Source organism: Ischnura elegans, chromosome 2 (assembly GCF_921293095.1).
Source record: "Ischnura elegans chromosome 2, ioIscEleg1.1, whole genome shotgun sequence".
NCBI classification, from domain to species: Eukaryota; Metazoa; Arthropoda; class Insecta; order Odonata; family Coenagrionidae; genus Ischnura; species Ischnura elegans.
In genome coordinates this window covers 31,470,815-31,523,429 of record NC_060247.1, presented here as the reverse complement: position 1 = coordinate 31,523,429, position 52,615 = coordinate 31,470,815, and the positions used below count along the sequence as shown (strand labels likewise).

Sequence of the window (52,615 nt, the reverse complement as noted above, 5' to 3'; positions counted from 1 at the left end):
ATTAATTCTCCATTTAAACCCTCCATGTTTGTGAATATTATCAGTCCATAATTAATCATCAATAAAGGATCCTCCAAAATTGAACAAGATTTACATAAATAACAATAGATTGCACTAATTTCCTCGATTTTCCAATAATTATTAACAATTTACAAGGCATATGGTATTCATGTCAGCTATTGATCAAGTACTGACTAAATTTAATCAAGATGTGTATATATATCTCTCAGTATTAATTAAACAAGTCAAAAAGAATCATAGGCGTGGAAGAAGAGGTAGATTCTCGGGGTAGCGAGCAGACTAACGAAAATTAAGAATTTGTGCATGGATTCTCAACTTCAACGAAGTTTCTTCCGTGGAAACTTCATCTAAAAAAGTTCATCTAAAAATCACAAATTCTTTCACATACATTATCTTCAAAGAGGATGGCATCACAGTCTGCGAAGATTCCTTTTACTTCTCTTGCTAGCTGCTAAATTCAGCTGTCTTCTGGTGGCTAGAAGCATAGGCCGAGGGGGAGATGGAGGAGAGGCAGCCTTTGGAGCAAAAGGGCAAGCCATGTACCTTGGAGGCGAGGCCGAATGAGAGTTGATGGGCATAGTGTGCTCCAAACAGTGGCATAAAGTGCAAAACCTGAACTGACATCCAAGCCTCGAGCACACACCTACATTGAGTTTTGCATCAACCAGGGATGGGAAACTACAATGTGGGCATGGTTTCAAATGCTGAAATTCATTTCCATCCACCCGTAGCCCCTCCTGTAATTGTGAAGTAAGATAAAAAAAATTTTTAAGCAAGATTTTATTCCGAATCGCAAATAGCAACAAGCATACAAAATAAAAACATATTATTTCATCAACAAACAGCAGGAATGTCATGGACCAGTTATTTAAGGAAGACAGTTCAGTCAATATGCATTCATTGATTTATTTTCCGTAACCACTTCATTTTGGCACACAAATATTCCTCGATCTGCTCCTTTCAGAAGCTGCATCAAGTAATTTAAAAGGAAATGGTCATTGACTCCTCAGCATTAAGTGATGTTCAAAGGATACTGTCCATAAAATTTAGTTTGCTTTTGGATTATTTTATGCTAATTTGATTTAAATTGATAAATAAGTACACACTAGTTTTATTCCTCTTGTAAAACTACTATCTATGCTGTGGGTTAATAATTCGAGATTTGCATGTTAATGCTGTTTTACACGGTACACGGAATTGCGCAATCTGACATACGTGCGAAGGTGCAATCTAAATTGCGTCGTGTAAATCGGTGAATTGCTAGAACACATGCGAGAATGCGTGGATGCGAGTCGGCAAAATAGCCCCTGTTCTAATTTCGTTCATGCATTCGCACAATTCCACGCCATTTTAGAAATTAATGCAGCTCTAACCTGCGCAATTCCGTGCCCCGTGTAAAACGGCCTTTACAATCTGCCCCTCCTGACCACAATGAGTTGTGACCAAGAATTATTGAACTAAGAATAAACTGAAGAAATCAGTAAGATTCCATTCCATAATCAATATGAAAAGGTATACCAAGTTTAAAATTTCTTCTATCTAATATACTTCTATCCCATGTGTACTATGGTTTTCACAAATAATCATTTTTTCAAGATCAATGATTACTACAGAAAAGTCATTTCAACCCTTCACCATCTGCTTCCCAGAGTCAAATCAGGCCATGCTACTCATTCAGTGTGGAGCATGTCCACTCATGTAGCCTAACCAAAGCTGATACACAGACCACATCAATAGAAAGACCCTTTTATTTCCACTTTCTAATAAAAATTGATTGGATTCCGATGACTTTCCTCATAATCAGTTCCACAATTTCAGAATTTGAATATGCATTACATATAAAAATTTGTTAAATCCGGATTACATTCTGAAAACAAAATTTCTAAGAATTATGCGTAAGTTTAAAAATTATGAAAATATTTTCCAAGTTGCAACAATGTAATTGAAACAGCACCTTTTGAAAAATTAATGTGGAGGAAGCTAGAATAGAGGAGAGGAAAAGAGTAATGAGACAGAGAAGTAAGGTGAATGTAGACATAGGTCTAACGACAACCATTACTGTCAAAAGTTTTAGGACAAGTTTATTTATTTATTTCCATTACCCCATAAACAGCACAACGGCCTTTACAATGGGGAATTAACAGTTAACAATGAAGGATATTCACACACGCCCATGCCCTGGATAAGAGCATCCTACCCAGGCGGGACTCGAACCCGCGACCTTCGGTTTGTCAGACGAGGACTTTACCCCGCCGCCACCGAGGCCGGCGAGTTGGTGGTGCCACTTCCACTTCTCAAGGGAATTTTGTTTCCCTTGCCCGTTTGTTGTCCTTGGTTACAAACTGACAAATATGTTAACCCTTGCCCAAATTCCTAACTTTGATGTCACTCATTGCCAATAAAATAAGTATACAAAGACACAATTATTTTCCTTCATATAAAAAAACAAAATATTGAAAAATCATGAATTTACCAAATATTTCTTTAGCAAATGAAGTATTTTTGATTATGAAAAGTGTTAAAATTAGTTTAAAACCCTCTGCTTAGTACCCTGTTTTTCAAAAATTTCCCCCCTGCTTATGGACCCCCCCAAGGTTGGCCTGAATCCATTGTCTCAATATTCATTTCAGTTCTTACAGGAAAATGTTATATTAGAAAGGTAAGCTCAGATGCAAATTGAGTATATATTGTGCGAAAGATCCACAGAGAAAAAATCATTCGCCTTGACCGGGATTCGAACTCGGATCCCCCGATTTCCGGTCGAGTGCTTTAGCCAGTTAAGCTACCAAAGCGTCATTCTTCCCTGTGGATATTTTCGGACACTACCGGACAAGAGGTTGCTGGACTGCAGAGCATATGATGCCACAAGCAGTCCAATTCGTGCGCACAGCGCCACAGCCGGAGAGCAGGCCCGGACATAGAACACAAAGAGGTGTTCGCTCTAGACTGGTTCAAAGTATACCGGGACTAGCCGCGGTGATAACTTTTTATCTTTTTTATTAACTTTTAACGTGATTAACTTTTATTGTATATATCACAAAGAAAAAAAGGCGTTTGGGAAAGTAAATTTCTGTGAGAAGTTGAGGTAGTGCCACAAACTTTTTCCAAAATTTCTTGAAGTGACTGAGCATCTTGCAAGGTTAAATGGCAGAGGGAAGATAAGAATGACACTGAAAGAAAAGCAATGGAAAAGTAAAATTACATGGTAATAGATGGCAAGTACATATGCATAAATGACGTTGATCAGCTCTGCTATCCTAGAAATAAGAGAAAAGAATAACACAGAAATCTTAGGCCTGTAAAATATATCCTGAAACAGAGTTAAGTTCTCTGGAGAATGAAAGAGGTAGTAGAACTAGAAACTAGTTCTACTACCGTGTAACTAGAAAAAAACTTAAGAAAGCATTCGAAAAGAAACTTTTTGAGTTCAAATAAATTTTATTTCACAGGTATGTGGCATTTTTTAGTGTCCCCCCCCCCCCCAAAATTTCTGGTACCCCCCCCCCCCAGAAATTCCTCGAACTTCCTCGAACTTCCTCCGAACTTATCCGCAGAACTTCTCCCGCCAAGAACTTTTCGCGCTAAGGTTTTTTCGCGCAAAGGATTTTTTGCGCAAAGGGTCCCTGTAGCAAAGTGCCCTGTCTCGCAAAATCCTGTCTCTGGAAAATCCTGTCTCTGGAAACAGTCTCTGAAACAGCCTCCGAAGCAGCCTCCGAACCAGCCTCCGAACCAGCCTACCTGCAATGCAAGACTTATATAGGACTACTGCGGAGAAATACTTCTCCTTGGCAAGCAAGGGGAAATCGGTGCTAAGGCCTTAGTATTGCACTTGGAGTGAGAAGTTTTACCATTGTCCTATCACAAACTCTCTCTCCCTCCAACACCTCACCCCAGTATCTCCTTCCCCTCCATGTGTTCCAATGAACGATTCCTCTGATGTCTCAACCCAGAAGTTGAGGGGAAAATTCTGGGTGCTGGCTGTTGTCTCAAAACCAGGGAATGGTGTTTTGTGGAGCGGCCGTTTCTGCAGGGGCAGTGACGCATCAGTGGGCGGTTGTTGAATTCGCCTGGCTACCCCTCCACTCCCTGGAAGAAGCCCTCCCCTCAAATGCTGTCTCGCCTTGCATAGGCAAGCCCTCTTTCTGGTCGAGACCTGCTGGGAGTCACATGTCTTGTGAGCCATGAGATTTTTAGAGCAATTTTCTGCTGGTAATGTTTCCTTTGGGATCATGAATTTACTATCATTGTTTTCTGTAATACTTCTGATTTTTTGAATACTCTACTTTGAATAGATATCGTACGGTAATAACTCGTAAATTGTTTTTGGCTACCTTTTTCTTGTGAGCTGTTTTTTCTGTTTGTGGAGTCTTACCCTGATCCAGCATGTGACCGACGGTTGGAGTATTTCCCTTGTCTGGACTTACGTGAAAAATCAACCAGATTTTACGACGTAACGTCACATTTTGGTAGCAGAGCGTGGTTCGATTTCCTGTCCTTTCGTCGAGGTCTCCCGAGTGCTGGACAATGGTGACATTTCTCCACTATTTCTCCACTTTTTGCAGTTTCTGGTTGTTTCTTCTCTTAAAAGTGAGTTATTTTATGTTCCATTAAGTGCTTTTTGGTTCGTGTGGGATTACGTGACTAGTGTTGCCGACTTTTCCTCGTGGTCATATGCCATTTGACATTAATGTTCGTAATGCTCGTAATGTTCTTGATAATTTGGATAGCAGCTCGTTATTCTCGCACTATTTTTGGTGATTGGACTCTTCCAGCAGAGATAGATAGTTTTAAATCTCGCTCTTTCTCTCTCTTTTTCTCGTTGTCGTCACTTCACTTCTCAAAATGCCTGGAGGTAATACTGACAACCCGTACGAAAAAACTTATTTAACCACGGGCGAGGATCGTAAGGCCAGGGGTACGGCTAATGTGTCCGTAGGAAGTGAAGTTTCTAATAATGAACGGGAATCTTCTTTAGAAGTGGTTCCACCTCGCCCAACGCACGAGGAAAGCAGTGATTTTCACGTCTCTCACGAAATGTCTGCTTCTCAGACATTGCCAGTTTCTGAAGGGTTAGTGATTGTCAAACAATTACTCAGTGATTTTCCGCCATTTGAAGTGTCAAACAGTGAGAATTGGTTTAATTTCATGTTAAAAGTTAATGAAATCGTTTCTTTGTCCTTGGTTCCTCTGTCAACGTTATTGTACCTTGTAGTATCTAAACTTCCTGCCAGCTCTCGTCATTTTTGGTTGTCTATGTTAAACTTGAATCTCGCATGGTCTCAAATCACAGAAAAAGTTTGGGCTAGAATTGTTAGTGACAGAGAGTTTGATCGTTTGATCACTACGAAAGTTAAAAGATTTCAGTTCCCTCGCGAAACGCCCCACGATTTCGTGTGTTCTGTGCGTAATGCCACTCAGGTGCTGGGTTTGCAGTATTCCGAGTCTTCTATTGTGCGACTCATTATTCAAGGGTTAAATCCTTTAACAAAATCTGCAATTATGTTCTCAAATCAGCCTAACACATTTGTAGAATTGGACTCTGTTATCACGCAGGCTTCTAAACATTTAATGGACTGTGCTGAATATTCCAACACTTTCCATCGTATCTCTAGGAATCCGTCTTCTGTTGCCTCTTCCAGTGCGCCTAGGGAAGTTTCTTTTCCTATTAATTGTTCTTACTGTCATAAACCTGGCCACAAAGTGAACGAGTGTCGCAAAAGACGACGCTTTACTCAGCCTGCCGTGAGTTTGATGAGCGTCCGTGACAAGTGTTCGACTCGATTGCCAATATTATCTATTAATCTTCATTCTATGCCATGCCAGGCTTTAATTGACACTGGGTGTTCAGTTTCACTGTGTGATGAAGATTTCTTTGCTTCTCTGAAATGTTGCCGGAGAAAGGTTATTCGTAAGAATGTTGACGTCGATTTAATCACTGTGTCGGGGCAGCCTTTTCATATTAATTCCTCTGTCTCACTCAAGGTTCAAATAGGCAAGTTTTCTTGGAACCACGTGTTTTATCTAGCTAAAATCCCGTTTCCCGTGTTACTGGGTGTGGATTTCATTTGTAATTCAAAGATGATTATTCGTCCGGCGAACGTCAGTTTTGAAATTGCCCCGAATTCTCTTTTTTCTTTTACGGACAATTGCGAAGCGTTTAAATCGGCGCCAGTTAGTAACTCATCCGAATCACATGTTCTGTCGTCCACTGAATTCACGCTGTGTGATAAGTTGAAGGGTTTATTGTCAAAGTATCCTGATGTGATTTCTCAAGAATTGGGGGTCACATCTGTTATGACCTACGAAATTGAACTGCTAGATTCTACTCCGATTCGATCCCATCCTTATTCATTGTCACCTCCAAAGGCAAATTTAATGAAGAAGCACATCCAATCTTTACTTGATAAGAAAGTGATTGAGGTTTCCAATTCAAACTGGTGTTCGCCAGCTTTTCTAGTGCCTAAAAAGGATGGATCTGAAAGATTAGTGGTTGATTACCGTAAGTTGAACAAAGTTGTTAAATCGGACGGTTATCCTACACCTTCTGTTGAACATGCATTCCAATATCTTGCTGATGCAAAATATTTTACTGTTCTTGATCTCAATTCTGCCTTTCATCAAATACCATTATCTGAGAATTCTAAGAAATTAACTGCTTTTGTGACGCCGTTCGGAGTGTACCAGTATAATAGATTGCCATTTGGTTTTGTAAATTCTCCTCAAATATTCACTCGTCTCATTAATGAAGTATTGGGCGATTTGAAATATTCATGTGTTTACCCATATATTGATGACTTGTGTATCTATTCCATGTCTGCTGAAGACCATGTATCTCATGTTAATGCTGTCCTCAACAAACTACGCAGTGCCGGTTTGACGGTGTGCGAGGACAAGGTTAAGCTTGGTGTGGAATCACTCACTTTTCTGGGCCATCTCATCACAAATGGAACCTTGCAAGTTGATCCTGAGAGAGTGAGACCAATTGAACAATTCCCAGTTCCCAGAAATGTGAAGGAAGTGGCCAGATTCATTGGACTTTGTGGGTTTTACTGCAAATTTATTCCAAGGTATTCTGAAATTTCTATGCCACTGAATCGCTTAAAACGTAAAAATGTTCCTTTTCAATGGACAGCTGTTGAAAATGAGGCTTTCTGTCAGTTGAAGAAAGCTCTCACCAATCCACCAGTATTATCTTTCCCTCGATTTGACGAGGAATTTCATTTATTTGTCGATGCCAGTAATTTGGCGGTTGGTGCCGTTCTGAATCACAAAGTAAATGGTGATTTTGTCCCTGTGGCTTTCGCTAGTAAGGCACTCTTGGAACATGAACGTAAATTTTCTTCTTATGAATTGGAGTGTCACGCAATTCATTTTGGAATTCAAAAATTCAGTGTTTACTTACAAGTAAAACCATTTCACTTGTACACTGATAATGGTGCCTTGACATGGCTTTTCTCTCATCCTAAGCAGTTGGGCAAACTAGGCAGGATGGTTCTTAAATTATCCTCTTATAAATTCACTGTGCATCATGTTCGAGGATCATCTAATTCTGTCGCAGATTGTCTTTCTCGCATTGAGCCATCCTCATCTACAAATAGTCATTTAGATGTGGAATCTAACACTCATAAGGAGTCAGCTGTTCCTTATTCTTGTGTGTTACATAAATTGCCTTTGTCATTTGTCGACATTCGAAAACACCAAGAAACTGATCTCGTTCTAAAGGATATTTTCAATCAGATTAATAATAATTCCTTGAACGACAAAAACTATTTTCTGAAGGGACAGCTATTATGTTATGGGAATTCTAAAATTAAGCGAGGAAGAGCTGTTTTGCCTACGGTCTTGAGGCCTATGATTTTTCAATATTTTCACTGCTCTAGTATGTCTGCTCACTTGGGCATGGCTAAAACTTATGATAAGATTAGCAGACACTTTTGGTGGAAGGATATGAAAAGAGAGGTTTATGACATGGTCAGAAAATGCCATCTGTGTCAAACTTGTAAACCCAGAAATGCTCCACCTCCTGGCATGCTATCGTCGCACAATCCTTCTGATGTTTGGGAAAGACTTTATATTGACTTTGTGGGTCCTTTACCTCTGACTAAAGGTGGACACCAATATGTACTTTCTCTTATTGATGGATTTTCTAAGTTTTGTTTTCTTGAGCCAGTTCGCAAGGCTACGGCCGGTTCGGTTGTTTCAATACTCACTCAAAGAGTGTTTCCAAAATTCGGTTTTCCAAAATATTTGGTTTCTGATAATGCACAAGTTTTCAAATCTCATGCCGTTAAGGAGATGTGTTTGCAACTGGGGGTTAAGCAAATTTTTGTTTCTCCATACTATCCCTGTTCTAATCAGGTAGAGAGATTGCATAGAAATCTAAAATCTGCACTTGCTATTTTGTGCAATAATGCTCACCATATGTGGGACTCTATGCTTGCTGACTTAAATTTTGCCTTGAACACTGCCTCTCATGAGAGCAGTGGATATTCTCCTGCCAAGATAATTTTCGGCAGAGAACTTAAGCATCCTTTAATTAATCAGTGGGACATTCCAAAATCTTTATTCGAGAATGATCTCAGCGATAATGACAGACAAGCATGTCTGAATCATGTTATTGCTAATTTAAAAAAGGCCAGAAACAGGTATAAAGAATCCTATAATAAATCTCACTCCCAAATCACTTTCTGTGTGGGAGATCTTGTTCTCTGCAAAAACCATCCTGTCAGTTCTAAAGGTGAACAGAAAATGGCAAAACTGGAACCTCTGTGGAAAGGACCTTTCGTCCTTAAAAAGTATCTCTCTCCTGTAACAGTTATTCTGGAAGTTTCTCCTGGGAAAGAGAAAATCTGTCATGTTTCTCACTTAAAGGCATATCATGGTGGCATTGCTAACTCCAGTAATTAAAAGGAATGAAATATCATTGATTTTTTTTTTATTCTTTTTTTTTTCAATGAATGCTAATGTTTGCTCTCTCAAATACTATTTGATGCTTGATTTCGGTGTTGTATTTCTATTGATTCCTACTAATATTGTTTTGATTAATGAATAATAAGTCTATTTCTATGCTTGTAATTGAAATTGTTCTGAAATATTGTATTGTACTTGCTTATTCTCATCTGCTTAATTCACTCATGTAATTTAGTGTTGGTCTACTGTGATTGTGAGATGGGGTAAGGTGGAGGAATTATGGGTGCTTGGAGGGAGAGGACGGGAGATTAACTTGGGGGGAAATCCCCGAGATGGCTCGTTTCCAGATAAGCTGTGGAGGTGGCCCCAGTTATTAAGATTCAATTGTGTTTTGTGTCACCTTTTCTCCACCAAGACTTTATGGACATTCTCACAATTCTGGACAGTGATAAGTGTCGTGATTTTGCAGTGTTCAATATTCTATCGATGGCTGAGTGATTGAATTGATCAGCTGATTTTAAGACTGCCTACTGTGTTTTAGTGTGGCTTTTGGCGTTGAGTTGCGACCTTCATCGCCCGACAAGTATGAACTTTCATCTTGTCGCAACCAGCATGTAGCTCTCATTTCTATTGTTAATTGAAGAGTGAAATTTAGAGTGATTTCTTTTGTTGATGCAATATGCAGTTCTCATTTTGTTAGCATCTCCTATGATTCTTTTTTGACTTGTTTAATTAATACTGAGAGATATATATACACATCTTGATTAAATTTAGTCAGTACTTGTTCAATAGCTGACATGAATACCATATGCCTTATAAATTGTTAATAATTATTGGAAAATCGAGGAATTTAGTGCAATCTATTGTCATTTACGTAATCTTGTTGAATTTTGGAGGATTCTTTATTGATAATTAATTATGGACTGATAATATTTACAAACATGGAGGGTTTAAATGGGAGAAATACTAATGCCAATGTATATTAATTAAGTGAGACACATATTATGCTGAATATTTTTGCGGGTATTTGGATAACTAATAATTATTTAGTGAATAACCGTATTTTTGAATAAACTTGTACTTAATGATTATATAATATGGGGTATATATTTTGTTGGTCGACCCTAACTTTCTCTTGGGTTGCAATATGAATTTTGGGTAGAAGTTAAAACCCATTTTTGTCAATCGTTGATTTTTGATAAGGTGGTTGAACCCAACTAATGGGACAACCCAGGGTTCTGATGAACCCAACTGCTTCACCAACCCAATCTTGCCCATTTACTAAGTGGTTGGTTATTGTATTGCTTTACTTGGTTTAAAAAAAAAAAAAAACCACAAAATATCTCTGATGAGAAAAGGAACATTGAGTTTGGTAAAGATATCCTGGTGTTATACCAATAAAAATCTTCCCAGTTCCTTCTGGTCGCTGATGATAATTATTTGTAATTTTGATTCACTGTACACCGAAACAAGCATCACATTATGACATATTGATTATTAATTTCATTTTCTTGCTATGTAATACTAAATAATCTACTCTATTTCAATTCAGAAATTATTTCTTGTCTCACTCTTGTAATTATGTCATGTTTACTCACTTAAGAATTCTGTTGAATTCCAAACATCACTCCTGAGGTTATTATTTACAGAGTGATAAAAATGTATGTTCTTGTCAAAACTATTTTTGAGTGATATTTCTTGAATACTATTGTCTCAATCAATAAACTTTTTATATTCAGTTCAATTCTAACCACTGAATAATGGTTTTTGTGAAATTCATGGGGGTTAAACAGTGGGGGTTCATCCAGTGAAAACCAGTGGACCTGTGATGCCTCGATAAGTTTTCTAGGCATTAATCAGTTCTTGGTGGACGTGTCTTGGTCCCCAAGTTCAAGCAATTTTTGTGGTCATTTTCCTACAGAGGATGTGGCATTTTTTAGTGTCCCCCCCCCCCCAAAATTTCTGGTACCCCCCCCCCCCAGAAATTCCTCGAACTTCCTCGAACTTCCTCCGAACTTATCCGCAGAACTTCTCCCGCCAAGAACTTTTCGCGCTAAGGTTTTTTCGCGCAAAGGATTTTTTGCGCAAAGGGTCCCTGTAGCAAAGTGCCCTGTCTCGCAAAATCCTGTCTCTGGAAAATCCTGTCTCTGGAAACAGTCTCTGAAACAGCCTCCGAAGCAGCCTCCGAACCAGCCTCCGAACCAGCCTACCTGCAATGCAAGACTTATATAGGACTACTGCGGAGAAATACTTCTCCTTGGCAAGCAAGGGGAAATCGGTGCTAAGGCCTTAGTATTGCACTTGGAGTGAGAAGTTTTACCATTGTCCTATCACAAACTCTCTCTCCCTCCAACACCTCACCCCAGTATCTCCTTCCCCTCCATGTGTTCCAATGAACGATTCCTCTGATGTCTCAACCCAGAAGTTGAGGGGAAAATTCTGGGTGCTGGCTGTTGTCTCAAAACCAGGGAATGGTGTTTTGTGGAGCGGCCGTTTCTGCAGGGGCAGTGACGCATCAGTGGGCGGTTGTTGAATTCGCCTGGCTACCCCTCCACTCCCTGGAAGAAGCCCTCCCCTCAAATGCTGTCTCGCCTTGCATAGGCAAGCCCTCTTTCTGGTCGAGACCTGCTGGGAGTCACATGTCTTGTGAGCCATGAGATTTTTAGAGCAATTTTCTGCTGGTAATGTTTCCTTTGGGATCATGAATTTACTATCATTGTTTTCTGTAATACTTCTGATTTTTTGAATACTCTACTTTGAATAGATATCGTACGGTAATAACTCGTAAATTGTTTTTGGCTACCTTTTTCTTGTGAGCTGTTTTTTCTGTTTGTGGAGTCTTACCCTGATCCAGCATGTGACCGACGGTTGGAGTATTTCCCTTGTCTGGACTTACGTGAAAAATCAACCAGATTTTACGACGTAACGTCACAGGTAGCAAAGTCATTATTAGAAATGTAAATAGTAAATAGGTTTGGTCAAAAGAAAAGAAATTCCTTGGAGAAGGCCAACTTGAGTTAAGGAAAAGGAAGGCAACTAGATATCCCATTCCTGAGATAAATGCCAAGTAGAGAGGGATTTGGATTGTTATCATCAACTATTTCCATCATGGTTGAATAAATATTGTAAGTAGACCCTAGCTTCAAAGTAGTTTATTATTTGAATGAACCGTTCCAATCAAATTATGAGTAAAGAGAGTAAGTGGTACCTGAAGTACAGAAATAAGGAAGATAGTTACACTAGCAAAAGAAATGCTTGCAAGAAAGGGGAATCAATTATGAGTCCAATGCGTGTAAGTACGAGTAATAGAAAAGGAGTGGTTTAGAGCTTTAATTGAAATTGATGTATTTTACGAATTGCGAGGAAACATGGGCTACATGGCAGGAAGATGAGAGCAAGCTGCAAGCATCCAAGGTGTAGGGGTAGGTGAATGAATATCACTCACTAAGTGGAGAACTTTGGCCACCACTTAGTGAAAGTCTATTACACTAGAAAAATGGCACTGAAAGGTTGAAACCAGTAGCATAAAAAATCATTGTGGAATAGAATTTTGCCTATTTTTTCAAAAAGAATAGTACTGGCTGGAGAAGATACTGAGAATGGGCGAGGCAAGAGAATGCTGTAAAATTTGGTAATAGAAGAAAGGATATTATGTACACAAAGATGGGGAAATGAGTTGATACCTTTCCAGAGGGCTGAAGAGACATACCAAAAAAACAATGAAATCATGTAAGGTAATACATAGTTGATAGTTATCTGTGCAAAGGTAGAAAAATAACACAGATTCAATGAAAACCTACCTTAATCTGTAAATTGCTTACAATGAAGTGCACAACTGACTCAGACTAAAATGCCATGTATGATTCCACTTAACTGTCCTAAATATTTGTTTCACAAAAACAAACAACCAAAAAAACTGGAGGTACTACTAAAAATGCATTATTATGAATCAAGGTACTACAGAGGGGATAAATCTTCCCAACATAGTTAATACTGCCATTATTTCCTCACTCACAGCATGCTGTTCTTTGGCTGGATTCTAACATGGGAAATTCAAACCCATGGCATGGAGAGTAGAGAGAATCAAATTTACCAGGCAAAAGAAGGTGCTAGGTGAAAAGAAAAAAGAGGGGGGAAGAGAAAGAATGAGATAAATTTTCATCAAGCATTACATAGAATGTTTCAAAGGAATTATTACATAAATCAAGGGCAAGACTTGCCATGAAAAAATCATTTGGCAAAGCTGGGATTGAAACCCAGATATCCTGATTGATGGTAAGGTATGCTCCGTTACAGCACCTTCTTCTTCCATGGTGAATCTCAGACTGGATTAAACGAACAAGACTTGCTTCAGGGCTATTAAATGTGCCATCATTAAACTGATAAGAGGGTATTCACTCATGGCATGCAAATTGTGTGTTCTCCATCACTAACTTGTATGGTCAAAATATCAAGACAATGTAATGTGTTGGTATATAAGTCGCCCTTAATTAAGCCTTAGAATAAAATTCCATCACAAAGGAAATCAATTATCTTTCAGACTGACACTGGCAACCCTAACTTCCTCAGGAAACTTTTTCTTCTATAGTATGTACACATTTACATTCCAGTCATGCATAAATTTCTAAGGGTTGGTCAAACTAAGATGCATTACATAAAGGCTATTAGTTGCTCTTAATCAAAATCTGAGATTGAGAAAAACAAGGATATAAATTAATTTCTTCAAAATAGAAAATAAAACCAATAACTTACTTTCATGTAGAGCTCAAACTTGAGTGTTTTTGGACTCATTTTTGGTGGTGGAGTTTTCAGAATTGAGCCTTCAGGAGGAAATAACCTCTCCTTCTGGATGACACCCAATACAGAACGGTTTTCTTTGAGGAAAGCCACTCTATCTTTTGATGGAATCTGCAAGAATAAGATACAAATACTGTTTAAATAATTAATTTTTATAACGTTAATAAAAAGATGTGCAGGAAGGGCACAGACGCATGAGAGCTTTAAAGAAACGTTACTGGGAACCAAATAGGGATAAAACTGATTTCTATAAAGCGTAGAAAAGTGACAACCCCTACCATTGAAGTAAGGCTCACCCAACATTGGAAAAATTAGAAATACATATTTCACAAAATATAAGGACAACTGATTTTAAAGAAATCATTTAAATTAACCATTTCTCACGCACACAATTATGAATATCAGCTTACCTGAGACATATTCTCTTTTCTCAGTTTTCTTTTCTCGATAGCTGCCAACCTCCTTGAATTGGCAGTTCTATCACTCATAATAAGTGTTCGCCATGTCTTGCTCACGGCACTGCATGCCATCAGATCTTCACCGCTCAAACTCGATAGAACAAGGGACAATGCCGGAGCCATCATCCTCTCCTTGCCCAAGCACCAAAGAAAGTCTACATGCTGAGCACCGTATCTAGGGCGACGAGGATTACGATACTCGGGAAGTTCAGAAAATGATGGAAACTTTGTGATGGGAGAGGAATGGAGGGAGCCTTTCCGGGGAGGTGTGCGAGTTTTTTGACTGAGGGCTTGGGCAGCATTATGGCATACCTTTCCTCGGCTAAAATCCCTTGAATAGGGATGATGCTTTTTCGGACTTGGAGTGCTGGAAAGTTTCCACGGAAGAGACTTCGTTGAAGTTGAGAATCCATGCACAAATTCTTCATTTTCGTGAGTCTGCTCGCTACCCCGAGAATCTACCTCTTCTTCCACGATAATGGTAGGAATGAGACACCTGCCAGATACACGACGGGACGATCGCTCCTTACGGGTAACGTCTGGAGTCGATGAGTTGACTCCAGAATCGAAAAGCCTCTTCCGAATATCCTTGAAGTACCCCGTAAGTACCCCGGAGAGACCTCAAAGATATCCCTGATGAAGGTATACTGGAGTAACCACTATCCTCCGCGGACGAAGAAATCAAGGAGTAACGAGATGAGCATTCCGGGGTGACACATTGCATTTCTTCGGAACGGCCGGGTGGGCTCATGGATTTCATTTTGAAACTGGCTTATTCGATCTGCAAAATCAATCACGAAAAGGCACGACTAGAGACACGATAAATCTGAGAGCACAATCATACTAATGGGTACCACTGAGTGTTTGCAGCACGGACGGTCTGGCATCATCCCATCGTTTGCTAATGCTTTCGGGGCTGCTTTTTATAACAGTTGACGGGACTGAGACCAGACTGACTGAGACGGCATTTTACTGTTCATAAAGGGGCCGTCTCAGGCCGTGGTCCTTGAATTTTAGAGATCGGAGGTATGGTATACATTTTTCACGTACATCGGAGACAGCGCCCCTATGCTGATATTTGGAATCAAAAAAACAAATGAGTAACTAAAAGCGGAAATATCCCTTTCTTATGGAGGACTCGCGCCACAGTGGTACTAATCCGAACCTGAAATCGGATTCGAAATACGTGTTACTGTTAATGAAAACTATAAAGAAGGCAAATTATACAGCTACAGCTGCAGAGAAAAGTACACATCAATTGGAAACCGTTATTATATTATTGTTTGATGCACAATTAGGCCCCGAGAGTGACTTTAGTTTCAGAACGTTTCGGTTAACATTTTTGATGAACATCTTCATGCCGGTATCATTCACCTTTTACATTATTTCGTGAATAGAATGTGTCTCTAAATCATTAAGTGGTTTTGTTTTGATGTCATCTATCTATGGGAAATCATGTTTGAGGAATATATCAGTGTAAATATTCGATGTGAACTTGGGGTAACATTTCTGATGAACAATTTTCTCATGCGGCATTTATCCTTATTTTCATCGTTCTGGAGTAAACATTCAACTGTGAATAACAAATAGGTAAACATATCGTGTTATTATACAACTAGAACGCTTTTTAGATGCAAATTAAAGCAATGGGAGTTATTTTAGTTTCAGAAAGTTTAGGTTAACATTTTTGGTGTACATCTTCATGTCGGCATTTATTGGCATTTTACATCATTTAATGACTAGAATGTGTCTCGTAATGATAAAGTGGCTTGGTTTTGATGTCATCTTACAATGGGCAATCATGTTTGAGGAATGTATCGGTGTAAATATTTTATGTGAACTTGGGGTAACATTTCTGATGAACAATTTTCTTGTGCGGCATTTATCTCTATTTTCATCGTTGTGGAGTAAAAATTCGATAGTGAATAATAAATAGGTGAACATATCGTGTTATTATACAACTAGAACGCATATTTAATGCAAATTAAAGCAATGGGAGTTATTTTAAGTTTCAGAAAGTTTAGGTTAACATTTTTTGTGTACATCTTCATGTCGGTATTTATTGGCATTTTACATCATTTAATGACTAGAATGTGAATCGTAATGATAAAGTGGCTTGGTTTTGATGTCATTTAACTATTGGCAATCATGTTTGAGTAATGTATCAGTGTAAATATTCGATGTGAACTTGGGGTAAGATTTCTGAAGAACAATTTTCTTATCGGCATTTATCCTTATTTTCATCGTTGTGGATTAAAAATTCAATAGTGAATAATAAATAGGTGAACATATCGTGTTATTATACAACTAGAACGCATATTTAATGCAAATTAAAGCAATGGGAGTTATTTTAAGTTTCAGAAAGTTTAGTTTAACATTTTTGGTGTACATCTTCATGTCGGCATTTTACATCATTTAATGACTAGAATGTGAATCGTAATGATAAAGTGGCTTGGTTTTGATGTCATTTAACTATTGGCAATCATGTTTGAGTAATGTATCAGTGTAAATATTCGATGTGAACTTGGGGTAAGATTTCTGAAGAACAATTTTCTTATCGGCATTTATCCTTATTTTCATCGTTGTGGAGTAAAAATTCAATAGTGAATAATAAATAGGTAAACATATCGTGTTATTATACAACTAGAACGCTTTTTTGATGCAAATTAAAGCAATTGGAGTTATTTTAGTTTCAGAAAGTTTAGGTTAACATTTTTGGTGAACATCTTCATGTCGGTATTTATTGGCATTTTACATCATTTAATGACTAGAATGTGATTCGTAATGATAAAGTGGCTTGGTTTTGATGTCATTTAACTATTGGCAATTATGTTTGAGTAATGTATCAGTGTAAATATTCGATGTGAACTTGGGGTAACATTTCTGATGAACAATTTTCTTGTGCGGCATTTATCTCTATTTTCATCGTTGTGGAGTAAAAATTCGATAGTGAATAATAAATAGGTGAACATATCGTGTTATTATACAACTAGAACGCATATTTAATGCAAATTAAAGCAATGGGAGTTATTTTAGTTTCAGAAAGTTTAGGTTAACATTTTTGGTGTACATCTTTATGTCGGTATTTATTGGCATTTTACATCATTTAATGACTAGAATGTGAATCGTAATGATAAAGTGGCTTGGTTATGATGTCATTTACCTATTGGCAATCATGTTTGAGTAATGTATCAGTGTAAATATTCGATGTGAACTTGGGGTAAGATTTCTGAAGAACAATTTTCTGATTTATTTATTTATTATGTTTAAAGTTCGCCCAACATGTACATAATTATAGGGTGAACAATACATGATTATAACTACAAAAAATAGAAAATAAATTGGTCACAGCCACAAAAAAGTAACAATCATGATAACAAATGGTAAAAATATTAACTAAATACTATCACAGTCGCGAAACATATTCTTAACATCTTTTAAAAAGCAGTTTTTCTTTTGATACAGGTCTAAATCATTGAAGTTTTTGTTATATAGTACACAGATCCTTCGTATTGGCGTATTGGAACAATAATTTGTTTTAACCTTAGATATGTAAAATGTTCTTTTGAACCGGCTATTAACATTTGGTACTATTATTTTTATTTCCTTAAGCAATTCATAACATAGGCCCTTATTAATGACATCATGCAGAAATAGCAGGTCGTTTATGGTTCTTCTATTTTGCAGGGTATGGAGACCAAACACTCTTAACAAATCACTATAACAAACATAATTCTCGAACAGCGGATACACATGATATAATACAAAATATAGAAATCTTAAAAATCTCTTTTGAACTTGCTCCAGCAGTACAATATGTTTCTTTAAATAGGGATTCCAAATAACTGACCCATATTCCAACTTACTTCTTACATAAGAGTAGTACAATGTCTTGAGTACCATCTCAGAGTCAAAATATTTTGACATACGGTGTATAAAGCCCAAAAGTTTACATGCAGTTATGCTAATATTCAATATATGTGTGGTGAAATACATTTTGCTATCAAAGGTGACCCCTAGATCCTTCCATTCATTAGTCCTATTCAATTTGGATTCTTCCATATGGTAATTGCATTTGATTACATTTTTTCTCCGTGAAAAAGATAAAACAATACACTTATCAACATTAAAAAATAAACCATTTTCATGAGACCAGGTGACCAGACTGTTTAAATCTGACTGTATCTGGAGACAATGTTGTAAGTTGTTCACCTTTCTATATATTTTAACATCATCTGCAAACATTAGACATCTTGAATGATGGATACATTGTGGCAAGTCATTAACAAATATCAAAAACAGAAGTGGACCCAGGTTCGAGCCTTGAGGCACACCAGACACAACAGAGTACTTGTCAGACACCACGTTTCGATGCACTACGTATTGTTTTCTTTCATTTAGAAATGAACTCAAAAGAGTTAACAAAGAGCCTGCAATGCCAATACTTATCAGTTTGCTTAGCAATATGTTATGTTGTACAGTATCAAAGGCTTTTTTAAAGTCTAGGTAGACTGCATCCACCTGAGAACCGCTATCCATGGAATTCATAACATAATCGGTTAAGATAGCTAGGTTGGTCGTTACTGACCTATTAGCTATAAAGCCGTGTTGTGTATCACTTATCCGATTTTTTAATAGAAAGTTAATACGCTTACATAAAATACCCTCAAATATTTTTGAAAAAACAGACAATATACTTATAGGCCTATAATTTTTTATGTCGTTTCGTTCTCCCTTTTTAAAAATAGGACACACCTTGGCAGTTTTCCATTTTGTGGGAAATACTCCACTTTTTAAAGAGTTATTAAACAACTGACATAAAGGTTGAGCTAAGATCTCTTTACAGCCTTTCACAATATACGTAGGGATATTGTCAGGACCAATAGATTTTTTGGTATCTAAACTTTGGATTGCTTCAAGCACTTCATCCATGCTAATACTAATAATGATTATATTATCATTGTTTTGGGCAAGGGTTTCATTAGCATACTTTATCTTAGAGGGATCTACTTGAGTAACATAAACAGACATAAAATATTCTTTAAATGCATTAACTATTTCTCTTGGTGAGGCAAATTCACAACCATTTAGTGTAAGCACTTCAGGGATATGACCACTAGCCTTATTTTTTCTCACAAATTTCCAAAAACTACTATAGTTCCCGTTGACAACTTCATATTTGATATTTTCCAAGTGAACACTTAAAGCTTTATTAATATCTTCTCTAACTTCTATTCTCAAAGTATTGTATTTTGATTTGTGATAACTTGACCCAGTTTTCTTGAACAGTAGTCTATGTCTATCTTTCTTCTTTATTTTTTTAATTACCTCGTAATTGTACCACGAAGGATACTTGTACTCTAATATTTTACATTTTGGAATAGATATATCAATCGCTTCATTTAGGTAACTGTAAAACATTTCCAAACCAATATTGACATCATTAGTAGATGAAATTGCGTTCCAATCTTTAATCCGCAGCTCCTCGTATAATTTCAAGTAGTTACCTCTTTTAAAGTTATATGAATTGGCAAAATCATCTTTTGTTTTTTTTGTAATACCACAGACATAATGAGCGGTTACTGCTGGGTGATAGTGATCTTCTTTAATCACTGGCAACGTACAGCGAATCACCTCAATATTACTCTCGACCACATTAGTAAGAACAAGATCAAGAAATTTTCCGTAACTGTTTTCCACATTGTTCTTCTGTTTCAGACCCAATAAGTTCATGAACATTGTAACATTACGTTGTAAAATCTGGTTGATTTTTCACGTAAGTCCAGACAAGGGAAATACTCCAACCGTCGGTCACATGCTGGATCAGGGTAAGATTCCACAAACAAGAAAAACAGCTCACAAGAAAAAGGTAGCCAAAAACAATTTACGAGTTATTACCGTACGATATCTATTCAAAGTAGAGTATTCAAAAAATCAGAAGTATTACAGAAAACAATGATAGTAAATTCATGATCCCAAAGGAAACATTACCAGCTAAATACCAGCAGAAAATTGCTCTAAAAATCTCATGCCTCACAAGACATGTGACTCCCAGCAGGTCACGACCAGAAAAGAGCTTGCCTATGCAAGGCGAGACAGCATTTGAGGGGAGGGCTTCTTCCAGGGAGTGGAGGGGTAGCCAGGCGAATTCAACAACCGCCCACTGATGCGTCACTGCCCCTGCAGAAACGGCCGCTCCGCAAAACACCATTCCCTGGTTTTGAGACAACAGCCAGCACCCAGAATTTTCCCCTCAACTTCTGGGTTGGAGACATCAGAGGGATAGTTCATTGGAACACATGGAGGGGAAGGAGATACTGGGGTGAGGTGTTGGAGGGAGAGAGAGTTGTGATAGGACAATGGTAAAACTTCTCACTCCAAGTGCAATACTAAGGCCTTAGCACCGATTTCCCCTTGCTTGCCAAGGAGAAGTATTTCTCCGCAGTAGTCCTATATAAGTCTTGCATTGCAGGTAGGCTGGTTCGGAGGCTGTTTTGGAGGCTGTTTCCAGAGGCTGAGTTTCCAGAGGCAGGGTATTTTTCGCGCTAAGTTCTGCGGATAAGTTCGGAGGAAGTTCGAAGAATTTCTGGGGGGGAGGGGTACCAGAAATTTTTGGGGGGGGGGGGGTACACTAAAAAAATGCCACATCCTCTGTGGGAAAATGACCACAAAAATTGCTTGAACTTGTGGACAAGACACGTCCACCAAGAACTGATTAATGCCAGGAAAACTTATCGAGGCATCACAGGTCCACTGGTTTTCACTGGATGAACCCCCACTGTTTAAACCCCATGAATTTCACAAAAACCATTATTCAGTGGTTAGAATTGAACTGAATATAAAAAGTTTATTGATTGAGACAATAGTTTTCAAGAAATATCACTCAAAAAATAGTTTTGACAAGAACATACATTTTTATCACTCTGTAAATAATAACCTCAGGAGTGATGTTTGGAATTCAACAGAATTCTTAAGTGAGTAACATGACAATTACAAGAGTGAGACAAGAAATAATGCTTAATGATATAGAGTAAATTATTTAGTATTACATAGCAAGAAAATAAAATTAATAATCAACATGTCATAATGTGATGCTTGTTTCGGTGTACAGTGAATCAAAATTACAAATAATTATCATCAGCGACTAGAAGGAACTGGGAAGATTTTTATTGGTATAACACCAGGATATCTTTACCAAACTCAAATGTTCCTTCTCTCATCAGAGATATTTTGTGGTTTTTAAAACCAAGTAAGGCAATACAATAACCAACCACTTAGTAAATGGGCAAGATTGGGTTGGTAAAGCAGTTGGGTTCATGAGAATCCTGGGTTGTCCCATTAGTTGGGTTCAACCACCTTATCAAAAATCAACGATTGACAAAAATGGGTTTTAACTTCTACCCAAAATTCATATTGCAACCCAAGAGAAAGTTAGGGTCGACCAACAAAATATATATCCCAATTTATATAAACAATAAATACAAGGTTATTCAAATATACGGTTATTCACTAAATAATTATTAGTTATCAAAATAGCAGCAAAAATATTCAGCATAATATGTCTCTCACTTAATTAATATACATTGGCATTATTAATTCTCCATTTAAACCCTCCATGTTTGTGAATATTATCAGTCCATAATTAATCATCAATAAAGGATCCTCCAAAATTCAACAAGATTTACATAAATAACAATAGATTGCACTAATTTCCTCGATTTTCCAATAATTATTAACAATTTACAAGGCATATGGTATTCATGTCAGCTATTGATCAAGTACTGACTAAATTTAATCAAGATGTGTATATATATCTCTCAGTATTAATTAAACAAGTCAAAAAGAATCATAGGCGTGGAAGAAGAGGTAGATTCTCGGGGTAGCGAGCAGACTCACGAAAATTGTTGTTATTTCAAAGCCATTTGAAACTCATAAATTCTTCATTTGATCTTTTTAAAGTTTAAATCATAAAATAAAACACTTCCATACTTAACCACCCACACAAATGGCAAAGTGCCATTCTACCTCTGGCACATTTACAACACACAATAAAAGGTAATTTATCATGAATAGTTAAAATTAAAATATCCCATTAAAAACAACAAATCACATACATACTAAGTAAAACATTTTCAATGTCACCACAACATGAAATTAAAATTGAAAGAAATGCATTAGCCATATAAAATTCAAATTGGGCTCCAGAATTTAAATGGTGAGCAACTCTTTCACATATACTACAAACAGTTCATCTAAAAATCACAAATTCTTTCACATACATTATCTTCAAAGAGGATGGCATCAGTCTGCGAAGATTCCTTTTACTTCTCTTGCTAGCTGCTAAATTCAGCTGTCTTCTGGTGGCTAGAAGCATAGGCCGAGGGGGAGATGGAGGAGAGGCAGCCTTTGGAGCAAAAGGGCAAGCCATGTACCTTGGAGGCGAGGCCGAATGAGAGTTGATGGGCATAGTGTGCTCCAAACAGTGGCATAAAGTGCAAAACCTGAACTGACATCCAAGCCTCGAGCACACACCTACATTGAGTTTTGCATCAACCAGGGATGGGAAACTACAATGTGGGCATGGTTTCAAATGCTGAAATTCATTTCCATCCACCCGTAGCCCCTCCTGTAATTGTGAAGTAAGATAAAAAAAATTTTTAAGCAAGATTTTATTCCGAATCGCAAATAGCAACAAGCATACAAAATAAAAACATATTATTTCATCAACAAACAGCAGGAATGTCATGGACCAGTTATTTAAGGAAGACAGTTCAGTCAATATGCATTCATTGATTCATTTTCCGTAACCACTTCATTTTGGCACACAAATATTCCTCCATCTGCTCCTTTCAGAAGCTGCATCAAGTAATTTAAAAGGAAATGGTCATTGACTCCTCAGCATTAAGTGATGTTCAAAGGATACTGTCCATAAAATTTAGTTTGCTTTTGGATTATTTTATGCTAATTTGATTTAAATTGATAAATAAGTACACACTAGTTTTATTCCTCTTGTAAAACTACTATCTATGCTGTGGGTTAATAATTCGAGATTTGCATGTTAATGCTGTTTTACACGGTACACGGAATTGCGCAATCTGACATACGTGCGAAGGTGCAATCTAAATTGCGTCGTGTAAATCGGTGAATTGCTAGAACACATGCGAGAATGCGTGGATGCGAGTCGGCAAAATAGCCCCTGTTCTAATTTCGTTCATGCATTCGCACAATTCCACGCCATTTTAGAAATTAATGCAGCTCTAACCTGCGCAATTCCGTGCCCCGTGTAAAACGGCCTTTACAATCTGCCCCTCCTGACCACAATGAGTTGTGACCAAGAATTATTGAACTAAGAATAAACTGAAGAAATCAGTAAGATTCCATTCCATAATCAATATGAAAAGGTATACCAAGTTTAAAATTTCTTCTATCTAATATACTTCTATCCCATGTGTACTATGGTTTTCACAAATAATCATTTTTTCAAGATCAATGATTACTACAGAAAAGTCATTTCAACCCTTCACCATCTGCTTCCCAGAGTCAAATCAGGCCATGCTACTCATTCAGTGTGGAGCATGTCCACTCATGTAGCCTAACCAAAGCTGATACACAGACCACATCAATAGAAAGACCCTTTTATTTCCACTTTCTAATAAAAATTGATTGGATTCCGATGACTTTCCTCATAATCAGTTCCACAATTTCAGAATTTGAATATGCATTACATATAAAAATTTGTTAAATCCGGATTACATTCTGAAAACAAAATTTCTAAGAATTATGCGTAAGTTTAAAAATTATGAAAATATTTTCCAAGTTGCAACAATGTAATTGAAACAGCACCTTTTGAAAAATTAATGTGGAGGAAGCTAGAATAGAGGAGAGGAAAAGAGTAATGAGACAGAGAAGTAAGGTGAATGTAGACATAGGTCTAACGACAACCATTACTGTCAAAAGTTTTAGGACAAGTTTATTTATTTATTTCCATTACCCCATAAACAGCACAACGGCCTTTACAATGGGGAATTAACAGTTAACAATGAAGGACATTCACACACGCCCATGCCCTGGATAAGAGCATCCTACCCAGGCGGGACTCGAACCCGCGACCTTCGGTTTGTCAGGCGAGGACTTTACCCCGCCGCCACCGAGGCCGGCGAGTTAGTGGTGCCTCTTCCACTTCTCAAGGGAATTTTGTTTCCCTTGCCCGTTTGTTGTCCTTGGTTACAAACTGACAAATATGTTAACCCTTGCCCAAATTCCTAACTTTGATGTCACTCATTGCCAATAAAATAAGTATACAAAGACACAATTATTTTCCTTCATATAAAAAAACAAAATATTGAAAAATCATGAATTTACCAAATATTTCTTTAGCAAATGAAGTATTTTTGATTATGAAAAGTGTTAAAATTAGTTTAAAACCCTCTGCTTAGTACCCTGTTTTTCAAAAATTTCCCCCCTGCTTATGGACCCCCCAAGGTTGGCCTGAATCCATTGTCTCAATATTCATTTCAGTTCTTACAGGAAAATGTTATATTAGAAAGGTAAGCTCAGATGCAAATTGAGTATATATTGTGCGAAAGATCCACAGAGAAAAAATCATTCGCCTTGACCGGGATTCGAACTCGGATCCCCCGATTTCCGGTCGAGTGCTTTAGCCAGTTAAGCTACCAAAGCGTCATTCTTCCCTGTGGATATTTTCGGACACTACCGGACAAGAGGTAGCTGGACTGCAGAGCATATGATGCCACAAGCAGTCCAATTCGTGCGCACAGCGCCACAGCCGGAGAGCAGGCCCGGACATAGAACACAAAGAGGTGTTCGCTCTAGACTGGTTCAAAGTATACCGGGACTAGCCGCGGTGATAACTTTTTATCTTTTTTATTAACTTTTAACGTGATTAACTTTTATTGTATATATCACAAAGAAAAAAAGGCGTTTGGGAAAGTAAATTTCTGTGAGAAGTTGAGGTAGTGCCACAAACTTTTTCCAAAATTTCTTGAAGTGACTGAGCATCTTGCAAGGTTAAATGGCAGAGGGAAGATAAGAATGACACTGAAAGAAAAGCAATGGAAAAGTAAAATTACATGGTAATAGATGGCAAGTACATATGCATAAATGACGTTGATCAGCTCTGCTATCCTAGAAATAAGAGAAAAGAATAACACAGAAATCTTAGGCCTGTAAAATATATCCTGAAACAGAGTTAAGTTCTCTGGAGAATGAAAGAGGTAGTAGAACTAGAAACTAGTTCTACTACCGTGTAACTAGAAAAAAACTTAAGAAAGCATTCGAAAAGAAACTTTTTGAGTTCAAATAAATTTTATTTCACAGGTAGCAAAGTCATTATTAGAAATGTAAATAGTAAATAGGTTTGGTCAAAAGAAAAGAAATTCCTTGGAGAAGGCCAACTTGAGTTAAGGAAAAGGAAGGCAACTAGATATCCCATTCCTGAGATAAATGCCAAGTAGAGAGGGATTTGGATTGTTATCATCAACTATTTCCATCATGGTTGAATAAATATTGTAAGTAGACCCTAGCTTCAAAGTAGTTTATTATTTGAATGAACCGTTCCAATCAAATTATGAGTAAAGAGAGTAAGTGGTACCTGAAGTACAGAAATAAGGAAGATAGTTACACTAGCAAAAGAAATGCTTGCAAGAAAGGGGAATCAATTATGAGTCCAATGCGTGTAAGTACGAGTAATAGAAAAGGAGTGGTTTAGAGCTTTAATTGAAATTGATGTATTTTACGAATTGCGAGGAAACATGGGCTACATGGCAGGAAGATGAGAGCAAGCTGCAAGCATCCAAGGTGTAGGGGTAGGTGAATGAATATCACTCATTAAGTGGAGAACTTTGGCCACCACTTAGTGAAAGTCTATTACACTAGAAAAATGGCACTGAAAGGTTGAAACCAGTAGCATAAAAAATCATTGTGGAATAGAATTTTGCCTATTTTTTCAAAAAGAATAGTACTGGCTGGAGAAGATACTGAGAATGGGCGAGGCAAGAGAATGCTGTAAAATTTGGTAATAGAAGAAAGGATATTATGTACACAAAGATGGGGAAATGAGTTGATACCTTTCCAGAGGGCTGAAGAGACATACCAAAAAAACAATGAAATCATGTAAGGTAATACATAGTTGATAGTTATCTGTGCAAAGGTAGAAAAATAACACAGATTCAATGAAAACCTACCTTAATCTGTAAATTGCTTACAATGAAGTGCACAACTGACTCAGACTAAAATGCCATGTATGATTCCACTTAACTGTCCTAAATATTTGTTTCACAAAAACAAACAACCAAAAAAACTGGAGGTACTACTAAAAATGCATTATTATGAATCAAGGTACTACAGAGGGGATAAATCTTCCCAACATAGTTAATACTGCCATTATTTCCTCACTCACAGCATGCTGTTCTTTGGCTGGATTCTAACATGGGAAATTCAAACCCATGGCATGGAGAGTAGAGAGAATCAAATTTACCAGGCAAAAGAAGGTGCTAGGTGAAAAGAAAAAAGAGGGGGGAAGAGAAAGAATGAGATAAATTTTCATCAAGCATTACATAGAATGTTTCAAAGGAATTATTACATAAATCAAGGGCAAGACTTGCCATGAAAAAATCATTTGGCAAAGCTGGGATTGAAACCCAGATATCCTGATTGATGGTAAGGTATGCTCCGTTACAGCACCTTCTTCTTCCATGGTGAATCTCAGACTGGATTAAACGAACAAGACTTGCTTCAGGGCTATTAAATGTGCCATCATTAAACTGATAAGAGGGTATTCACTCATGGCATGCAAATTGTGTGTTCTCCATCACTAACTTGTATGGTCAAAATATCAAGACAATGTAATGTGTTGGTATATAAGTCGCCCTTAATTAAGCCTTAGAATAAAATTCCATCACAAAGGAAATCAATTATCTTTCAGACTGACACTGGCAACCCTAACTTCCTCAGGAAACTTTTTCTTCTATAGTATGTACACATTTACATTCCAGTCATGCATAAATTTCTAAGGGTTGGTCAAACTAAGATGCATTACATAAAGGCTATTAGTTGCTCTTAATCAAAATCTGAGATTGAGAAAAACAAGGATATAAATTAATTTCTTCAAAATAGAAAATAAAACCAATAACTTACTTTCATGTAGAGCTCAAACTTGAGTGTTTTTGGACTCATTTTTGGTGGTGGAGTTTTCAGAATTGAGCCTTCAGGAGGAAATAACCTCTCCTTCTGGATGACACCCAATACAGAACGGTTTTCTTTGAGGAAAGCCACTCTATCTTTTGATGGAATCTGCAAGAATAAGATACAAATACTGTTTAAATAATTAATTTTTATAACGTTAATAAAAAGATGTGCAGGAAGGGCACAGACGCATGAGAGCTTTAAAGAAACGTTACTGGGAACCAAATAGGGATAAAACTGATTTCTATAAAGCGTAGAAAAGTGACAACCCCTACCATTGAAGTAAGGCTCACCCAACATTGGAAAAATTAGAAATACATATTTCACAAAATATAAGGACAACTGATTTTAAAGAAATCATTTAAATTAACCATTTCTCACGCACACAATTATGAATATCAGCTTACCTGAGACATATTCTCTTTTCTCAGTTTTCTTTTCTCGATAGCTGCCAACCTCCTTGAATTGGCAGTTCTATCACTCATAATAAGTGTTCGCCATGTCTTGCTCACGGCACTGCATGCCATCAGATCTTCACCGCTCAAACTCGATAGAACAAGGGACAATGCCGGAGCCATCATCCTCTCCTTGCCCAAGCACCAAAGAAAGTCTACATGCTGAGCACCGTATCTAGGGCGACGAGGATTACGATACTCGGGAAGTTCAGAAAATGATGGAAACTTTGTGATGGGAGAGGAATGGAGGGAGCCTTTCCGGGGAGGTGTGCGAGTTTTTTGACTGAGGGCTTGGGCAGCATTATGGCATACCTTTCCTCGGCTAAAATCCCTTGAATAGGGATGATGCTTTTTCGGACTTGGAGTGCTGGAAAGTTTCCACGGAAGAGACTTCGTTGAAGTTGAGAATCCATGCACAAATTCTTCATTTTCGTGAGTCTGCTCGCTACCCCGAGAATCTACCTCTTCTTCCACGATAATGGTAGGAATGAGACACCTGCCAGATACACGACGGGACGATCGCTCCTTACGGGTAACGTCTGGAGTCGATGAGTTGACTCCAGAATCGAAAAGCCTCTTCCGAATATCCTTGAAGTACCCCGTAAGTACCCCGGAGAGACCTCAAAGATATCCCTGATGAAGGTATACTGGAGTAACCACTATCCTCCGCGGACGAAGAAATCAAGGAGTAACGAGATGAGCATTCCGGGGTGACACATTGCATTTCTTCGGAACGGCCGGGTGGGCTCATGGATTTCATTTTGAAACTGGCTTATTCGATCTGCAAAATCAATCACGAAAAGGCACGACTAGAGACACGATAAATCTGAGAGCACAATCATACTAATGGGTACCACTGAGTGTTTGCAGCACGGACGGTCTGGCATCATCCCATCGTTTGCTAATGCTTTCGGGGCTGCTTTTTATAACAGTTGACGGGACTGAGACCAGACTGACTGAGACGGCATTTTACTGTTCATAAAGGGGCCGTCTCAGGCCGTGGTCCTTGAATTTTAGAGATCGGAGGTATGGTATACATTTTTCACGTACATCGGAGACAGCGCCCCTATGCTGATATTTGGAATCAAAAAAACAAATGAGTAACTAAAAGCGGAAATATCCCTTTCTTATGGAGGACTCGCGCCACAGTGGTACTAATCCGAACCTGAAATCGGATTCGAAATACGTGTTACTGTTAATGAAAACTATAAAGAAGGCAAATTATACAGCTACAGCTGCAGAGAAAAGTACACATCAATTGGAAACCGTTATTATATTATTGTTTGATGCACAATTAGGCCCCGAGAGTGACTTTAGTTTCGGTTAACATTTTTGATGAACATCTTCATGCCGGTATCATTCACCTTTTACATTATTTCGTGAATAGAATGTGTCTCTAAATCATTAAGTGGTTTTGTTTTGATGTCATCTATCTATGGGAAATCATGTTTGAGGAATATATCAGTGTAAATATTCGATGTGAACTTGGGGTAACATTTCTGATGAACAATTTTCTCATGCGGCATTTATCCTTATTTTCATCGTTCTGGAGTAAACATTCAACTGTGAATAACAAATAGGTAAACATATCGTGTTATTATACAACTAGAACGCTTTTTAGATGCAAATTAAAGCAATGGGAGTTATTTTAGTTTCAGAAAGTTTAGGTTAACATTTTTGGTGTACATCTTCATGTCGGCATTTATTGGCATTTTACATCATTTAATGACTAGAATGTGTCTCGTAATGATAAAGTGGCTTGGTTTTGATGTCATCTTACAATGGGCAATCATGTTTGAGGAATGTATCGGTGTAAATATTTTATGTGAACTTGGGGTAACATTTCTGATGAACAATTTTCTTGTGCGGCATTTATCTCTATTTTCATCGTTGTGGAGTAAAAATTCGATAGTGAATAATAAATAGGTGAACATATCGTGTTATTATACAACTAGAACGCATATTTAATGCAAATTAAAGCAATGGGAGTTATTTTAAGTTTCAGAAAGTTTAGGTTAACATTTTTTGTGTACATCTTCATGTCGGTATTTATTGGCATTTTACATCATTTAATGACTAGAATGTGAATCGTAATGATAAAGTGGCTTGGTTTTGATGTCATTTAACTATTGGCAATCATGTTTGAGTAATGTATCAGTGTAAATATTCGATGTGAACTTGGGGTAAGATTTCTGAAGAACAATTTTCTTATCGGCATTTATCCTTATTTTCATCGTTGTGGATTAAAAATTCAATAGTGAATAATAAATAGGTGAACATATCGTGTTATTATACAACTAGAACGCATATTTAATGCAAATTAAAGCAATGGGAGTTATTTTAAGTTTCAGAAAGTTTAGTTTAACATTTTTGGTGTACATCTTCATGTCGGCATTTTACATCATTTAATGACTAGAATGTGAATCGTAATGATAAAGTGGCTTGGTTTTGATGTCATTTAACTATTGGCAATCATGTTTGAGTAATGTATCAGTGTAAATATTCGATGTGAACTTGGGGTAAGATTTCTGAAGAACAATTTTCTTATCGGCATTTATCCTTATTTTCATCGTTGTGGAGTAAAAATTCAATAGTGAATAATAAATAGGTAAACATATCGTGTTATTATACAACTAGAACGCTTTTTTGATGCAAATTAAAGCAATTGGAGTTATTTTAGTTTCAGAAAGTTTAGGTTAACATTTTTGGTGAACATCTTCATGTCGGTATTTATTGGCATTTTACATCATTTAATGACTAGAATGTGATTCGTAATGATAAAGTGGCTTGGTTTTGATGTCATTTAACTATTGGCAATTATGTTTGAGTAATGTATCAGTGTAAATATTCGATGTGAACTTGGGGTAACATTTCTGATGAACAATTTTCTTGTGCGGCATTTATCTCTATTTTCATCGTTGTGGAGTAAAAATTCGATAGTGAATAATAAATAGGTGAACATATCGTGTTATTATACAACTAGAACGCATATTTAATGCAAATTAAAGCAATGGGAGTTATTTTAAGTTTCAGAAAGTTTAGTTTAACATTTTTGGTGTACATCTTCATGTCGGCATTTTACATCATTTAATGACTAGAATGTGAATCGTAATGATAAAGTGGCTTGGTTTTGATGTCATTTAACTATTGGCAATCATGTTTGAGTAATGTATCAGTGTAAATATTCGATGTGAACTTGGGGTAAGATTTCTGAAGAACAATTTTCTTATCGGCATTTATCCTTATTTTCATCGTTGTGGAGTAAAAATTCAATAGTGAATAATAAATAGGTAAACATATCGTGTTATTATACAACTAGAACGCTTTTTTGATGCAAATTAAAGCAATGGGAGTTATTTTAGTTTCAAAAGTTTAGGTTAACATTTTTGGTGTACATCTTCATGTCGGTATTTATTGGCATTTTACATCATTTAATGACTAGAATGTGATTCGTAATGATAAAGTGGCTTGGTTTTGATGTCATTTAACTATTGGCAATTATGTTTGAGTAATGTATCAGTGTAAATATTCGATGTGAACTTGGGGTAACATTTCTGATGAACAATTTTCTTGTGCGGCATTTATCTCTATTTTCATCGTTGTGGAGTAAAAATTCGATAGTGAATAATAAATAGGTGAACATATCGTGTTATTATACAACTAGAACGCATATTTAATGCAAATTAAAGCAATGGGAGTTATTTTAGTTTCAGAAAGTTTAGGTTAACATTTTTGGTGTGCATCTTTATGTCGGTATTTATTGGCATTTTACATCATTTAATGACTAGAATGTGAATCGTAATGATAAAGTGGCTTGGTTATGATGTCATTTACCTATTGGCAATCATGTTTGAGTAATGTATCAGTGTAAATATTCGATGTGAACTTGGGGTAAGATTTCTGAAGAACAATTTTCTTATCGGCATTTATCCTTATTTTCATCGTTGTGGATTAAAAATTCAATAGTGAATAATAAATAGGTAAACATATCGTGTTATTATACAACTAGAACGCTTTTTTGATGCAAATTAAAGCAATGGGAGTTATTTTAGTTTCAGAAAGTTTAGGTTAACATTTTTGGTGAACATCTTCATGTCGGTATTTATTGGCATTTTACATCATTTAATGACTAGAATGTGATTCGTAATGATAAAGTGGCTTGGTTTTGATGTCATTTAACTATTGGCAATTATGTTTGAGTAATGTATCAGTGTAAATATTCGATGTGAACTTGGGGTAACATTTCTGATGAACAATTTTCTTGTGCGGCATTTATCTCTATTTTCATCGTTGTGGAGTAAAAATTCGATAGTGAATAATAAATAGGTGAACATATCGTGTTATTATACAACTAGAACGCATATTTAATGCAAATTAAAGCAATGGGAATTATTTTAAGTTTCAGAAAGTTTAGTTTAACATTTTTGGTGTACATCTTCATGTCGGTATTTATTGGCATTTTACATCATTTAATGACTAGAATGTGAATCGTAATGATAAAGTGGCTTGGTTTTGATGTCATTTAACTATTGGCAATCATGTTTGAGTAATGTATCAGTGTAAATATTCGATGTGAACTTGGGGTAAGATTTCTGAAGAACAATTTTCTTATCGGCATTTATCCTTATTTTCATCGTTGTGGAGTAAAAATTCAATAGTGAATAATAAATAGGTAAACATATCGTGTTATTATACAACTAGAACGCTTTTTTGATGCAAATTAAAGCAATGGGAGTTATTTTAGTTTCAAAAGTTTAGGTTAACATTTTTGGTGTACATCTTCATGTCGGTATTTATTGGCATTTTACATCATTTAATGACTAGAATGTGATTCGTAATGATAAAGTGGCTTGGTTTTGATGTCATTTAACTATTGGCAATTATGTTTGAGTAATGTATCAGTGTAAATATTCGATGTGAACTTGGGGTAACATTTCTGATGAACAATTTTCTTGTGCGGCATTTATCTCTATTTTCATCGTTGTGGAGTAAAAATTCGATAGTGAATAATAAATAGGTGAACATATCGTGTTATTATACAACTAGAACGCATATTTAATGCAAATTAAAGCAATGGGAGTTATTTTAGTTTCAGAAAGTTTAGGTTAACATTTTTGGTGTACATCTTTATGTCGGTATTTATTGGCATTTTACATCATTTAATGACTAGAATGTGAATCGTAATGATAAAGTGGCTTGGTTATGATGTCATTTACCTATTGGCAATCATGTTTGAGTAATGTATCAGTGTAAATATTCGATGTGAACTTGGGGTAAGATTTCTGAAGAACAATTTTCTTATTTATTTATTTATTATGTTTAAAGTTCGCCCAACATGTACATAATTATAGGGTGAACAATACATGATTATAACTACAAAAAATAGAAAATAAATTGGTCACAGCCACAAAAAAGTAACAATCATGATAACAAATGGTAAAAATATTAACTAAATACTATCACAGTCGCGAAACATATTCTTAACATCTTTTAAAAAGCAGTTTTTCTTTTGATACAGGTCTAAATCATTGAAGTTTTTGTTATATAGTACACAGATCCTTCGTATTGGCGTATTGGAACAATAATTTGTTTTAACCTTAGATATGTAAAATGTTCTTTTGAACCGGCTATTAACATTTGGTACTATTATTTTTATTTCCTTAAGCAATTCATAACATAGGCCCTTATTAATGACATCATGCAGAAATAGCAGGTCGTTTATGGTTCTTCTATTTTGCAGGGTATGGAGACCAAACACTCTTAACAAATCACTATAACAAACATAATTCTCGAACAGCGGATACACATGATATAATACAAAATATAGAAATCTTAAAAATCTCTTTTGAACTTGCTCCAGCAGTACAATATGTTTCTTTAAATAGGGATTCCAAATAACTGACCCATATTCCAACTTACTTCTTACATAAGAGTAGTACAATGTCTTGAGTACCATCTCAGAGTCAAAATATTTTGACATACGGTGTATAAAGCCCAAAAGTTTACATGCAGTTATGCTAATATTCAATATATGTGTGGTGAAATACATTTTGCTATCAAAGGTGACCCCTAGATCCTTCCATTCATTAGTCCTATTCAATTTGGATTCTTCCATATGGTAATTGCATTTGATTACATTTTTTCTCCGTGAAAAAGATAAAACAATACACTTATCAACATTAAAAAATAAACCATTTTCATGAGACCAGGTGACCAGACTGTTTAAATCTGACTGTATCTGGAGACAATGTTGTAAGTTGTTCACCTTTCTATATATTTTAACATCATCTGCAAACATTAGACATCTTGAATGATGGATACATTGTGGCAAGTCATTAACAAATATCAAAAACAGAAGTGGACCCAGGTTCGAGCCTTGAGGCACACCAGACACAACAGAGTACTTGTCAGACACCACGTTTCGATGCACTACGTATTGTTTTCTTTCATTTAGAAATGAACTCAAAAGAGTTAACAAAGAGCCTGCAATGCCAATACTTATCAGTTTGCTTAGCAATATGTTATGTTGTACAGTATCAAAGGCTTTTTTAAAGTCTAGGTAGACTGCATCCACCTGAGAACCGCTATCCATGGAATTCATAACATAATCGGTTAAGATAGCTAGGTTGGTCGTTACTGACCTATTAGCTATAAAGCCGTGTTGTGTATCACTTATCCGATTTTTTAATAGAAAGTTAATACGCTTACATAAAATACCCTCAAATATTTTTGAAAAAACAGACAATATACTTATAGGCCTATAATTTTTTATGTCGTTTCGTTCTCCCTTTTTAAAAATAGGACACACCTTGGCAGTTTTCCATTTTGTGGGAAATACTCCACTTTTTAAAGAGTTATTAAACAACTGACATAAAGGTTGAGCTAAGATCTCTTTACAGCCTTTCACAATATACGTAGGGATATTGTCAGGACCAATAGATTTTTTGGTATCTAAACTTTGGATTGCTTCAAGCACTTCATCCATGCTAATACTAATAATGATTATATTATCATTGTTTTGGGCAAGGGTTTCATTAGCATACTTTATCTTAGAGGGATCTACTTGAGTAACATAAACAGACATAAAATATTCTTTAAATGCATTAACTATTTCTCTTGGTGAGGCAAATTCACAACCATTTAGTGTAAGCACTTCAGGGATATGACCACTAGCCTTATTTTTTCTCACAAATTTCCAAAAACTACTATAGTTCCCGTTGACAACTTCATATTTGATATTTTCCAAGTGAACACTTAAAGCTTTATTAATATCTTCTCTAACTTCTATTCTCAAAGTATTGTATTTTGATTTGTGATAACTTGACCCAGTTTTCTTGAACAGTAGTCTATGTCTATCTTTCTTCTTTATTTTTTTAATTACCTCGTAATTGTACCACGAAGGATACTTGTACTCTAATATTTTACATTTTGGAATAGATATATCAATCGCTTCATTTAGGTAACTGTAAAACATTTCCAAACCAATATTGACATCATTAGTAGATGAAATTGCGTTCCAATCTTTAATCCGCAGCTCCTCGTATAATTTCAAGTAGTTACCTCTTTTAAAGTTATATGAATTGGCAAAATCATCTTTTGTTTTTTTTGTAATACCACAGACATAATGAGCGGTTACTGCTGGGTGATAGTGATCTTCTTTAATCACTGGCAACGTACAGCGAATCACCTCAATATTACTCTCGACCACATTAGTAAGAACAAGATCAAGAAATTTTCCGTAACTGTTTTCCACATTGTTCTTCTGTTTCAGACCCAATAAGTTCATGAACATTGTAACATTACGTTGTAAAATCTGGTTGATTTTTCACGTAAGTCCAGACAAGGGAAATACTCCAACCGTCGGTCACATGCTGGATCAGGGTAAGACTCCACAAACAAGAAAAACAGCTCACAAGAAAAAGGTAGCCAAAAACAATTTACGAGTTATTACCGTACGATATCTATTCAAAGTAGAGTATTCAAAAAATCAGAAGTATTACAGAAAACAATGATAGTAAATTCATGATCCCAAAGGAAACATTACCAGCTAAATACCAGCAGAAAATTGCTCTAAAAATCTCATGCCTCACAAGACATGTGACTCCCAGCAGGTCACGACCAGAAAAGAGCTTGCCTATGCAAGGCGAGACAGCATTTGAGGGGAGGGCTTCTTCCAGGGAGTGGAGGGGTAGCCAGGCGAATTCAACAACCGCCCACTGATGCGTCACTGCCCCTGCAGAAACGGCCGCTCCGCAAAACACCATTCCCTGGTTTTGAGACAACAGCCAGCACCCAGAATTTTCCCCTCAACTTCTGGGTTGGAGACATCAGAGGGATAGTTCATTGGAACACATGGAGGGGAAGGAGATACTGGGGTGAGGTGTTGGAGGGAGAGAGAGTTGTGATAGGACAATGGTAAAACTTCTCACTCCAAGTGCAATACTAAGGCCTTAGCACCGATTTCCCCTTGCTTGCCAAGGAGAAGTATTTCTCCGCAGTAGTCCTATATAAGTCTTGCATTGCAGGTAGGCTGGTTCGGAGGCTGTTTTGGAGGCTGTTTCCAGAGGCTGAGTTTCCAGAGGCAGGGTATTTTTCGCGCTAAGTTCTGCGGATAAGTTCGGAGGAAGTTCGAAGAATTCTGGGGGGGAGGGGTACCAGAAATTTTTTTGGGGGGGGGGGGGTACACTAAAAAAATGCCACATCCTCTGTGGGAAAATGACCACAAAAATTGCTTGAACTTGTGGACAAGACACGTCCACCAAGAACTGATTAATGCCAGGAAAACTTATCGAGGCATCACAGGTCCACTGGTTTTCACTGGATGAACCCCCACTGTTTAAACCCCATGAATTTCACAAAAACCATTATTCAGTGGTTAGAATTGAACTGAATATAAAAAGTTTATTGATTGAGACAATAGTTTTCAAGAAATATCACTCAAAAAATAGTTTTGACAAGAACATACATTTTTATCACTCTGTAAATAATAACCTCAGGAGTGATGTTTGGAATTCAACAGAATTCTTAAGTGAGTAACATGACATAATTACAAGAGTGAGACAAGAAATAATGCTTAATGATATAGAGTAAATTATTTAGTATTACATAGCAAGAAAATAAAATTAATAATCAACATGTCATAATGTGATGCTTGTTTCGGTGTACAGTGAATCAAAATTACAAATAATTATCATCAGCGACTAGAAGGAACTGGGAAGATTTTTATTGGTATAACACCAGGATATCTTTACCAAACTCAAATGTTCCTTCTCTCATCAGAGATATTTTGTGGTTTTTAAAACCAAGTAAGGCAATACAATAACCAACCACTTAGTAAATGGGCAAGATTGGGTTGGTAAAGCAGTTGGGTTCATGAGAATCCTGGGTTGTCCCATTAGTTGGGTTCAACCACCTTATCAAAAATCAACGATTGACAAAAATGGGTTTTAACTTCTACCCAAAATTCATATTGCAACCCAAGAGAAAGTTAGGGTCGACCAACAAAATATATATCCCAATTTATATAAACAATAAATACAAGGTTATTCAAATATACGGTTATTCACTAAATAATTATTAGTTATCAAAATAGCAGCAAAAATATTCAGCATAATATGTCTCTCACTTAATTAATATACATTGGCATTATTAATTCTCCATTTAAACCCTCCATGTTTGTGAATATTATCAGTCCATAATTAATCATCAATAAAGGATCCTCCAAAATTCAACAAGATTTACATAAATAACAATAGATTGCACTAATTTCCTCGATTTTCCAATAATTATTAACAATTTACAAGGCATATGGTATTCATGTCAGCTATTGATCAAGTACTGACTAAATTTAATCAAGATGTGTATATATATCTCTCAGTATTAATTAAACAAGTCAAAAAGAATCATAGGCGTGGAAGAAGAGGTAGATTCTCGGGGTAGCGAGCAGACTCACGAAAATTGTTGTTATTTCAAAGCCATTTGAAACTCATAAATTCTTCATTTGATCTTTTTAAAGTTTAAATCATAAAATAAAACACTTCCATACTTAACCACCCACACAAATGGCAAAGTGCCATTCTACCTCTGGCACATTTACAACACACAATAAAAGGTAATTTATCATGAATAGTTAAAATTAAAATATCCCATTAAAAACAACAAATCACATACATACTAAGTAAAACATTTTCAATGTCACCACAACATGAAATTAAAATTGAAAGAAATGCATTAGCCATATAAAATTCAAATTGGGCTCCAGAATTTAAATGGTGAGCAACTCTTTCACATATACTACAAACAGTTCATCTAAAAATCACAAATTCTTTCACATACATTATCTTCAAAGAGGATGGCATCAGTCTGCGAAGATTCCTTTTACTTCTCTTGCTAGCTGCTAAATTCAGCTGTCTTCTGGTGGCTAGAAGCATAGGCCGAGGGGGAGATGGAGGAGAGGCAGCCTTTGGAGCAAAAGGGCAAGCCATGTACCTTGGAGGCGAGGCCGAATGAGAGTTGATGGGCATAGTGTGCTCCAAACAGTGGCATAAAGTGCAAAACCTGAACTGACATCCAAGCCTCGAGCACACACCTACATTGAGTTTTGCATCAACCAGGGATGGGAAACTACAATGTGGGCATGGTTTCAAATGCTGAAATTCATTTCCATCCACCCGTAGCCCCTCCTGTAATTGTGAAGTAAGATAAAAAAAATTTTTAAGCAAGATTTTATTCCGAATCGCAAATAGCAACAAGCATACAAAATAAAAACATATTATTTCATCAACAAACAGCAGGAATGTCATGGACCAGTTATTTAAGGAAGACAGTTCAGTCAATATGCATTCATTGATTCATTTTCCGTAACCACTTCATTTTGGCACACAAATATTCCTCCATCTGCTCCTTTCAGAAGCTGCATCAAGTAATTTAAAAGGAAATGGTCATTGACTCCTCAGCATTAAGTGATGTTCAAAGGATACTGTCCATAAAATTTAGTTTGCTTTTGGATTATTTTATGCTAATTTGATTTAAATTGATAAATAAGTACACACTAGTTTTATTCCTCTTGTAAAACTACTATCTATGCTGTGGGTTAATAATTCGAGATTTGCATGTTAATGCTGTTTTACACGGTACACGGAATTGCGCAATCTGACATACGTGCGAAGGTGCAATCTAAATTGCATCGTGTAAATCGGTGAATTGCTAGAACACATGCGAGAATGCGTGGATGCGAGTCGGCAAAATAGCCCCTGTTCTAATTTCGTTCATGCATTCGCACAATTCCACGCCATTTTAGAAATTAATGCAGCTCTAACCTGCGCAATTCCGTGCCCCGTGTAAAACGGCCTTTACAATCTGCCCCTCCTGACCACAATGAGTTGTGACCAAGAATTATTGAACTAAGAATAAACTGAAGAAATCAGTAAGATTCCATTCCATAATCAATATGAAAAGGTATACCAAGTTTAAAATTTCTTCTATCTAATATACTTCTATCCCATGTGTACTATGGTTTTCACAAATAATCATTTTTTCAAGATCAATGATTACTACAGAAAAGTCATTTCAACCCTTCACCATCTGCTTCCCAGAGTCAAATCAGGCCATGCTACTCATTCAGTGTGGAGCATGTCCACTCATGTAGCCTAACCAAAGCTGATACACAGACCACATCAATAGAAAGACCCTTTTATTTCCACTTTCTAATAAAAATTGATTGGATTCCGATGACTTTCCTCATAATCAGTTCCACAATTTCAGAATTTGAATATGCATTACATATAAAAATTTGTTAAATCCGGATTACATTCTGAAAACAAAATTTCTAAGAATTATGCGTAAGTTTAAAAATTATGAAAATATTTTCCAAGTTGCAACAATGTAATTGAAACAGCACCTTTTGAAAAATTAATGTGGAGGAAGCTAGAATAGAGGAGAGGAAAAGAGTAATGAGACAGAGAAGTAAGGTGAATGTAGACATAGGTCTAACGACAACCATTACTGTCAAAAGTTTTAGGACAAGTTTATTTATTTATTTCCATTACCCCATAAACAGCACAACGGCCTTTACAATGGGGAATTAACAGTTAACAATGAAGGACATTCACACACGCCCATGCCCTGGATAAGAGCATCCTACCCAGGCGGGACTCGAACCCGCGACCTTCGGTTTGTCAGGCGAGGACTTTACCCCGCCGCCACCGAGGCCGGCGAGTTAGTGGTGCCTCTTCCACTTCTCAAGGGAATTTTGTTTCCCTTGCCCGTTTGTTGTCCTTGGTTACAAACTGACAAATATGTTAACCCTTGCCCAAATTCCTAACTTTGATGTCACTCATTGCCAATAAAATAAGTATACAAAGACACAATTATTTTCCTTCATATAAAAAAACAAAATATTGAAAAATCATGAATTTACCAAATATTTCTTTAGCAAATGAAGTATTTTTGATTATGAAAAGTGTTAAAATTAGTTTAAAACCCTCTGCTTAGTACCCTGTTTTTCAAAAATTTCCCCCCTGCTTATGGACCCCCCAAGGTTGGCCTGAATCCATTGTCTCAATATTCATTTCAGTTCTTACAGGAAAATGTTATATTAGAAAGGTAAGCTCAGATGCAAATTGAGTATATATTGTGCGAAAGATCCACAGAGAAAAAATCATTCGCCTTGACCGGGATTCGAACTCGGATCCCCCGATTTCCGGTCGAGTGCTTTAGCCAGTTAAGCTACCAAAGCGTCATTCTTCCCTGTGGATATTTTCGGACACTACCGGACAAGAGGTAGCTGGACTGCAGAGCATATGATGCCACAAGCAGTCCAATTCGTGCGCACAGCGCCACAGCCGGAGAGCAGGCCCGGACATAGAACACAAAGAGGTGTTCGCTCTAGACTGGTTCAAAGTATACCGGGACTAGCCGCGGTGATAACTTTTTATCTTTTTTATTAACTTTTAACGTGATTAACTTTTATTGTATATATCACAAAGAAAAAAAGGCGTTTGGGAAAGTAAATTTCTGTGAGAAGTTGAGGTAGTGCCACAAACTTTTTCCAAAATTTCTTGAAGTGACTGAGCATCTTGCAAGGTTAAATGGCAGAGGGAAGATAAGAATGACACTGAAAGAAAAGCAATGGAAAAGTAAAATTACATGGTAATAGATGGCAAGTACATATGCATAAATGACGTTGATCAGCTCTGCTATCCTAGAAATAAGAGAAAAGAATAACACAGAAATCTTAGGCCTGTAAAATATATCCTGAAACAGAGTTAAGTTCTCTGGAGAATGAAAGAGGTAGTAGAACTAGAAACTAGTTCTACTACCGTGTAACTAGAAAAAAACTTAAGAAAGCATTCGAAAAGAAACTTTTTGAGTTCAAATAAATTTTATTTCACAGGTAGCAAAGTCATTATTAGAAATGTAAATAGTAAATAGGTTTGGTCAAAAGAAAAGAAATTCCTTGGAGAAGGCCAACTTGAGTTAAGGAAAAGGAAGGCAACTAGATATCCCATTCCTGAGATAAATGCCAAGTAGAGAGGGATTTGGATTGTTATCATCAACTATTTCCATCATGGTTGAATAAATATTGTAAGTAGACCCTAGCTTCAAAGTAGTTTATTATTTGAATGAACCGTTCCAATCAAATTATGAGTAAAGAGAGTAAGTGGTACCTGAAGTACAGAAATAAGGAAGATAGTTACACTAGCAAAAGAAATGCTTGCAAGAAAGGGGAATCAATTATGAGTCCAATGCGTGTAAGTACGAGTAATAGAAAAGGAGTGGTTTAGAGCTTTAATTGAAATTGATGTATTTTACGAATTGCGAGGAAACATGGGCTACATGGCAGGAAGATGAGAGCAAGCTGCAAGCATCCAAGGTGTAGGGGTAGGTGAATGAATATCACTCATTAAGTGGAGAACTTTGGCCACCACTTAGTGAAAGTCTATTACACTAGAAAAATGGCACTGAAAGGTTGAAACCAGTAGCATAAAAAATCATTGTGGAATAGAATTTTGCCTATTTTTTCAAAAAGAATAGTACTGGCTGGAGAAGATACTGAGAATGGGCGAGGCAAGAGAATGCTGTAAAATTTGGTAATAGAAGAAAGGATATTATGTACACAAAGATGGGGAAATGAGTTGATACCTTTCCAGAGGGCTGAAGAGACATACCAAAAAAACAATGAAATCATGTAAGGTAATACATAGTTGATAGTTATCTGTGCAAAGGTAGAAAAATAACACAGATTCAATGAAAACCTACCTTAATCTGTAAATTGCTTACAATGAAGTGCACAACTGACTCAGACTAAAATGCCATGTATGATTCCACTTAACTGTCCTAAATATTTGTTTCACAAAAACAAACAACCAAAAAAACTGGAGGTACTACTAAAAATGCATTATTATGAATCAAGGTACTACAGAGGGGATAAATCTTCCCAACATAGTTAATACTGCCATTATTTCCTCACTCACAGCATGCTGTTCTTTGGCTGGATTCTAACATGGGAAATTCAAACCCATGGCATGGAGAGTAGAGAGAATCAAATTTACCAGGCAAAAGAAGGTGCTAGGTGAAAAGAAAAAAGAGGGGGGAAGAGAAAGAATGAGATAAATTTTCATCAAGCATTACATAGAATGTTTCAAAGGAATTATTACATAAATCAAGGGCAAGACTTGCCATGAAAAAATCATTTGGCAAAGCTGGGATTGAAACCCAGATATCCTGATTGATGGTAAGGTATGCTCCGTTACAGCACCTTCTTCTTCCATGGTGAATCTCAGACTGGATTAAACGAACAAGACTTGCTTCAGGGCTATTAAATGTGCCATCATTAAACTGATAAGAGGGTATTCACTCATGGCATGCAAATTGTGTGTTCTCCATCACTAACTTGTATGGTCAAAATATCAAGACAATGTAATGTGTTGGTATATAAGTCGCCCTTAATTAAGCCTTAGAATAAAATTCCATCACAAAGGAAATCAATTATCTTTCATACTGACACTGGCAACCCTAACTTCCTCAGGAAACTTTTTCTTCTATAGTATGTACACATTTACATTCCAGTCATGCATAAATTTCTAAGGGTTGGTCAAACTAAGATGCATTACATAAAGGCTATTAGTTGCTCTTAATCAAAATCTGAGATTGAGAAAAACAAGGATATAAATTAATTTCTTCAAAATAGAAAATAAAACCAATAACTTACTTTCATGTAGAGCCCAAACTTGAGTGTTTTTGGACTCATTTTTGGTGGTGGAGTTTTCAGAATTGAGCCTTCAGGAGGAAATAACCTCTCCTTCTGGATGACACCCAATACAGAACGGTTTTCTTTGAGGAAAGCCACTCTATCTTTTGATGGAATCTGCAAGAATAAGATACAAATACTGTTTAAATAATTAATTTTTATAACGTTAATAAAAAGATGTGCAGGAAGGGCACAGACGCATGAGAGCTTTAAAGAAACGTTACTGGGAACCAAATAGGGATAAAACTGATTTCTATAAAGCGTAGAAAAGTGACAACCCCTACCATTGAAGTAAGGCTCACCCAACATTGGAAAAATTAGAAATACATATTTCACAAAATATAAGGACAACTGATTTTAAAGAAATCATTTAAATTAACCATTTCTCACGCACACAATTATGAATATCAGCTTACCTGAGACATATTCTCTTTTCTCAGTTTTCTTTTCTCGATAGCTGCCAACCTCCTTGAATTGGCAGTTCTATCACTCATAATAAGTGTTCGCCATGTCTTGCTCACGGCACTGCATGCCATCAGATCTTCACCGCTCAAACTCGATAGAACAAGGGACAATGCCGGAGCCATCATCCTCTCCTTGCCCAAGCACCAAAGAAAGTCTACATGCTGAGCACCGTATCTAGGGCGACGAGGATTACGATACTCGGGAAGTTCAGAAAATGATGGAAACTTTGTGATGGGAGAGGAATGGAGGGAGCCTTTCCGGGGAGGTGTGCGAGTTTTTTGACTGAGGGCTTGGGCAGCATTATGGCATACCTTTCCTCGGCTAAAATCCCTTGAATAGGGATGATGCTTTTTCGGACTTGGAGTGCTGGAAAGTTTCCACGGAAGAGACTTCGTTGAAGTTGAGAATCCATGCACAAATTCTTCATTTTCGTGAGTCTGCTCGCTACCCCGAGAATCTACCTCTTCTTCCACGATAATGGTAGGAATGAGACACCTGCCAGATACACGACGGGACGATCGCTCCTTACGGGTAACGTCTGGAGTCGATGAGTTGACTCCAGAATCGAAAAGCCTCTTCCGAATATCCTTGAAGTACCCCGTAAGTACCCCGGAGAGACCTCAAAGATATCCCTGATGAAGGTATACTGGAGTAACCACTATCCTCCGCGGACGAAGAAATCAAGGAGTAACGAGATGAGCATTCCGGGGTGACACATTGCATTTCTTCGGAACGGCCGGGTGGGCTCATGGATTTCATTTTGAAACTGGCTTATTCGATCTGCAAAATCAATCACGAAAAGGCACGACTAGAGACACGATAAATCTGAGAGCACAATCATACTAATGGGTACCACTGAGTGTTTGCAGCACGGACGGTCTGGCATCATCCCATCGTTTGCTAATGCTTTCGGGGCTGCTTTTTATAACAGTTGACGGGACTGAGACCAGACTGACTGAGACGGCATTTTACTGTTCATAAAGGGGCCGTCTCAGGCCGTGGTCCTTGAATTTTAGAGATCGGAGGTATGGTATACATTTTTCACGTACATCGGAGACAGCGCCCCTATGCTGATATTTGGAATCAAAAAAACAAATGAGTAACTAAAAGCGGAAATATCCCTTTCTTTTGGAGGACTCGCGCCACAGTGGTACTAATCCGAACCTGAAATCGGATTCGAAATACGTGTTACTGTTAATGAAAACTATAAAGAAGGCAAATTATACAGCTACAGCTGCAGAGAAAAGTACACATCAATTGGAAACCGTTATTATATTATTGTTTGATGCACAATTAGGCCCCGAGAGTGACTTTAGTTTCAGAACGTTTCGGTTAACATTTTTGATGAACATCTTCATGCCGGTATCATTCACCTTTTACATTATTTCGTGAATAGAATGTGTCTCTAAATCATTAAGTGGTTTTGTTTTGATGTCATCTATCTATGGGAAATCATGTTTGAGGAATATATCAGTGTAAATATTCGATGTGAACTTGGGGTAACATTTCTGATGAACAATTTTCTCATGCGGCATTTATCCTTATTTTCATCGTTCTGGAGTAAACATTCAACTGTGAATAACAAATAGGTAAACATATCGTGTTATTATACAACTAGAACGCTTTTTAGATGCAAATTAAAGCAATGGGAGTTATTTTAGTTTCAGAAAGTTTAGGTTAACATTTTTGGTGTACATCTTCATGTCGGCATTTATTGGCATTTTACATCATTTAATGACTAGAATGTGTCTCGTAATGATAAAGTGGCTTGGTTTTGATGTCATCTTACAATGGGCAATCATGTTTGAGGAATGTATCGGTGTAAATATTTTATGTGAACTTGGGGTAACATTTCTGATGAACAATTTTCTTGTGCAGCATTTATCTCTATTTTCATCGTTGTAGAGTAAAAATTCGATAGTGAATAATAAATAGGTGAACATATCGTGTTATTATACAACTAGAACGCATATTTAATGCAAATTAAAGCAATGGGAGTTATTTTGGTTTCAGAAATTTTGGGTTAACATTTTTGGTGTACATCCTCATGTCGGTATTTATTGGCATTTTACATCATTTAATGACTAGAATGTGTCTCGTAATGATAAAGTGGCTTGGTTTTGATGTCATCTTACTATTGGCAATCATGTTTGAGTAATGTATCAGTGTAAATATTCTATGTGAACTTGGGGTAACATTTCTGATGAACAATTTTCTTTTGCGGCATTTATCTCTATTTTCATCGTTGTGGAGTAAACATTCGATAGTGAATAATAAATAGGTGAACATATCGTGTTATTATACAACTAGAACGCATATTTAATGCAAATTAAAGCAATGGGAGTTATTTTAAGTTTCAGAAAGTTTAGGTTAACATTTTTTGTGTACATCTTCATGTCGGTATTTATTGGCATTTTACATCATTTAATGACTAGAATGTGAATCGTAATGATAAAGTGGCTTGGTTTTGATGTCATTTAACTATTGGCAATCATGTTTGAGTAATGTATCAGTGTAAATATTCGATGTGAACTTGGGGTAAGATTTCTGAAGAACAATTTTCTTATCGGCATTTATCCTTATTTTCATCGTTGTGGATTAAAAATTCAATAGTGAATAATAAATAGGTAAACATATCGTGTTATTATACAACTAGAACGCTTTTTTGATGCAAATTAAAGCAATGGGAGTTATTTTAGTTTCAGAAAGTTTAGGTTAACATTTTTGGTGAACATCTTCATGTCGGTATTTATTGGCATTTTACATCATTTAATGACTAGAATGTGATTCGTAATGATAAAGTGGCTTGGTTTTGATGTCATTTAACTATTGGCAATTATGTTTGAGTAATGTATCAGTGTAAATATTCGATGTGAACTTGGGGTAACATTTCTGATGAACAATTTTCTTGTGCGGCATTTATCTCTATTTTCATCGTTGTGGAGTAAAAATTCGATAGTGAATAATAAATAGGTGAACATATCGTGTTATTATACAACTAGAACGCATATTTAATGCAAATTAAAGCAATGGGAGTTATTTTAGTTTCAGAAAGTTTAGGTTAACATTTTTGGTGTACATCTTTATGTCGGTATTTATTGGCATTTTACATCATTTAATGACTAGAATGTGAATCGTAATGATAAAGTGGCTTGGTTATGATGTCATTTACCTATTGGCAATCATGTTTGAGTAATGTATCAGTGTAAATATTCGATGTGAACTTGGGGTAAGATTTCTGAAGAACAATTTTCTTATTTATTTATTTATTATGTTTAAAGTTCGCCCAACATGTACATAATTATAGGGTGAACAATACATGATTATAACTACAAAAAATAGAAAATAAATTGGTCACAGCCACAAAAAAGTAACAATCATGATAACAAATGGTAAAAATATTAACTAAATACTATCACAGTCGCGAAACATATTCTTAACATCTTTTAAAAAGCAGTTTTTCTTTTGATACAGGTCTAAATCATTGAAGTTTTTGTTATATAGTACACAGATCCTTCGTATTGGCGTATTGGAACAATAATTTGTTTTAACCTTAGATATGTAAAATGTTCTTTTGAACCGGCTATTAACATTTGGTACTATTATTTTTATTTCCTTAAGCAATTCATAACATAGGCCCTTATTAATGACATCATGCAGAAATAGCAGGTCGTTTATGGTTCTTCTATTTTGCAGGGTATGGAGACCAAACACTCTTAACAAATCACTATAACAAACATAATTCTCGAACAGCGGATACACATGATATAATACAAAATATAGAAATCTTAAAAATCTCTTTTGAACTTGCTCCAGCAGTACAATATGTTTCTTTAAATAGGGATTCCAAATAACTGACCCATATTCCAACTTACTTCTTACATAAGAGTAGTACAATGTCTTGAGTACCATCTCAGAGTCAAAATATTTTGACGTACGGTGTATAAAGCCCAAAAGTTTACATGCAGTTATGCTAATATTCAATATATGTGTGGTGAAATACATTTTGCTATCAAAGGTGACCCCTAGATCCTTCCATTCATTAGTCCTATTCAATTTGGATTCTTCCATATGGTAATTGCATTTGATTACATTTTTTCTCCGTGAAAAAGATAAAACAATACACTTATCAACATTAAAAAATAAACCATTTTCATGAGACCAGGTGACCAGACTGTTTAAATCTGACTGTATCTGGAGACAATGTTGTAAGTTGTTCACCTTTCTATATATTTTAACATCATCTGCAAACATTAGACATCTTGAATGATGGATACATTGTGGCAAGTCATTAACAAATATCAAAAACAGAAGTGGACCCAGGTTCGAGCCTTGAGGCACACCAGACACAACAGAGTACTTGTCAGACACCACGTTTCGATGCACTACGTATTGTTTTCTTTCATTTAGAAATGAACTCAAAAGAGTTAACAAAGAGCCTGCAATGCCAATACTTATCAGTTTGCTTAGCAATATGTTATGTTGTACAGTATCAAAGGCTTTTTTAAAGTCTAGGTAGACTGCATCCACCTGAGAACCGCTATCCATGGAATTCATAACATAATCGGTTAAGATAGCTAGGTTGGTCGTTACTGACCTATTAGCTATAAAGCCGTGTTGTGTATCACTTATCCGATTTTTTAATAGAAAGTTAATACGCTTACATAAAATACCCTCAAATATTTTTGAAAAAAACAGACAATATACTTATAGGCCTATAATTTTTTATGTCGTTTCGTTCTCCCTTTTTAAAAATAGGACACACCTTGGCAGTTTTCCATTTTGTGGGAAATACTCCACTTTTTAAAGAGTTATTAAACAACTGACATAAAGGTTGAGCTAAGATCTCTTTACAGCCTTTCACAATATACGTAGGGATATTGTCAGGACCAATAGATTTTTTGGTATCTAAACTTTGGATTGCTTCAAGCACTTCATCCATGCTAATACTAATAATGATTATATTATCATTGTTTTGGGCAAGGGTTTCATTAGCATACTTTATCTTAGAGGGATCTACTTGAGTAACATAAACAGACATAAAATATTCTTTAAATGCATTAACTATTTCTCTTGGTGAGGCAAATTCACAACCATTTAGTGTAAGCACTTCAGGGATATGACCACTAGCCTTATTTTTTCTCACAAATTTCCAAAAACTACTATAGTTCCCGTTGACAACTTCATATTTGATATTTTCCAAGTGAACACTTAAAGCTTTATTAACCTGGATCCGCCCAATGTAACATAAATGTCACACCCTGTATCGCTCCACTGTAATGGCTCTTGCATCGTTCGAGCACGGTATATTGTTGTGTATTTATACCTTATAAGAAAGAGGAAGCTAAGTGCTTCAATTCAAGGTAAGAATTGTCAAGTGAGAGTGAAGACCTAGCCTTTGAGTACCCCTGGTACTTATGCGCCTTCCCTAGACACTAAAAATGGACGTTCGCTTTGTGTAAATATTTAATTTTTTCATTAACTATATGCGCTACAGCGACAATTTTTGGTATGTATCAACATAATGATACAAAATTATTAATAATACATTAATATGTTTGGTATTGCTTTCCATTTCTGTAATATACTCTGATAAATGTTACTGTGACATAAATGTCACATTGGGCGGATCCCTATGCAAATCTTCAAAGTTTCGAATTTTATGCTCTAGTTAGAATTTATTCCATGTTCAACGTTTTTTCCTTCGTATTTCCGCCAAAAGACATTATTTATCAATTAGTCGATAAATTTGCATTTATTAAATTTTATTCCGGTAATTACTTTTGAATTAAATTTTTTAATATTAGGGATATCGATAGCTTAGAGATATTACACTGTGTGAAGCCAAATAGCTTCCGGAAAACGAAGACTTTGACGAAGTACAATATACCTTGAGCTACCAGAAGCAGCAATTTTCACTGATGAGGACATTGCAGATGACCAGGCTGGTGGACTTGTGGAAAATTTAACGGGAAGACAACTTCGGGCAAGAGTGGAGCTTGTTTTGCAGCTTGATAATGATAATACTAATGAATTTCAAGAGAAGTCATGAAGTATTTCGGTACCAGTTAGATATAAGGAAAAGGATTCGAAGTCAACGAAGCTTACATCACTTCTCCAATAGAAAAAAGTAAAAAGAGAAGCTGCCAATTTGCGACGAGAAGGTCATTTTGTAAGAAATAGGTTATTCCCCGAAACAGATCTTCCTGAATAGAGGGAAAAATTAGGTGTAGAAATTTTTTAAATAGTTTTTTCGGATGACATTCTTTTTTCTCATGGCATAATTAGATAATTATACTACTTCTATTGTTTTTTCATCTTCTAACATCAGTAAAGAGGACATGAAAATTTTCATTGGGATTTTACTGTTATGAGGTTGTAACTGGTTTCCATCCAAGCGATGCTCCTGGGAAGATTCTGGAGGTGCTCACAACTCAATGGTTACCGTAGCCTAGCGAAGGAATAGATTCTTTGTGATGAGTAGATACCTTCACTGTGCAGACAATACGATGCCCGACATGATAGAAAAATTGTGGTAGCTTCGCCGTAGATCACTAAATTGAAAGAACGTTTCAGAGGGATTTTTCCCACTGAAAAAACTCTCTTTTGGCAGGAGTATGATTGTGGAGTATTTTGGTATCCATCCTTGCATGTAATTCATTCGGCGGAGGACAATCAGTTTTGGTGGTAATGGTGGAATATTTTCCTTGACTTTTGGATGTAGCTGTTCACAATCTGAAGCTGTTCACAATCTGTTCACGAGGGAAATCTGGTCATTGCATGTCACAATTAGAGATCAGGCGTGTAATAATGCAAACATTACTGACGATACATCGATGCAAAGGCAAGTATAGCCGCCGTACTACTTCATTTTCAACAGAGGCAGACAGTGAAATATGTTACGATGCTAATGATCAATTAGTCTCAAAAGATTGCGTCGCCGTGCTGGAGAACATTGCGCTTCCGTAAAATGCACTGCATGCGATGCATGAAATATGGACAAATATTGCTTTACTACTTACCACTCAAAATGGTACGTATACACCGGCATTGAACTCTAAAGCAATCTTTAGTTTATATGAAACAAATTGATTCAAATTTAATTCAATTTTATAAGGTATTACACCCTTATATGTTGTGAGAATATTTTTCAAGCATGTATATTTATTCTATGTATTTTCCAAAATTGGGAAATGCATTTTCAACTATTCTACTTATTAGCCACGTAAAAATGTTATTTAAATGTACCTTCAACAAATCCATTGATTGTGTCAATTCAAGGTTCTGTAATTTCATAACACTACTGCCGAAAACTTAAATTTATACATAAATTTAAAATAATTTTTCTTGATGTGTATTTGACAAGTTTATAATATAAACATTATAAATTTAAATATACCCCAAACTTGTGAAATAGCATTGAAAAAATCCAAAACACTTCTACATCTTAAAAAATCACAATTTACATCGAAAAATTTATGAATCGCGGGCAATGGAACTCTGAAAATTATTGCTAAATTTTTAAACAATTTACTTTAAATTTAAACAAAAGCTTGAAAATAGTGTATGCAACTAATAATATGTTTTTCTAGTGTTTTTTATCATTTAAATGAACAGTGCAGCTCAAATGCGAAAAATATTTGCTTTTTCTGGGGAAATATTACCTTGCACCAAAAGACAACAGATCCGCCCAATGTGACATTTATGTCACAGCCTGTATCTCGGAAACTACTCTACCGATCAACGAAATATTTTCAGAATGTAGTAAAAATGAGACCCTTACCATTCCCTTAGAATATGAATTATTAATCTCAAAAAAAATATTTTGGGCGGATCCAGGTTAATATCTTCTCTAACTTCTATTCTCAAAGTATTGTATTTTGATTTGTGATAACTTGACCCAGTTTTCTTGAACAGTAGTCTATGTCTATCTTTCTTCTTTATTTTTTTGATTACCTCGTAATTGTACCACGAAGGATACTTGTACTTTAATATTTTACATTTTGGAATAGATATATCAATCGCTTCATTTAGGTAACTGTAAAACATTTCCAAACCAATATTGACATCATTAGTAGATGAAATTGCGTTCCAATCTTTACTCCGCAGCTCCTCGTATAATTTCAAGTAGTTACCTCTTTTAAAGTTATATGAATTGGCAAAATCATCTTTTGTTTTTTTTGTAATGCCACAGACATAATGAGCGGTTACTGCTGGGTGATAGTGATCTTCTTTAATCACTGGCAACGTACAGCGAATCACCTCAATATTACTCTCGACCACATTAGTAAGAACAAGATCAAGAAATTTTCCGTAACTGTTTTCCACATTGTTCTTCTGTTTCAGACCCAATAAGTTCATGAACATTGTAACATTACGTTGTAAAATCTGGTTGATTTTTCACGTAAGTCCAGACAAGGGAAATACTCCAACCGTCGGTCACATGCTGGATCAGGGTAAGACTCCACAAACAAGAAAAACAGCTCACAAGAAAAAGGTAGCCAAAAACAATTTACGAGTTATTACCGTACGATATCTATTCAAAGTAGAGTATTCAAAAAATCAGAAGTATTACAGAAAACAATGATAGTAAATTCATGATCCCAAAGGAAACATTACCAGCTAAATACCAGCAGAAAATTGCTCTAAAAATCTCATGCCTCACAAGACATGTGACTCCCAGCAGGTCACGACCAGAAAAGAGCTTGCCTATGCAAGGCGAGACAGCATTTGAGGGGAGGGCTTCTTCCAGGGAGTGGAGGGGTAGCCAGGCGAATTCAACAACCGCCCACTGATGCGTCACTGCCCCTGCAGAAACGGCCGCTCCACAAAACACCATTCCCTGGTTTTGAGACAACAGCCAGCACCCAGAATTTTCCCCTCAACTTCTGGGTTGGAGACATCAGAGGGATAGTTCATTGGAACACATGGAGGGGAAGGAGATACTGGGGTGAGGTGTTGGAGGGAGAGAGAGTTGTGATAGGACAATGGTAAAACTTCTCACTCCAAGTGCAATACTAAGGCCTTAGCACCGATTTCCCCTTGCTTGCCAAGGA

At 36.4% G+C, this 52,615-nt stretch overlaps 2 protein-coding genes across 3 annotated transcripts; both read right to left on the bottom strand.

Annotated features, from left to right (window-relative positions):
• Positions 1-348: 348 nt before the first annotated feature.
• On the bottom strand, positions 349-28,900 carry LOC124153535 (F-box only protein 5-like). 2 transcript variants are annotated; one of them, XM_046526762.1, is made up of 4 exons: positions 27,797-28,900; positions 27,342-27,497; positions 22,466-22,812; positions 589-758 (listed from the first exon to the last, which is right to left on the bottom strand). In XM_046526762.1, the coding sequence occupies exons 1-4, from the start codon at positions 27,968-27,970 to the stop codon at positions 719-721; spliced, it is 717 nt and encodes a 238-aa protein (XP_046382718.1). In that variant the 5' UTR covers positions 27,971-28,900; the 3' UTR covers positions 589-718. The 2 variants fall into 2 exon arrangements, with proteins under 2 accessions (XP_046382719.1, XP_046382718.1); XM_046526763.1 differs by lacking the exons at positions 22,466-22,812; positions 27,342-27,497; positions 27,797-28,900 and adding exons at positions 13,684-13,839; positions 14,139-15,237 and having other exon boundaries at positions 349-758.
• Positions 28,901-43,010: 14,110 nt separating this feature from the next.
• LOC124174195 lies at positions 43,011-47,471 on the bottom strand. Its single transcript, XM_046553293.1, has 3 exons — positions 47,435-47,471; positions 43,511-44,178; positions 43,011-43,211 (listed from the first exon to the last, which is right to left on the bottom strand). Exons 1-3 carry the CDS (start codon positions 47,469-47,471, stop codon positions 43,026-43,028), a joined length of 891 nt encoding a protein of 296 aa, XP_046409249.1. The 3' UTR covers positions 43,011-43,025.
• Between the last annotated feature and the right edge of the window lie 5,144 nt (positions 47,472-52,615).

Coding starts and splice junctions, on each gene's coding strand:
- LOC124174195 (XM_046553293.1), bottom strand. CDS start 47,471: ATGGTACTCAAGACATTGTACTACTCTTATGTAAGAA. Junction 44,179..47,434: donor GTACTACTCTTATGTAAGAA/GTAAGTTGGAAT, acceptor GATATCTTTGAG/GTCTCTCCGGGGTACTTACG. Junction 43,212..43,510: donor GAAAAGAGAATATGTCTCAG/GTAAGCTGATAT, acceptor TTATTCTTGCAG/ATTCCATCAAAAGATAGAGT.
- LOC124153535 (XM_046526762.1), bottom strand. CDS start 27,970: ATGATGGCTCCGGCATTGTCCCTTGTTCTATCGAGTTTGAGCGGTGAA. Junction 27,498..27,796: donor GAAAAGAGAATATGTCTCAG/GTAAGCTGATAT, acceptor TTATTCTTGCAG/ATTCCATCAAAAGATAGAGT. Junction 22,813..27,341: donor AGTTTGAGCTCTACATGAAA/GTAAGTTATTGG, acceptor TCACAATTACAG/GAGGGGCTACGGGTGGATGG.